The 70,565-nt window shown below is 34.3% G+C and overlaps 7 protein-coding genes, 1 long non-coding RNA gene and 1 pseudogene across 35 annotated transcripts in view; 3 read left to right on the top strand and 6 right to left on the bottom strand.

Moving 5' to 3' along the window:
- The window catches only part of LOC146957548 (exocyst complex component SEC15A-like), a 3,338-nt gene extending 2,866 nt beyond the window's left edge, over nt 1-472 (top strand). Inside the window, exon 2 of the mRNA XM_085737026.1 lies at nt 1-472. This exon is cut by the window's left edge and continues 2,104 nt beyond it. Within this exon, the coding sequence (XP_085593152.1) occupies nt 1-310 (310 nt within the window). The 3' untranslated portion in view covers nt 311-472.
- A 1,541-nt stretch (nt 473-2,013) lies between these two features.
- On the bottom strand, nt 2,014-5,327 carry TAF13 (TBP-associated factor 13). The gene is made up of 6 exons (XM_085737122.1): nt 5,166-5,327; nt 4,312-4,435; nt 4,194-4,231; nt 4,043-4,102; nt 3,866-3,940; nt 2,014-2,380 (listed from the first exon to the last, which is right to left on the bottom strand). The coding sequence occupies exons 2-6, from the start codon at nt 4,412-4,414 to the stop codon at nt 2,246-2,248; spliced, it is 411 nt and encodes a 136-aa protein (XP_085593248.1). The 5' UTR covers nt 4,415-4,435; nt 5,166-5,327; the 3' UTR covers nt 2,014-2,245.
- Nucleotides 5,328-10,777: 5,450 nt separating this feature from the next.
- Nucleotides 10,778-14,383, top strand: LOC146957546 (phospholipase A1 PLIP2, chloroplastic-like). Its single transcript, XM_085737109.1, has 5 exons — nt 10,778-11,525; nt 12,286-12,747; nt 12,860-12,919; nt 13,047-13,463; nt 13,609-14,383. The coding sequence occupies exons 1-5, from the start codon at nt 10,947-10,949 to the stop codon at nt 14,185-14,187; spliced, it is 2,097 nt and encodes a 698-aa protein (XP_085593235.1). The 5' UTR covers nt 10,778-10,946; the 3' UTR covers nt 14,188-14,383.
- Nucleotides 14,384-18,893: 4,510 nt separating this feature from the next.
- LOC146957545 (Late embryogenesis abundant protein (LEA) family protein) lies at nt 18,894-22,252 on the bottom strand. Its single transcript, XM_085737115.1, has 3 exons — nt 21,820-22,252; nt 21,499-21,718; nt 18,894-19,363 (listed from the first exon to the last, which is right to left on the bottom strand). The coding sequence occupies exons 1-3, from the start codon at nt 22,008-22,010 to the stop codon at nt 19,148-19,150; spliced, it is 627 nt and encodes a 208-aa protein (XP_085593241.1). The 5' UTR covers nt 22,011-22,252; the 3' UTR covers nt 18,894-19,147.
- A 5,236-nt stretch (nt 22,253-27,488) lies between these two features.
- LOC146957543 (triacylglycerol lipase SDP1-like) lies at nt 27,489-35,279 on the bottom strand. Of its 20 annotated transcripts, none has more exons than XM_085737085.1 (9): nt 33,756-35,279; nt 32,539-32,682; nt 31,167-31,839; nt 30,903-31,031; nt 30,570-30,738; nt 29,384-29,519; nt 29,179-29,242; nt 28,666-28,736; nt 27,489-28,302 (listed from the first exon to the last, which is right to left on the bottom strand). In XM_085737085.1, exons 1-4 carry the CDS (start codon nt 35,178-35,180, stop codon nt 30,919-30,921), a joined length of 2,355 nt encoding a protein of 784 aa, XP_085593211.1. In that variant the 5' UTR covers nt 35,181-35,279; the 3' UTR covers nt 27,489-28,302; nt 28,666-28,736; nt 29,179-29,242; nt 29,384-29,519; nt 30,570-30,738; nt 30,903-30,918. The 20 variants fall into 20 exon arrangements, with proteins under 20 accessions (XP_085593211.1, XP_085593223.1, XP_085593227.1 ...); XM_085737097.1 differs by having other exon boundaries at nt 28,666-28,722; XM_085737101.1 differs by having other exon boundaries at nt 30,570-30,693.
- Nucleotides 27,800-30,672, bottom strand: LOC146957544 (cyclin-dependent kinase C-2-like). Its single transcript, XM_085750683.1, has 7 exons — nt 30,570-30,672; nt 30,467-30,477; nt 29,440-29,519; nt 29,179-29,242; nt 28,666-28,736; nt 28,013-28,302; nt 27,800-27,924 (listed from the first exon to the last, which is right to left on the bottom strand). Exons 1-7 carry the CDS (start codon nt 30,670-30,672, stop codon nt 27,800-27,802), a joined length of 744 nt encoding a protein of 247 aa, XP_085606809.1.
- A 12,608-nt stretch (nt 35,280-47,887) lies between the features above and the next one.
- Nucleotides 47,888-49,317, bottom strand: LOC146957542 (uncharacterized; annotated as a pseudogene).
- Nucleotides 49,318-50,404: 1,087 nt separating this feature from the next.
- LOC146957541 (transcription coactivator) lies at nt 50,405-58,956 on the top strand. 6 transcript variants are annotated; one of them, XM_085737002.1, is made up of 12 exons: nt 50,405-50,562; nt 50,660-50,749; nt 50,836-50,940; nt 52,695-52,796; nt 52,895-52,979; nt 53,811-53,880; nt 54,019-54,063; nt 54,718-55,021; nt 55,139-57,078; nt 57,187-57,403; nt 57,701-58,281; nt 58,443-58,956. In XM_085737002.1, exons 1-12 carry the CDS (start codon nt 50,479-50,481, stop codon nt 58,753-58,755), a joined length of 3,936 nt encoding a protein of 1,311 aa, XP_085593128.1. In that variant the 5' UTR covers nt 50,405-50,478; the 3' UTR covers nt 58,756-58,956. The 6 variants fall into 6 exon arrangements, with proteins under 6 accessions (XP_085593128.1, XP_085593135.1, XP_085593125.1 ...); XM_085737009.1 differs by having other exon boundaries at nt 57,701-58,332; XM_085736999.1 differs by having other exon boundaries at nt 55,124-57,078.
- Nucleotides 58,957-62,991: 4,035 nt separating this feature from the next.
- LOC146957540 (uncharacterized) lies at nt 62,992-66,029 on the bottom strand. Of its 4 annotated transcripts, XR_015023235.1 has the most exons (5): nt 65,333-66,029; nt 64,819-65,023; nt 64,476-64,648; nt 63,905-64,051; nt 62,992-63,058 (listed from the first exon to the last, which is right to left on the bottom strand). It is a non-coding gene; the product is annotated as an uncharacterized LOC146957540 (long non-coding RNA). The 4 variants fall into 4 exon arrangements; XR_015023231.1 differs by lacking the exon at nt 62,992-63,058 and having other exon boundaries at nt 63,711-64,051; nt 65,333-66,027; XR_015023232.1 differs by lacking the exon at nt 62,992-63,058 and having other exon boundaries at nt 63,711-64,047; nt 65,333-66,027.
- Between the last annotated feature and the right edge of the window lie 4,536 nt (nt 66,030-70,565).

The raw sequence follows: 70,565 nt of genomic DNA, 5'->3' as shown, positions 1-70,565 counted from the left end.
TGCAGAGCAGAAGTTTTATTCTTCTGGATTAGGTGAAATCTACAAGGAAGGTAATTTCAGGAGCTGTTTGATAGAAGCAAAACAATTGCTCAATCTTTTGTCTAGTAGTCAGCCTGAGAATTTCATGAATCCTGTCATAAGGGAGAAAAACTACTATGCACTTGATTATAAGAAAGTTGCTACCATTTGTGATAAATTCAAGGATGCTGCTGATGGCATCTTTGCAGGCCTATCAAATAAAAATGCAAAGCAAAGTGCTAAAAAGAAATCAATGGACATGCTCAAAAAGAGACTTAAGGATTTCAATTGATGATTAATTAGGAAAAGGTATTATTTCATTTAAAGAAATGTCTAGTTGTATTAATTGTTTCTTCTATTATGTATGGATGTTTAGCTTTGGAATTGATAGTGTTTCTATGTTGTCCTGACTTATTTTTCAGAAATAAAGAACCTTTTTTTTGTCTAGTTTCAATTATCTGCTTGATGCTGCTATCTCTTTTCTATATATAAATTTAACTATTGTGGATGATGGTTATGGGGTGGATTAACTTAGACACCCCAAAAATTCTGTATTACTAGAATCTTAAAATGCAATTGGCGGTTGAAACTTAAAATGGTGAAAGCAATGACATTAGTTATTATTTACAAAAACAATTGATAAACTAGCTAGCATAAATTAGAATCTTAAAATTGAGAAGTTGGATTGTTTTTTTCTTAGATATGTCATTCATCAACAACAAATTAGTTAATTGTATTAAAACTGTTTAGTAAACTAAGTTATTTAAACAAGCTGGTAAATACAAATGGCCTAGTTAGATTACTTATATCAAATCATGGGGTCACTTAGTAAATTAGTTTATTCAACTTCCCCTATAAGGAAACCCCTCTCAGCGGCTTCGGAAAACATCACACATTTCTTTATTATCACATCCTCACGAGTATTAAAGCAAACAATAAAACCATCTTGTTTACTCTCAAATCACAATATAGCATGTTACATGCCAATGTCCAACTGATCATGTTAACGCCAAGAGGTACAACCCTCATGCAATGCAACACTTGGGTAGTAGCCAAACTAGTATTTAAAGATTCCTTCAAATAACACCAAAAAAGGTACCAACACATCACTTAGCAATTAAAAAACACATCACTTAGCAATTAGATCAAAATTAATGTCCCAAAAAAGAAAGAAAAAAAAAACTCAAGTGTCATGGGTTTCTACGAGGATGAGAAATGATATTTTGACAACCACTTTTTGACAACTTTTGGACAACTCTCTCTCTCATACTCACATGATGTTGTTATCCTCTCTCTTCCTTTTTCTCTCTCCATTGTTTTTGACCAATAAGAAGTGAGAAAAACAAGGTTGTCAACAAAGTTGTCATCAAATGGATGTCAAAATATCATTACTCTTCAAAGATTCATTATTTTTATAGTTATGAAAGAGTTGCATATGGTTAGGTTGAAAACTGAAATTGAAGTTTTTTGGTAATTTTTTGTTTTAGTCCCTAAAATTTATACTTTTTTTGCTTTTGATCCATGTAATTATGTTTAGTTTAATTTTGATATAATAATCATAGTGAGTAGTCACAATAATCCCTCAATGTATCAAAATTTCAAAATAATCTTAATTGTGCATTTCATTAGTCAAGATAGTCTGACGTTAAAATAGTCCATCAATGCTAACATTAACTTTTTTCATTTAGTATATCAAGGAACTAATATGACAATTTAACGAAGTATTTTTTTGTCAAAAAAAAAAAACGAAGTATTTTAACACAAATGACTATTTTGACTAACATAATACACAATCAAAAACTATTTTGAAATTTCAATACATTGAGGTACTATTGTGATTACTTACACATTAAAGGACCAAAATGACTATTACATAGTTTTTTTTTTTTTTGGGCTCTGCCACATGGGACTAACCGAAACTCATCCATTTTCAGTACTCTGGGCAAACCAAGATTTGACAGTGAAATCACTTTTAATTCAAAGCAACTCAATATCTAATTTTTAACCAAAATCATGTTAGAATAGAGCAAACGTGTTTTGAAAGAGTTTGAACACAACTTCAAACATGCTAGTAAACTGCTGGAACGAGTTATGTGGCATTTATATTCGAGTATGAAGATCAAATAAAGTTGCTCTCAAAAGCGAAATACATGATAGTCAACAAGGTGAGAACATGTCAGTAACAATCTAGAATACAGCTTCGTTGCAGTTCAATAATCTCAACCATTCATCCTTCTGCTGGTTCATCCACCTCAAAAACCTTCCTCAGATTCTCTTCATCATGTTCAAAAAGTTTCCTTGCTTGTTTTAGCTCTTCATTCATAGACAACAGTTCTGTACAACGGTTAAGTTTTGGCATATCCTGCAGTACACAAGAAGCTTTATGAGTCTTGGTCAAAATATAAAGATTTGATCGTGGTCAGAGCAAGTCTTGTCATTTTTAACTACTGTCTCCTGAATTCGACCCTTTAATAGGAGTAGATAAGTTTTTTAACAAAAACTTGTATATGCAAGCTTCAATATTTTCTATCAAAGTGCATATGCTCAACTCGATGAAAAATAACCTTCCTTTTAGTGCATTTTTCTAATAATATCAAAGTGCATCTGCTCAACTCGATGAAAAATAACCTTCATTTTAGGGCATGTGCATCATAATATGTAAGTTTATATCTCAGAACTCCTGGCCAAGTGTAGGAAAGGTTTAAGCCGAAGTGTGTATGAGCCTTTAAGGAACCAGAAAACTAACCTCTGCAAGGAGGCTGCAACATATATAATCTTAGCATCTTATGGTGCATTTAGCTTCATTGGTAGCACTTATTAATCCTCAACCCAAAGTTTGATCAATGATAAGATATCTAATGTTAATCTGATAAATTGTCCTAGAACCATAAAGCTTATGGAAGAAGGGAGGGAAGTCTCAACAAAAATGTACAATCAAAACAAGAGATATATGTACAGCATAATTATGCATGAGTGGTCCAAAGGACAGCACCATGGTCAATCAAGTTTAAGATGAGGAAGATGGCAGCGTATAGTCAACAACAGAACTGTGTCCAGCAGTCCGGCTATTATAGTGCTAACAGTGCCCATATTCATTGTTAATGAATAATGTACCATACAATTACCCTGTTGATCCAAAGAGTTAAGCGATTTAAGGCAAGATTATAGATCCTAACCTCAGATTTGACAGATACATTAGATAACCGATTATTGAACCAATACAGGTTATTTAGGATTAGGAACTGATTCACAGGTTTGAAGTTTAAGAACCATTAATACCAACTTTGGCTTATAGAAGCTTGGGAATATCCTACTTGAGAAAGAATTCTCTGCAGAAGACCTTTAAAGACTCGTATAAAAATTGAATTGGAGACTAATACCAGTAACTAACAACTAACAACTTCCCAACTATTAACTTTAAACCACCATTGCAGGCCACTGTGACATAGCATGCTTATTGCCTATAATAAGCAATTGAAGACCATATATTCATAAAGGCAGACCAGAAGTGATATTTCTAGCTAATAGAAGTGTAAGATATAAATAAAGTACTTACAAAAAGATGTTCAATAAGTATAGTATTCTTTGTGTACAGAAATGTTCATTAGAATTTTAGTTAGCTTTTCTTAGTATTCTTATAATAGTTAAGTTATTAATTTATTTAGTTTTGCATTTCTCTTTTAATACATGTTGGGCAGGTGATTAAGCTTTTTTAAATCACATGATTCCCTTGAGAATAGTGACAACAGCATGTATGTAGCATTCCATTTCCAGCAGTATTTGAAGATAAATTTAGATTCTTGTTCCCCAAGATTTATATTTGCAACTTTTATTAACAAAAGAGTACCTTGCGAATCAAATAGAGGAAATCCTCAACTGATAGCTTCCCCCTCTGTGATCCAATATCTTGTGCTTTATGTACCTTGACAAAAAAATAAATAAAAAATCGCGTAAGGACAAAGGCCAACCACTCCATGGCACTTAGACTAAGTTAAACAATTAAATACATTAGAATGATACTTACCAGTTCTGTAATATATTCTACAACGATGTCATCCATAAGCGCCACACTTTCAGGAAGTGGCTAATTCAAGTGGAAAACAAGAATAAGTAAAAGTTCAAATTAATATCATAATCTAAAGAATAAAAAATGAAAAAGATAGAATGAGAATTACATTAGGATCATCTCCGAAGCCATACATCATGTGCTGCACTATAGAAACCAATGAAGATTAGGAAGACAATAGAAATAACTACGCTAAAATTTAAAAACTTAGGAACAAAAATTATTACATTCTCTTTGGAAAACTCCTCTTCTGCGCTTGGATGAAGTGTCTGGAGGTTGTGAGGAAGCTGCTCTTTGTTTTGATGAGGTTCCGGCAGCAGAATTGCTCATTGTTGTTGGTTAATGCTTCCACTGTCATTTTAGTAACTATAGTTAGAGGAAAGAGGAAACTGAAAATACATAAAACTTGAATTTTTTGATACAACGTGTGCAGGTTTTGCTATGCTTCCTGTGCACACATAATCCTATAGAATAAAAACTGGAATGATGACTATACTTATAGTATAGTCATCAAAATGAATACAAATACAACCGTTGTATCACTGACACCTCTGATTGAAGGCGTGTCAGGTGTTTGAAAACTACAAATGTGATTACATTCAATTAATTCACTTTTTGTATCACTAGCGTTGATGTGTCAGTGTCAGTGTCAAGATCGTGTCTGTGTATGTGTCAGTATTTCATACAATAGAACTAAACTTATTTATTTATGATAAAATTTCCAATTCAGGTATTAACCTTATTGAGGCATTTTGACAAACACCTTGCGAACAAAAATGTTAAACAAGAAAACAAACAAAAGGGGTTATTTTTCTGCACCCCATTAGTTTTACAGAATTGTAACAACTAAAATACGCATTTTTCCATCATCTTCAATTATTGTTCTACCAAATCAAGCCCTAATTTGAGAACTTATTACCCTGTTTTTGTACTGAGTTATTATGGGTTATGATGATTTTGCTTCAACAATGAACACAACAGGGACTATAATTAACCTAGCATTACACAGCAAAATTGACATGTTTCCAGTAACTGAATCGAACGAATGAAAGAAAAAGCAGTGTGGGTTGGATCTTCTTACCTCGAAGAAAAGGTGACGAGAGTTAACTCTCCTCTTTCTTTCTACCACGTTCACGTAGATGATGTGTGTGATTCGGTGTTTTTTTTTGTGTGTGTTAAATATGTATATCGGGTGGCGCGTCCAATCTGTAAAAAAAAGGAGACTGTAGATTTTTGTTATATACTCCCTCCGTTTTAAAATGAGCGTCGTTTTAGATGTTTACACACATATTAAGAAATGTAATGATTAAGAGAAAGAGAATTGTTATTTTACCAAATTATCCTTATCAACTATTGGTTAGTTTTAAAAGTAATATTTTGGAAGTAGTGTGCAGAGTATTAATTGGAGTGTACAATTGAAAAGAAAAAGTTATTATTGCATTGGAAACTGAAAGCGACACTCATTTTGAAACAATTTTTTTTTGCTAAAGCGACACTCATTTTGAAACGGAGGGAGTATCTGTTTGCGGCTTTATTAGAGATATAGTAAGTTATAGATTAAGAATAAGTTATTATTGCATTGGAAACTGAAAGCGACACTCATTTTGAAACAATTTCTTTATTGAAAAGAAAAAGTTATTATTGCATTGAAAACTGAAAGCGACACTCATTTTGAAACAATTTTTTTTGGCTAAAGCGACACTCATTTTAAAACGGAGGGAGTACCTGTTTGCGGCTTTATTAGAGATATAGTAAGTTATAGATTAAGAATAAGTTTTACTTTACCTTCAAAGTTTTATGATTTAAGGTGTAATTTGCATATAAGTTTTACATTTTGAGAGGATATTTGCATATAAGTTATAAATTTAAAGGGATATTTGCTACATAAATTTTAAATTTGAAGGGGGTATTTGCACATAAATTTTAAATTTTGAGGGGGGTATTTGCACATAAATGTTAAATTGGGGGGGGGGGGGGGGGGGGGGGGGGGGGGGGGGGTATTTGCAAGTTCAGTGGGTGGTACAAATGTTAATTTTGAAAAAAAAAATCTGATTTTTTTTCAAAAAAAAAATAGTCAATTACCCCCTCTGACGTGGCATGACTTTTTTGACCATGTGGCAGTGTCACATGGCAGTTAACAGCCACATCAGTATGTTGGATGGAGGAAATTAACGGAGGGGGGTAATTGGCAGACGCTTGACAATTTCAGGGGGTTTTTTGACGTTTTGCAAAATTCGGGGGGTTTTTGACGAAAGTTACAATTTCGGGGCGGGGGGGGGGGGGGGGGGGGGGGGGGGGGTAATTGACTATTTACTCAAAAAAAAAAAAAAAACATGTGTGGGTTGTTTCATATTGGCCCAACCTACCCAGGCAAGTTTGGTTTTGAGAATTTATTTTCGACCCTATTGCTTCTCGTGTGTCCTCTAAACTTTTGAAAATACCTCATTCGAATTATATATATATATATATATATATATATAATTCGAATTTTGTCAAAATCTATTAGATTTAAATTAGGCTTATGATTGATATGAAGGTCTTTGTTGACCATTGTACCATCCCTGAAAATTGTTCATCCTCCCAACGTCTTCGTGGTTTATTCTACCATTTATTTGGTCTAGTTGTTCCTTCAAGTGAGACAGGATTAAGTTTTCCTCTGTTGTATTAAACTGCAACTAGCATGGTGTTTACATCTATTGGATAAGTGTCCATGATTTTTTGGTGTGATTTGCAAATGAACCAAACACTCTACTTTATAGAAGCTTATGTGTGTCGTAGACCACATAAGTTGTTAGTACAATTTGAACCACGTAAATATCTTGTATTTGACTGGTTCAGATTATATAATATGAATTGTATCAAACCCTTCAAAACACAAGTTTTAACACATGCTTATAACATTTCGGATTACATAATCCAAAAAGAAAAAAATAACTTCGGATTATATAATTTGAACCAGTGTGAAATCTAGGCGGTGTGTTGGTCAGCAAGTCTCACCAGTTCCATGCATGTTCCATATGTTTTTGATTGGATTTATATTGTTGATCGTGTGTTTTAAACCCTCCCTTGACTCTCTTTATAGTCTATGTTTTCATTTTGCTTATAAATACTCACTCATTCTTCACAATTTCTCATTCCAGTTGATATTCTCTTATTTGTTCCACTCTGCAAAGTTGCACTCCATATCTGTTTGGATTTGGGATTCGTATGGATTTGGTCTTTGATAAAATTAAAAGTGTCCCCCTTGTTTCTCCCAGAAATGGACGGTGGCCCTAAGTATTTGCCAATGTCTAAAACAACTTAAACATCTAGAATATTGGTGAGAGAGTTTTGAATGGTTGGAGAAACATTTTTTATTTTGGTAGACTATTTAATTGACTTGATTGTGCTTCATATACAAATGAAATGTGCTTCGTGGTTTGCGTCTCATTCTCCTTTGCACTAAAAAACAAAAGACAATCATATGTGAATAATTTGAGTATCCCTACAAATAGAGGTGCCATGAATATCACCACGAGCCCCAACACGACGGATAAGGGATGAAAGTCTCTTTACACATATAATGAATTAGTAAGGAGATAATGGGTCTCCCTATCTTAATCATCTTCCGGAATGAATGGTCCAAAGATCTCATTATTTACAATGACCGAATAATCAACAAAATCAACATGTATTGTCATCTTCCACTCCACCCGTTGTTGTGAAAAATTCCATCTTTTCCATAATTATCACTCTCAAGTAATCTCAATCAATATTATCACATGCTTTGCTAATATCAAGTTTGATGACTACACACTCTTCGTTTCCTTTTTTCATTGTCTTCATGAAATGCATTATCTCAATACCCACCATAGTATTGTCAAGTAATAATCGACTCGGGACAAAGGGATTGATTGTCAGATATGCATTTTGGAAGGGTAACTTTCAATCTATTTTCCAAGACTTTGGAAAGCAATTTATTGAAAACATTACACAGAAATTGGGCGTCAATCCCTCAGTCTTTTGTACATCGCCATTAGGAATAAAAGCAATATTTATCATGTTGAGCATGGGAAATGACCTTTCTTAAGCCAAGAGCTGCATTTGCTTCCCAAAAAACATCATCATTTTCATTGATTCCAAAAGTGATGATAAAGTCCCCTCAAAAAAAAAAAAAAGTGATGATAAAGCCTTGGATTAAATCCATGAGGACCTGGAAACTTATCCAGATGCATAGAAAACATGGCTTCTTTAAACTCATCCTTAGTAAAAGGGATCATGAGTATAGCATTATCAGAATCAGTGACTAACGGCTTGATAACACTAACCACCAGTTCGCGGGTACTTGCCTTCTTCTTAAATAATTGAACAATGTACTCTTTGGCGAAAGTGCACATCTCGAGTTTGTCAGTTATATTTATCCCATTTCCATCCTCATATGGTTTGCCTTCTTTAAATAAAATATCATTTCATCAATATGGCTAAAGACGAGTGCAAAAAAAGAGCTAAACCACATGTAATAAAATTGAGAAGTACTAACAAATGTCGTGACTAAATAAAATATCATTTCATCGTACTCTTGATCCACAAAAATTCAAATCTTCACAATATTAATTCATCTTTTTTTTTTTTTTGAAAGATTATATTCATGGTCTTGTTAGGTTGACTTAAATATTGGTTGGCATGCTTATTAAGTTTTGACCGTTTTCATGGTTGTGAAACCTAACTGCATTAATTAGTATGATTATGAAATACATGTACTTTAATGCGTTGTTTTTCATTAGTGTATAGGTACTCCTTCAAACCGGTCAAAAATTATTGTACTTCCTATCTTTAGAAAAAATTTGGAGTCATTTAATAAATGATGTATCTAATTTTTTTAATACTCCCTTCGATCCTATATATAACAAAATTTTCAAAAAAAATTGTCCTAATTATAAGAAAATATCACAATTTTTAAGGCGTGGTTATTGCTCAAAACACTTTTCTACCCTTTATTTAATGTTTTTGTTTTTAATATTAATGAGTGTATTTAATGCTTCACAACTTTTATGAGGGTATATTTGTAAAAAGATGAATGCAAGGGACACTATCCTTTTTTTTTAGGGAAATAAATTTATACCATTTCATTAGCAATCAAAAGTTCAATACATGTCGGTACATTATAAAAAATACGGAAGCTAGACTCGGAAAAAGCTGCCTGCGCCAATTCATGAGCAACCTCATTCGATTGCCTCCTAGTAAACTCCACAATAGAGTCTGTTAAGTAAAGAGAGCAATAGTTCCTTGTATCCTCCATAATAACACCAAATTATGTAATGACAGCATTCCCATGCTTAAAGTAATCTGGAACTCGCTTCGAATCGACTTCCAAATCGACAAAAGGCAGCTGCAAGTTATGCACCCACCGAACGGGATGATAGAGACCTAGAGCTTTTCATGTATCAATTGAGCAAATTGGGGAAAACCACATTGTTTTTGCGAGGACAAAACGTCCCTCCTCGTCACGGATACACATGCCTAGACCCACCTTATTCGTAGAAGTCAAAAAAGATGCATCAATGTTGCATTTAAACCTTCCGTGTGCCGATCTCTGCCATCTAGTTACCCCTGATCTTACAGCCGCGTCCTGCTGTACATATGGCAGTGTGACAATAGTTGTACTTTGTTGTTGACACCCGCACATCTGCTGCTTCTTGTTAGCAAACCTACTATCTTTCCAACACTCATTCTTTTATTGGATAAAATCAATGTATGAATCACGATCCACCAGCATTTCCAAAGTGTGAGACATACTATGATTTAAGCCAATTAAAAAGTGATAGTTGGAGATAGTGTTAAAAATATAATGTTGTTAGCACTACTCTTATAAAAATATTCAAAAAGTTATCCTAATTAATGATTACATTGATTTCGATGTTTTTATTTTATTTTTCTTCTTATAATAACGTCAAAGGAAATAATATGATAGAGTTTACAGTGTCACTTAATATGATACGAAATAAATAATTATATTAAAAGTTGTAATGTCAATTCTTAAAAAAATTTTAAAAATATCATTTTTAATTCAAAATTTCATTTTTTGACTTCTTTGACTCGGAGTATTGGTTAGCATGACATACCCCATATTAATAGGAAGGCAAAATATGAAGATTCGAGAAATGGGTTAACCGACACGTCAGTAAATACACGCATGTTGTTGAACCATACTAACGACGTGTCAGTTACATATAAAACCCCGGAAGGGATTGGGATTCTCTCCTGTGAAAACTACACAGGAGGAGGTCCAGTTTCAATCATGACCATTCAATTGGTCTTTATTGCTTTTTAATGAACACTGGTCAACCAAATCAATAGTTTGGATTTCACTGGACCCTCCAGTGACTGGAGAGGATCCCTGCCCCCCCGGAAGTACACACTATCAGAATCACGCGCTTTTTCCACGAAATCACAAAACACAACCACTCTCACTACCCGACACGTGGCCCTCACTTCCACGTGCTCGTAACTCACAAAAAATCAAAACTTCCTTCAACGACGCCGTCTCAACACACCAATCAAAAACGCCGTCGTTTTATACCCTCAACTTAACTTAAGAACCCTCTCACGCAAAAGCAACAAATTTTGGAAAATTCGTTCACCTGTTTTAGGTTCCATACCCTTAAATATTCATTCATCTCTCTCTCTCTCTCTCTCTCTCGTGTTTTTTCTTTCAGTTTCAATTCAACAGAAAACACAACACCATCAAATCAAAACAAAAATAAAACAACCTGCGTAAGGTAACAACAACATTCAAATAAAACATCATCGTTGCAAACATTATTATTATTATTATTATTATTATTATTATTATTTCCGAAAACAAAGAAAAGAAAAAAGCACAATGGAAACTATGTGTTTAAAAACTGGGATTGTTCCTTCGATCTCCATTGGTGGATCTTTAGATACACGAGATACACGCGCCACCGCATCTACCGTAAGTGCGGTGGGTCGTGAAAAACCTTCACAAAAATCATTGTTTTCTAGATTTTCATTTAGATACCCATTGGAATCTCTATGGCCACAACGACGGAACAGAACGTTCAGTGGTTTGTCTCTCGACGACGCCGTTTTGGAAGATAATAGAGAAACAACGAAAACCACCGTTATAGATGACGGTGAGGATGGGCAGAGAGAGAATTGGGTTTTGAAGATTTTGCATGTGAAGAATGTTTGGAAAGGGGAACAAGGGAATCATGAAAGAGAAGGAACAACTGCTGAGAATGATGAAAACAACGGTGATGATGATCAAGTTTGTGATACTTGCGCGGTTGATAATGATGATGACGAAAAAATAGATGATTTTGAATTTGATAGAAACTCATTTTCCAAAATGCTAAGGAGGGTTTCTTTGGCTGAAGCTAGATTGTATGCTCAGATGTCACACTTGGGGAGTTTGGCCTATTCTATACCAAATATCAAGGTAATTTGTTTTGAGATCTTTGTTTTGATTTTTTGTTTTTACTTGTGCTTTATGGTTTTTAAATTTTGGATCATTCGGAAATGTTAAAGATGTTTTTTAGTTGATTCTTAGAGATGGCTAGTTTGTAAATTGTTCATTCATGGTTTTTGAGGTTTCAGATCTATTTTGTTTTTATGTGATCTGGATGATATGTTCCAAACATTGATTAGTTGAAGATTCCTTGATTTGTTTCTTTCTTTCTTGGCTTGAATGGGGTGGTTTGAAATGCCAAAGTTTGTCTTTTAATTTTAGCATGGTTAGAAATTGTGCAATTGCAGCTGCATGTGCTTGCATTTTGCCGTTATATCAAAGGTTTGCGGTTGCGCAATTTACCATGTGTTGGATTATGGATTGGTGTATTTATAAGGTTTTAATTCATAACCCTGGGTAGGGTTTCGCTTAAACTTGTCGAGACAATGGGGCTATAATCTGAATCTTTTGTTGGAAATGTCTTGTAACAGCTGTTTCATTTTGTGTCTTAGTCCTCGTTTAGCTTTGGATAAAACTGAATACTTTTTCTGTTGCTAGTGTGATTTTTTACAACTATGGAATGCTCATTGCTTATGTTAGGTGATTGATCTTTGGCTTGGGATTCGGTTGCATTTTTGCGATTGAAATTTGGAATATTTATTTCTGCTCTTGATTTTTGTTCCTATTATATGTTCTGATTTCCACAAAATGCATATGAAACTAATTTATATTTTGAAATTTGATTATTTAGCCAGGGAAACTCTTAAAACATTACGGTCTGCGTTTTGTAACTTCATCGCTAGAGAAAAAAGAATTGGCAGCAAAATCTGAGAAAATTCCTCAGGAAGTCGAAAGTAAAGAGAAGCAAGAAGAAACCAAGGAGCCAAATAATGGTGGATATAGGATAAGTGCAACGGCTGCTTATAATATTGCTGCCTCTGCTGCATCTTATCTGCACGCTCAGACAAAGAGTATACTTCCATTCACTTCTTCAAATGCAGCGGCTGGTGAAGGAAGCAATGAAAACCTTGACATGATGAACGCAGAAGTGGCATCTTTGATGGCGACTACTGATTCAGTGACAGCAGTGGTTGCGGCAAAGGAGGAAGTAAAGCAGGCTGTTGCAGATGATCTAAACTCAACTCGTTCGTCACCTTGCGAATGGTTCATCTGCGATGATAACCAGAGTGGTACAAGATTTTTTGTTATTCAGGTAGGGGAGATCAATTTATGTTCTTTTGATATATAAATTATATTATTTGGTTGCAGCTAATAAGTTGCTGTTTTTTGTGACTGCTAAAATTTGATAAAGCGTTATTATGTAGGGTTCGGAGTCATTAGCATCTTGGCAAGCAAACCTACTTTTTGAGCCAATTAAATTTGAGGTAATTGCTGATATTGCAGACTATAGGTTTTTTCGTCACTATTGTCGAAGGGGGGAGTTTTGCTTTTTACAGTATGAATAAATAGTTCTGACAATGACTAATGATGTACACATTTTTTTTTACCCAGGGTTTGGATGTCCTTGTGCACAGAGGTATATATGAGGCTGCTAAAGGGATATATCTACAGATGTTGCCAGAAGTTCATGCTCACCTAAAATCTCGAGGTTCTCGTGCAACTTTCCGTTTCACTGGACATTCCCTTGGTGGAAGCTTGGCACTACTTGTAAATCTCATGTTGTTCATAAGACAAGAAGTACCAATCACCTCTCTACTTCCTGTGATAACATTTGGTTCCCCTTCCATCATGTGTGGAGGCGACACTCTACTTGAAAAGCTTGGCCTGCCGCGAAGCCACGTGCAGGCAATTATAATGCACAGAGACATAGTACCGCGAGCATTTTCTTGCAATTACCCTGACCATGTTGCAAAAATCTTAAAGGCTATCAATGTGAACTTTCGCAATCACCCATGTCTCAATAACCAAGTAAAGTCCCGCACTCCTGCTTATCCAAAAAGTTTATGTTTTTTCTTTATTGATAGGCTTTAATTCAATCTTTTTTAAGTTATGTAACACATTTCATATAAGCTTATGACTAATGAGTTACTTTTTTGTGATCTTTTTACTGCAGAAGCTACTATACACACCAATGGGTGAATTGCTGATTCTTCAACCAGATGAGAAATTTTCACCAAGCCATAATCTTCTGCCGCAAGGCAGTGGTCTATATCTTTTGCATTGTCCTTTGTCAGAACCTAATGACACGGACAAGAAGCTCCGAGCCGCAAAGTTGACGTTCTTGAACACACCTCATCCACTTGAGATATTAAGTGACCGATCTGCTTATGGATCTGGAGGAACCATACAAAGAGATCATGACATGAACTCTTACTTAAAGACAGTGAGAAGCGTGATTCGCCAAGAACTTAACCAGATCCGTAAATCGATGCGAGAGAAAAGACGCAAGGTATGGTGGCCTCTTGTACTACCGCGACGAGTTGATACCAGCATTGTTGTTGGGAGGTCCATGGTATCGGTCAGTATCGGCCAACGCCAGTCACCGTTCTCTGGCATAATGAAGACAGGAAGAGAGTCCTTAAAAAGGTTTAGCAGGCTTGTTGCATCCCAACACATGCATTTATTTGTGTTGCTTTTTTTCCCTGCTAGGATGTTAATATTGGGGGCATATAGCTTGATTAGCCTTAGATGAATGATATGAAATGATTCATATTTTTTATTACGAGGGAGGGAAAAGTGTATAAAACAAGGGCACATGGTTAGCTGAATGTTAGGTGATTCTTTATTCATTGATTTCAAAATTATTATGTTGTCTCTCAAGAACCCTGCTTGTAGAGGAATATTCTTCATATATATATTAGTAATATAGTAAGATAACTTGTATTCAAGTGATGCTTATACTGATTCAATACTTTAATAATTGGCGAGACTTTTATAAATATTTCTCTATTGATCCAGGTTGTCTCAATCAAGGGAAGGTAAAAGAAAGATTGCCTACCGTTGTACCAAAAATTAAAAGAAAGAAAGATTGCCTACCCGTTTTTTGAGCAAGGCATTAAACTCATTATTTTTAGACATTATTAAGGGTCCAGCTCAATTTACCTGTTATTATAGTTAGGTTAATTTAATATTACGTATTGAAATTGATCAACATATGCAGTTGCAAGTCACTCCCCCTGATCCACTATTTAATTAAAACTCTCGCCTAAAATCCAGAAAAACATTTTTTGCACTTACCATCAAATTTGGTTGCTCATGTAGTTCAGGTGATTTTAGACAAGATTTATGATTTTGTTTTTGATTATATTTCAAATATGGTTTCACTTTATCATCAAATTAAAATTAAAAATATATAATGATTTTTAAAATATTATTCATAAAAATATACTCCCTCCGTCTAGAGCTGTCAAAACGGGCTTGCCCGTATGGGCCGGCCCGAAAGCCCGAATAAAACGAAGGGCTTGGGCCTTAAAATTGCAGCCCAAATTTAAACAGGGCTTCTTGGCCCGGCCCGTAAAAGCCCAAAGCCCGTTAGGGCTAGCCCGTGCGGGCTACGGGTAGCCTGCTAGCCCGCGTAATTAAAATTACAAATTGAAGCTGCTTTGGGCTTGTGTGGTGTGTGTGGCCTAATTTCACTTTTCTGGCCGAATCCAACAAAATAAGCCATTTCTAGCTTTCTACCCATCCAACAAAAGAAACCAGTTCACGTCTCTCTCCCTTAGGTTCACTCTCTCACCATGGAAACTTCACAAACCATAAAAATTTCAGCTGCGCAGTCGATTTGTCATCCGTTCGTCTCGTTTTCTGTCATCGTGTAACTCATGTTCTTCATTGACTCGTCTTCTTCCATCCATTTCTATTATATTCCATTTTTAATTTCTGCTTTAATATTACTCAAGTTGTGCTGAAAAATATTATGTCTATGTTGCTGGTTTATGTATTTATTGGGATCTAATGCATATTATTTTAATCAATATTTGTAGTATGTGGTTAAAAGGATTTACTTGATTATGTTAAATTGATTTTTGAAGCTGCAACTTCTGTTGTTAATGTTCATAAGTTTATTCATTTTTTTTTCTACAAGTTATTGAGAATAAATTTTAATAATTCACAATGATGCAGTTTCTGTCCTTTGTTCTCAAGTGGATTATGAATTCACTACAAATACATTAAAAAAAAAAAGGTAAGACGGACCGGCCCGTTAGCCCGGGAGCCCGTATAGGGCCGGGCTCGGGCTCTAATATTCAAGCCCGTTTTTCAACAGGGCTTTTTGGCCCGGCCCGATAAAGCCCGAAGCCCGTTAGGGCCGGGCCTAAACGGGCCGGGCTGCCCGATTTGACAGCTCTACCTCCGTCCCATTTTATCTGAGCCAGTTTGGTTTTTCACACAGATTAAGAAAAATGTATAAATAAAGGGGAAAGTGGAATATATTGTATTGGGAATGATGAAAGTAGTATTAATTAGAGTTATATTGTATTGGAAATGATGAAAGTTGTATTGAAAATTGAAATGACTCAGTTATTTTGGGACACTTTTTTTTAGAAAATTGGTCAGATATTCCGGGACGGAGGGAGTATAATGGTTGCTCATGGAGCATTGATTTTCAACATCAGTTTTTCCAAAAGTAGTTTTACAAAAAGAAAGGGATGATTAGTCAAAAAAGAACACGTTGGGGACCAAGATATGACTCATGTGTTACGTGTGTTGCATGTTCTAGATAGACACTGTTTTTGTGTTACTTGAAAAAGTGAAAGATGAAATCCTCCATTGATGAAAACGATGCAGATTCTCTTGTTTCTGTCTTCGGACCAAATTCATTTGTTTTGCACATGCTGATTTCACATGACAAACCAAAATAGAAGAATCCGACAAATTTGGAACAATCTTTCGTCTACTCAACAAGCTACGGTCTTTATTATACGGCAAGTTTTTTTCACTCACAAACAAAACAGTCCAAGTTGCTTTTCTTCCTTGGCAGGGCCGTCTTAACAAATTCATAGGCCCGGTTTTAGTTTTATAAGGGATGCAAAAAAAAATTAAATTATGGGCCCAAAAAAATTAAATAAGTCATTTTAAAAAAAAAATATTATTAAAAGTTACACTCTGGTGGGATTTGAACCCATTACCTCTCACTCAACAAAAACTATCCTAGCCACTGAAGCACGCTAAACATATTGAAATTATTGGCTTTTAATAGATATATAACCATTATTTAGTGTCTTAAATATTTTTTAAAAAAATTTTGGGCCCCAAAAAATTGGAGGCCCGGTGCCATAGCCCAGCCCCGACGGGCTATGGGCCGGCCCTGTTCCTTGGCTATCCACTAACACAGCAAATATTTGGCGGCATTACTTGACTACATCTACATACACGTCCTTTAGATATGGTCAAATAAACCTCTTTCGAGGTTTTTCTTCTCACTGTTTTTCTTAATAATAATTTTTAAAAAATAACCTTTTGGCACAAAGCGGTGCCTGTCTCGAAGGTTCGAGTTCGAGAGCAATTTGCTGATCAAATTCTTTGAATGAATGAATAGTTTAATTTAATAATGATGTCTCTGTTGCTTAAGAACATTGTAACATTTATTTATTTATTTGACAAAAGAACATTATAACATGGTATGTACCAAGTAGATATTATATTGGTGTAACATGGTATGTACTAAGTAGTTATTATATCTGTGGCTTTCGGTATTTTTTTGCTTCTTCCTGTTTTTGATCGATTGATACGAATGGTGGGTCACTGCATTCTTGCTTTAGTCGTCACGATAGATATGTATATATCGACAACTGTTTTTAGTGGCATTATTAAGCTAGTAGTTGTCAAGATTCAAAATATTGATGGTCGTCAAGATAGATATGTATATATCGACAACTGTTTTTAGTGGCATTATTAAGCTAGTAGTTGTCAAGATTCAAAATATTGATGGTTTCGTTGTACAAAGTTGCATGCGGAAATCATTCATATTCACAGATATGACGATATATATGGAACAAAGATTAATTATTTTGACGAAGAGAAGGAGGTTATTAGGCCGGAGAGAAATAAAGAAAGCAGTTGGAGTTTTGGCCAATTGTTGAGAGAATCAAGCTGGAAAGTGACTTGTTTTGCATTTAAAATCATGTGATCATAATAATTCATTTTCATAAATATATAATTATTATGGTTGATATAAAATATGTACAATTTGCAATTAACAATTGCATTCACTTGAAGTACCGCTGTCTTTTGACATGCATGATTGGATGATTATTTTAAGATACCACTCAGATACGTGCATGCTTTCCACATTGTCTGTAACCTCCATATAAAAAAAATAAGGTTCATGTAGGTATTAAGTGGAAGTATCTGGAGAAAGATTGAGTTTGGTGCTTGCTTCCCGTGAGCCAATGTGGATGTTTTGATTTGAAGTGAACAAGGACCTTTGGTTTCGGTTTCTCACAGCCAGGGTGGCAACGACATGTGAAGCAGAGCTTTGTGGTGTTTCAAAGGCTTGTTCATTGGTAAAGCTAACGATTTTCAGCAAATAGAGGTTTGTTTGGATTCAAGGATTGTGGGGGCTGAGCTAGCACTCCTGCGAAGTCGCATTTATGTCTTTGGTGATTAAGCAATATTAATATGCTGTATACTGTATTTGAGCTTGCAGAATCATGGGAACATATGCAATGCTGCTCAGCACTGTAAATACTGTGATCATGCCGTGACACTGATAACCCAACCATTTTTTCAGGAAACATGTGTGAATCTTCAATTTTGAAGAGATCAACAAATTAGGCCTCAATGTTGTCAATATCATTCTAATTTATCGATTTAAACCCAGATAATAGCAAAGTGTAGTCACTCACAGTACGAAAAAGAATAGGACATAACTTACACCTAGCAAAGTGCAAGTCTATTATCATACTGTTTTGCAATTAAAACGGAACACGTGGACTATTTTCACAGTCAAATCCTAATAGACTTGCACCATGAAAACTAAAGCCAGTATGATCAAGATCTCATGGAGAGAAAAGTATTGTTCCCTTCATCACACACTCTTCATCCATTTGATCCCGATGTTTCACTTCCATAGGACCAATACTTCTGCTCTGAAACAAGCCTTTTGAGACACTGGTTGACATAATCTTCCAGTGCAGCAAAATCTTGTTGTAGAAACACTGTTTTGAATGCTAAAAGGAGAGTGCTTCAAAACGAGAATGGCTGGACCGATGAAAGTTGAGTTGACGGTTCCAGTTCTCCAATCTCAGTGATTCTAATCACTGTTTTAAACTCTTATTGCAAAACCGTTCAAGGAGGAAAGTGCTCCAGAATCACACATTTTTAGGTCACCGTTTTATTCCCCACATGCTAATTTTTTATTAGAGAACAAAAGCAAATGAAAACCAGAGAATAGCACACTGAGAAAAAGCAAATCAGTACCTTATATAATTTATAGCATAATGTATGTATACCTTTGACTACAGAAAGGTACATGGACTAATTATTTTATTCAAGTAAACTAAGGCGATTATATTATGTTTGCACATTACATTATGTTTGCACAGCAAGACACCGGATACTCTTGGTAAATCAATACCGTGTGATGCTTTGATAGTACATTTCACCAATTGCACAGACAAGTATCTCTACTAGAATGGGAGGCAAAAACTGAATCAGAGATCAAGTTTACCTGCCAAGTACCAAGAGTGTATTGCAAGGCTTCCAAATGACATGATGTTGGCAAGGGAAGATAACCCATGAATCATACCAAACTTCTTATTCATCTTTGCAAGCTTTGGATTTTTCTTTGCAACTTCGACATTTTTTGACCACCCAACTTCCTCTCCAATACTATTCTCTCTCTCCACTTTATGCCTTTGTTTCATCATCTATATCAGACAAACAAAATGGTTGCTTTATTTATAAACAATAGAAGTGAGCAGCAACTATTGGTAGCTTAACAACATAAAATGTTGTCATGACTTAACCAGAGATATGATTCAAGGTATGTTTGAGTTAAAGTTTGAAAACTTACGTTGGACTAAATCTCATCTTGCAAACATAAGTTTGGCTAAAAATAAGCTTGTTGTAACATGATTTATGTTAGGGTACTTTACTCTGAAATTTATTTATTTATATGATACTAATCAAGAGTACTTCTAAATGTGTAATTACCGACAATGTTATGAGTATTGTAATGTAATATAGCATAACATGTATAGGGCAAAATGGTAAGTGAAATACTCACAACAACAACAACAACAACAACAACAACCAAGCATCATCCCACTAAGTGGGGTCGGCTACATGGATCAAATTACGCCATAATGTTCCATCTGAAACCATATTTGGATCCAACTCATTAACCTCTAAATCTTTTCTAATAGTTTCTCTTATAACTTTTCTAGTTCTTCCTCTACCTCTTATAATTTGACTCTCATCCATCTGATCTACTCTTCGTACTACAACATCTATCGGTCTTCTCTCTACATGCCCAACCCACCTAAGCCTATTTTTTACCATCTTTTACACTATAGGTGCTACCCCAACTCTCTCTAATGGTGTCATTCCTAATCCTATCCCGTCTAGTCTTACCAGTTACCACTCATCCAACGCAACATCCTTATCTCTATTACGCTTACTTGATTCTCGTGTTGGTTCATAACCGCCCAATACTTCGTACCATACAACATCGCGGTCTGACTGTTGTCAGATAGAATTTGCCTTTAAATTTAAGCGGTACTTTCATATTGCATGTATAGGCAAAATGGCAAATGAAATGTCCACAATGACAAAGGAAAAAGGCATCAGCCCTACTTTTGTGTTGACTGATTTGAAGCCAGACCAAAAAACAAATTGAACAAAAGGTCAAATTCAGTTTAGCGTGAAAATGAATTTTGCTCCTGAACATTTGTTGTTATTGTTGAAAAAGAAAAATGCTGCTGTTGCATCAGTGCAAGTTCGGGGGAGTGAACCAAAGAAGATAGAACAGGAAATGAGGACAGAAGAGGAAATGTGAAAGCAGAGAGAAGAAATTAAAAACTTATACAATTCAAAAAATATACCGATGGTTAAGGAAAACATTACTCCTAAAAACTTATGCAATACAAGCAAGCATCTTCGTTATTCTGGCAAGTACTCGTCTTAATTTTGCATAATATTTCACCATACATATTTGGTAAAGTAATTGAATTATACAAACAAAAATCAAAATGAAAGAATCAAGAAAAGGGATCAAGCTTTAGCGAATGCACAAAAGAAAACGTTTAACTTTTAAGTTCTATTCCAACACAAAAGAGAACATTTAGTGAAAGCAGTTCCTTCAAAAACTCAATTCCATCCCTCTAATTACTAACAGGAATCAACATTTAAGGCCAGGCCTTAGATGATTCAATTGCAAGAACAATGCAAACATGTTTATAGAATTTTGACATGGCATGACGACAAACAAGTACATAAACAATTTTATCTTCTGACCAAAAAGCTTATTTGAGCTTACAAGCATTTACAAATACCCAGTGTTTGAAAAAGCTTATCGATTATAGATATCTCTACAAGGGTCTATTTGTATTGGCTTTTTGAACTTGCCGACCGGTATAAGTGCTCATGAGACGGTTTGAGAGAGCTTACGGAAACATCTTTATGACATGTCTAAAAGTTGTTTTAAGCTTATTTCCATAAGATCTCCAGGATATCTTATGACACGTCTATAACTTATTTTAAGTTTATTTCTGTTAGAAATAACTTATGCATTCCCTAATAAAACTTATGCATAGGTGCTTAAGTAAGTTATTCATCCAAACATGGCCTAAGTAGTTTCCAGCTTAAAGTAAGCTTCGCAGAATAGCTTAACACCTTATAGAGAGGTTATACCCGTCTTTTCTCATTATTCTTCTGTTGTTAAAAACAACTTATATATGAACAGTGCATGTAAGATCAACACTCTTATTTGATCTAACAAATAGATAATAAAACCTTATAAAGACAAAGAAAAGAAGAATTGTTGAGAAGAACGAGAAAATACCTCAATTGTCATTGGTGTAAAGACGAACAAATTGGTAAGATTGAAAGCAAGAGCAGAGATCAAGAAACCAAGTTGGTATCTTTCACTAGTGGAAGAAGTTTTCCACGGATGAAGATAACCAAAGGAAGCCACAGTGACAGCAATGCAAACACCAACCATTGAAAAATAAGCTGGAAACATTTTGCTTTGAAGATTACCAAATTGATGCCTAGGCAAATTCCTAAACACAAGAAATTCAGCGTAATTAGTACTAATGACAGATTAAATTAACATAATTAGGGGAAATTGATTAATTGATGGATGGAATTGAAGAGTGTGTACTTGAACATGATGATACCGCCGATGAAGGTGACCCATAGAGCGGCGCCGAAAGCGATGGAGAAGCCGAGGAGATGAGCGAGTTTGAGGTAAGTGGAAAGAGTGGTGGATTTTGATCCGAAAGTTTCTGGTGAGAAAATTACTCCGATGGCTAAGAAAACAACCGCGGTTGTTATTAGAGCGGCTCTACCCATTGATGACGGTGGTGGTGGTGTTCTGGTTCTGAGAAAGGAGTAATGAGGTAGTTGAATTGAAGGGGTGAAGTAAATTGCTTTTTGTTTTTGTTTGTTGTTTGTTTGTTAACTCTTTCAATCTACCAAACCAGATTCCAGCGCTCGTGGGTTTGGATTGACCAAATGAACTTCGGTTTCTAGAACATTTCATTTCACACCTAATACAGCTACCCCATATTAATACCTTCTTTGTTTTAGGTTAAAAATAGAGGTATATTTTTGGGTTAAAAACTACCCCCTCCGTTTCAAAATGAGTGTCGTTTTAGGTGTTTACACACATATTAAGAAATGCAATGATTAAGAGAAAGAGAATGGTTATTTTACCAAATTATCCTTATTAACCATTGGTTAGTTTTAAAAGTAATACTTTGGAAGTAGTGTGCAGAGTATTAATTAGAGGGTACAATTGAAAAGAAAAAGTTATTATTGCATTGGAAACTGAAAGCGACACTCATTTTGAAACAATTTTTTTTGGCTAAAGCGACACTCATTTTGAAACGGAGGGAGTAGTATGGATACCCGTGTCAAGCACGGGCTAGAATTCAACCATAAAAAAATGTTGTATGTATCAAGTGTAAGTTACATTTCAACATTGAATAAAAGAGTGGAGGTTGGACAACATATAAGTTGGAAGACTCATATACTTAATACTTTAAATATTCGGTGAAAATGTAATATCATTCTCACTTGGATGATTGCTCTAGCTCCAATGGATCGATCCACACCACCGTGAGTTCCCCCATAAATTCCAACGGTCGTAACAAAACTCGGTTCGACTTTGTATCGGAAGCGCGAGTGGGAGAGTTGATATTGTGTCAAATGTGAGTAAAAGTTCAACATTTGAATTCAAGAGTAGATGTTGAGCAACATAATATATCTAATGTCTTAAGATTTAAGGTGAAGATGTGGTGTCAATATCACTTATGTGGTTTCTTTTAGTCTAAAGTGATGATTAAACTAAATGTATGATCCCCGGTCGTAAGAAAATTATGAACTATTTTTTTTAAGTTTTTAGATGTCATGTATTTCTTTCAAACATTAATTTTAAATGAAACATGTATTAAATTTGTATGAATAAAAGCTCTCGCCAATTTGAGATTTTGAATGAGTCGCTTATACACATTACTCATTTATCTTTTAATAATAATACTTAATAAGAATGTAATTTCTTCAACAAATGAGTTCCACAAATAACTATATTGTTATATTCCAACAACACTTATTTATTTTAAAATAATTTATTTAATTAGATCTGTATAAAAGTGAAGAGAGTCGTTTCATAAACATTATTCTCTATTAGGCCCACCACTGTTTATTATGGTGTTAAACCTATGGCTTTAAAGGTAAAGGGGTCCTAGTAATCTTAAATTAAGTCGGGAGGTTAGTAAAGTTTGACCATTAACTGTTCCACCTAGAATCAAACTCATGTTCTCCATAATAATTCGTCGTTGATGGAGCTAATCAACCACATGAACAAATTTTTTTATTTTATTTTATTTATTTAATTTTTAATTTAACATCGTGGTGATTTTGTTTGAATCTACAACAATTAATAATCAACATTTATTTATCCTCTAAAAAAATTAACATTTATTTATTCAATATTGGTATTACCATCTTCTTTCTATTTTCATAAACTCCTAAAACATACAACACTCATGACATTCATATTTAAAAATGGTTTTTATAATATATCATTTCCATTATTTTTTTGGAGAGAATATCCTTTCCATTTATATAAATTAGAGCAATGTGAAAAATATACTCATGAGATATTTTGTATTTTTTCTCTCAAGTACTCCAGCGGTTAAATTCACACAATGAGGGGTATAAGTTTGAACATTGACACATGCATATCAATTTCAATGGAGCTTCCAACCGAGTTGCAATTATAGGACTGTAAAATTTATTTGAGCATTAATATGAATTATGAAATTAGAATTATTTGAAATATTTTTACTAAAAAAGCATTGATTGTAATGTGATTGAACTCAAGTGGTTAGTGAGTTCCAAATTAATCAGGAAACCCGAGTTTGATTTTTCAGTAGAACAATCTTTCGATCAAACTCCGGTATACAAAGAGTCCTTTACAACAAAAATATTTTTTTTCACAATGAAAAAATTCCTATTTTGAGAGGTAAAAAATTAATTACTTCACAAATGTTTATAATTTAAATTTAATTTCAATTGAATACCTGTATTAATCATATTTATGTGGTTAAAGGTTACTGCATGAAATATATTAACAATATAAATATAAATTCCATATTAATAAAAAATGGGAATACAATCTTGGTTTAATTTCAAAGTAACTTTTTAAAAATTAGCAACAAATTTGCTTAATTTTTTTTTGTAGCAATTCTCATGGTCCAAGACAAAAAATTGTAAATTATAATAAGTGATGATGGTGCTATGAATAAGAAAATTCTATAATAAGCTGAAAAAATTTAATGTAGATAGTATAATATTTAAGGCTTTAGTAAAAAAATTAAGGCATTTTTTTTACCAAAGTTTAAGGCATTGTTGTATACTTAGAAATATTTTATCACAAATAAATTTTAGCATATGTGGTCATATCAATGAACAAAGTTCATTTGATTAAATGTCATAATATTTTCAAATGAAATTCAAGATGATAAAAACAACAATTGGGACAAAGACTATCACTGAAATGAATAGAAAAGACCGTGTTGGCTCTTTTTTTGGATTCGATTTATGTCCCTAATTTTTTATCGGGTTAGATTTACATCCCTATTTTTTTTTCTCCATAAATTTTATTTTTATCTTAAAAAAACTTGTTAGTGTAGATCCTTAAAATGTCAATTATTTTCTATTTTTAATTTGCAAAATGTCTATTTTTTAGGGAATTAGCAAAATGTCTTGAATAATATTTAAAATGAAAGACATAAGATTTTATTGATTATCATAGTTTAAAAGTTATATATTTAATTAAGAAAAAAGATATCGTATAAAACAAATGCTTTTTTAATGTCAAATGTTAGTAATTAGTTGTTAGATTTTTTTTCTTTCCCGAAACAAAATTAATTGTTTTCTTCTTCATCCAATTTTGTACCAAAAACCTATAACATCATGGAAAAACACATTTAAACGAAACCAATAAATACATTGAATTAGAAAATTGATATAACATTAAATGCTTGCATGATTTTGCATCTTTTGTAGAAAAATAAAAGAAAAAAATGTCATGTCCACATGCTATGTTATGGTTGAAAGTTGAGTGGAAAAACAAATATTTTGCTTGTTATACGAATTATATTTGTTGGAAAAAAAATTATATTTAGCTTATTGTTAAAAAATACGTGTATGATTGAAACCTTTCATGATTTTGTTAAATCTAATTGGTCAAAAATTAAGACAAAGGGTGCATGAATCCATTTGATTGGTCGAGAAATCAAACAATGATAATAATTTGATGGTTGTCATTGAAACATGTTTTTTTTTTTTTAGGAGGCAAAGTGTCATTGAAAGATATTAATAAGAAATCAAAAATTCATTTAGTTTTGTTATTATAAGACTTTTGCAACTTTCCACTTATAAATAAGGTAATTAATAAAAATATTAATGTCGTTTTAAAGCATATGTGATTATTAATTTTAATAATAGAATGAATGATGGATACAAAAATATGACGTTGAATAAAACATAATATTTTTTCATTTAAAAAACATAATAATTTAATAATCTTTAATTAGGATATTAATTTTAAAAATAGTATAAACTCATTTAAATATTTAATTAGGATGAAGGAAATAAAATATAAATGATTGTAAGGTTTACTATTTTTTTGAAAATGCACTTAAAATTTTAGGGTAGCACCTTGCTCCCTTTTAGTTAAAGAAAAAGGAACATTTTCACTCAAAAAACAAAAATCAAAGGTGCCATAAAATCGATTTTCTATTATGTATTTCTTATCTTTTTCACTCCAAAGTTATCGATTCAATCAATTTTTTGAAAATAGGATGTATTTCTTCTTGTCTATTGACTGGTTTCCATCTCAAGCATAAAGTAGCAACAAAAAAAAAAACCAAAAACCAAAATAACATATAAAAGAGCAAGATATTAAAAGTAAAATAACAACATAAGAAACATAAGAAAAATTAAACAAAAAAGAATAGATAGATAGAAAAAATTGTGAGTATTGAGGGATTAAAATAAAACAAAAGGGGGATGAAAGTGATTATATTTGAACGTGGTAATAGAAATCCTTCGTATATATTCTAATGTATGTGTGATGCATTTCTTCTTTTCTCTTGATTGGCTTCCACGTCCAAAATAAAGATCCGAACAAAAACAAAGAACATTTTTTTTTGACAGAAACAAAAACAAAGAACATATAAACACCAAAAGAAAATTGAAAAGAGAATATGAATAAGAAACATCAACCAAAGAAATCACATAAAAAGGAACTAACAATAAGAAATGTTGAATAAACAATAAAACAATAAAAAATAAAACAAAAAGATAATGAGGTTGAAAGCCGTGATTTTTTATGGGAGGAAGAGGTAGATGAAAATAATAAAAAATCATATTGTCTATATATAGGGGGAAAATCATATCATGATCAATTTTGATTGGTTGGTGAAAAATAAGTGAGTCATGATTCAATTTTGATTGGCTAATAGAAAATGAATGAGTCAAGATCCATTTTGATTGGTTGATGGAAAAACATTAAATGAAATGGGGTGTATGAAGATGCCACATGTACTTTTGCTCAAAGATGTAAGCTTTTGTATTATATAAAGATAAAGATAAAGATAAAGATGTTTTTACACGAGTATTAACTTTTGGATGTTAATTTAACATTTTTCTTCCACTTTTGTCCAGAAAAAATTATTTTTATTTAAGTGTTGTTTTAATACAATATTAAATGTTGTTTTACCGATATTACCTTTAGTTATTTATTGCAAAGAGACAAATATATGAAATGATAGTAGTTCTCAAAGAAATAAAATTATTTTCTATGAATTTTAGAAGATTTCAATATTCATGTATCTCGGATGGATTGCACAAAGAATTGTGATTTCAAAAGAAATCACTTGAAGAAATGCAGATTATCATGTAAAATCACTTAAATAGAAGAACTTACTTCAACCTTTAACATTTTATCAAACAAGGTCGCAATGAATGTTTGTGATAGAGGTGGTGGAGATTTAGAAATGACAACAGTTTTTGAAAAATTTATATGAACCAAGGCTTTTTGGGTATTATAATTAAATTTTAAATAAATTTGGGCATAACTACAAAATTACTAGAAAAAATCTAGTGGATTTCCTCGAGCAATTCAGACTCAAAAGGCCACTTTTCCAAGTAGGACTAAGTAAGTTGATATTTTAATATTCAAATTACAATGAAAGCAGGAAAATACAATGTATCCTAGGCTGCATGTGAAGAAAATAAAGTTCAGTACAGTGGTGTATATACCAGAAACAATAACATACTATCTTGATATAAAAATACAATACTAACATCAAGAAGTTCTCTTTGTTTTCGTTAACTAGTAATTTCAGGGACCGAGTATGAGGAGCTGCACAAAGGCTTCCAGACAGATAAGTAATAATCTTACTGTTATATAAACAATCTAAAATCCACAGGGAACATAAAATTTTCCCAAATACTCTCAATCTATCATCTCTCATCCTACTATCACTCCATATCATAAACCATCTCACGGAGCATCACCATATTACAACAATATCAATCGTCTGTGGTAAGAAAATGTTCTGCTGCTGCTAACCATACCGTTGGTTGCGATTCCCACGACCAGCAGCCGATCCACCATATGGAGGACCACCTTGAGGATAATTTGGAGTTCCAACTCCGAAAGCACCTCCACCACAACGACCGCCACCAGTTCCTGCAGGCATACCACTAGACCCATAAGGTGCCCCCCGCCCTTGAGGAGGACATGGTCCACTTCCGTAACCAGCACCCCCCTCCCTGACCTCCACGATTTGGATGATTGTATTCCCCACTAAGGTTCCCACCAAAGGGGCCTCGAGGCTTCCCATAATGATGGCTAGGTCCTGCAGCAACTGCTGGTTGAGAGCCATGAATAGGGTGGGCAGGACCTTGCCGCATTTGGCCATGTTGTCCACCCTGCTGAATCGGGGGAAGACGAGTATCCTGCGGTGGATGCTGCATTTTAAGACGCTTGGCATTTTCTTCATTTTGTCGTTGCTGCTGACACTTTTTCTTGGTCTGAAACTCATGTGATGAATCGTACTTGGGTAAACTAAGGAAAACATGAGGGTAGTAATGAGTTGAAAAAGTCGAGTAGAAATGGAAACAATAATTCTTTGGAGATGAAGGAAATAATGGGTGTTGTCTCATGAAGATCACATAAAGTAAATTTCTAGAAAATTGTTTTTTAACATAAAAAACTTCCTAAAAACACAAGTAAAATACTAAAATGCCCCCAGCGGTAGTTAACTACCGCTGGCTTATAACTAGAAAACCGACGCTAGTTAACTACCGCTGGGTTTTTTAGTCATTTACTTGTGTTTCTAGGACATATTGGATGTCAGAAAATGAAAAACTCCCAATGCTTTTTAGTCATTTTGAAAATGAAAAACTCAAGTGCATGGGAGGTCCATACCTCTTGGGATCACATGGTAATGGATCAGTCCAGAAGTACTCAGCATCGAGTGGGTCTCTGGAAGGAATTCTCTATTAATAAATCAAATTTATCAAAAAGACGGAAATTAAATGAAGGAATCAAGAAGTTAATTATTCATCATAAAAGCATGCTAGGTATTAATGCCATCGGGTACACCTAAAAACAACACAACTGAATTCATTCGTATGTGTCACCAACATTATGTTATCAACTATTTATCAAATTTTGATCACATTACAAAAGTCACTCAACCAAACTAGATGTATAGTATTTTATCATAAGCTCAAAAAGCAAGTTGGCAACAAGGTGCATAATATTACTGAAGAACAATACTAGACAAGCTACCAATAAACATGATCAAATTAAGGAGGTTAAATAATTTAAGATAAATTGTAATATCATGTACCCATACCACCTAAAATAACAAAGTATACATTTATTTTGCAATTAATATATAGGACCCACAGTTGATGAACAGATGAAGTGATATACCTGAGCTGGATCAAGTGGGAGCATCTTCTCCAAGTCCAACAACTCCAATGCATGGCGGTCAAAACTAGAATTCAAGTCGAGACAAAAGCTATTCAGATTAATCAACTAAAAAATAATGAAAGATAGTACAACATTTTATTACTCTTTTTTTATTCATTTAAATAAATGCATATATGAATAATGATGCTCGTAATCTGATACTTACTGTCTAAAAACTTTCCTCGCCTTTTCATCGGTCTTGTTGGCTTAAACTGATTGTACCATGGAGTCTTGGCAACTCCAGGCCAGTTCACCTCATCCGGTCCTCCACACAGGTCAAAAATCTTGTTTAATTGCTCTGGCTACAATAGTTACAAAGAAAACAAGCATTACCATCAAGTTGTATTAAAGACAATTACCATATTCATACACTGCAAGAATCAAATAGAATTGAAAACTACGTCAGAGAACAAAAAAAAATGTCATATAAGATAGAAGGACTCTGATGGGAATTAGAGAAGAAAGGGAAAGAAAACCCTAGTATAAGTTTGACCGAATATCGTAAATTAAGACAACAGATTAAGAGTAAAACATTCTGAATTTTCAAGAAAAAGATGAAATTTATCCTATTGAGCCTGGGACCCAAGACAAAAGACTGGACCACACTTGCAAAATTCGTCCCTACGTCCACCATTCCCACAATCCCCGTCTTAATAAGCACCCCATATCAAGAATTTCTCTCCCCACGCCACCTCTTGCATAACTACCAACTGCACTACCTCAACACATCTCCCTTCTCTTCCTAGAATTAACTTTGAAAATACATGAAGAAAAAGCTGAACAATATTGCCAAATCCTTCCCTGCCTGCACCTTTCCCTCTTAACCACCGGCCTTATCGGAAATCTGAACCCCCACCTCTTCAACAAGACTCATATGTAGTCAGTAGCAATAGCGTAGCTGCCAATCCCCAAAACGTTATAGTTGTGCAGCGGATAGCGGTATGGGTGCTACATTGAAGTGTAGGAAAACAATACAAGCAGTACACATATGAAGTCTAAAACATAGAAGAATGGCCACAACAATTAAACACATTCATAAGTAATCACTTTCACGAGACATGTGGTTTTTGAATACATACGCTTCCCAAGTACACGTTAATACCCTACCTCCCACGACAAAAAAAGCGAATCAAAGTAAAACTATAAAACCATTATAATCTTCTCTCTTAAATGTCAACTGAATCAAATCAGACATATCTATTATTGTGTTCCAAAGAAAACCACATCACACGTACACAAACAAAGTAACAATAAACAGAACTACAAAAATTGAAACACAAATGATTGTTATTCAATAAAATAACCTATGTGAATCAAGATACCATTTTTAGAATTAGTAAAAAGTGACATACCTATAAGTGCCTTCGCCGATTGCTCCAACTTCTCAGAGCAATCGACGCTACAAGATCCACGCAAAGGTGATTCAATGACGTTCAGTTGCCCTGGGGCTGCCATTGTCATTACGACCCACAAACCCTAAAATCCAAACCGAGTGAGTGAGTGGGGATGATCAAACTGTGCCTGCCGAGAGATATTGATTGATAATGGGTTTTCGCTTTGATGTGGGTTAGGTTAGGTTTGAATAACCTTCAATTCAATCTAGACAGCTAGAGTACCAAATTATTAAAGTCGCCGAGGTAAAGTATTTTTATCATTGAAACTATCACTGTGAACAATGCTCTTACCCTTACCCAAATCTGTTCAGGAATTATCTGTAGGATTAGAGTCTGGTGTTTCAGTTAGGGGCCTAGCTGTTGCGGAATCGTCATCTCCGTTTTCTGAAGCTGAGCTAGCAGCATCATCCATCTCCTTCCCTGGACATTCAATTTGGAGACACTCAGCAATTTCACTATCATAATCATGACTCCTACTTGAAGGTGTTAAGTCTTCTTTCTTGACAACATTAAACACAATTCCATTATGGATTCTCTCAGGCTGCAAAAGATCACCTTCAGTTACCATTATGCTAGATCCATTCATGACAACCTTGTTGCCATTTTCTCTCTGATCGGGTTCTGAGTTCTCGGAGCATCTATCCGGTGTTGTTAATCTGGGACTGTGATACTGGAAATCACGAGGGCTAAAATTAGTTCCCATTCCTCTGTTTAGTTCAGTATCAACTTCTAAGTTTTGGACAAAGTCAGTGAACATATCTGCCGAAGCAGTTCTCATCAAAGGACCACCAGATCTGGTCCAGGTATTCAATTCAGCGCTTTCGGATTCACTGTCACTTACATCATGCATGCTGCGGTGGTGCTTGGAATTTTTACCCGTGGCTCCACTGGAACTACTAACCCCGTGATGAAATGAAGCAGCAGTGTCTGCAAGAAAGTCTTCAAGAGATCCTGTAGAATTCTCTCGCGCAATGACATTCCATGATGGAATTCTTTTTGAAGCATTAAATTTGACAGTACTAGAAAGACCATGAGAAGCAGAAGCAGCTCTCTCGGCACTTCTTTTGAGTCTTCTCATATGATTGAGAATTGCAACACACTCATCAAGAGCAAGCTCAATTCCACAATTTGCTTTAATGGCTGAAAGCTTCTCCCAAGTGCATCTTCTCCCTTGGTTAGCTGCCTTCTGAAGCTCCACATAAGAAGGGTTCTGGATAATTTTTGAGTACTGATACAGGATGCAGGCAAAATACACAAATTAACCATTATTTCAGTGAACCGCCCATAATAAATGATACATAAAAAATTCCTTAATCTTTTCCAAAATGTAAGGGACTCTTTGGTTTGAGAGTGTGTTTTCTGTTTTAATCTCCCATTTTCACTTGTAATTGGAAATCTGCCCATTGATTTCAACTTTATTACCTGCTTTCAAAGATTTGTGCAGGCACCATGAACAAGAAAACCAAAAAAGTTGTGTTCACTATTTTTTATACAAATCTTGAAGAACTGGAAACTAAATGAAAACAGAGGGCAAATTTGAAATTAATAGTGATAACAAGAAATGAAAACAAGAAACATTTTCTCAAACCAAACAAGATATAAAAAAGTTCATAATTTTTACAAGATTATATTAACATTTAAAATGACCCACACTTTTTCTTAAAATTAATATCCAGTTGAAGTTATTTCTTTTAAAGGAGGGCTATCAACATAATTTCTCACACGGTCTTTTTGATTGGTTGAAATTCACATAGTTGCCACCAAATCAAGTCGGTTCCGTATAAATTTGATGGGACCCATGTGAATTTTAAACAATCAAAGAGAGAGAGTTGGAAAGTGTGTGTTAAAGAGTGTGTTGCTAGCATTATTCTTTCTTTTATCTTCGAATAAATATCTTGTTTGTTTAATTGTTCTTAAGCCACTATACCTGAGCAAGAGTAGCAGGCATAACAACTGTCACATCACCTTCCCAGTCCTGAGCAAACAGCTTGGCAAGTCCACCTAATGGAAAACCAAGTTCCAGTATCTGATTACATCGATGTTTAACCTCCATCTCTACCAGATGAGCCAGCTACAAAATCAAAACCTAAGTGTTATTATAATTGCATATTTAAAATACTACAGCAGCAGCATACTGCAGAACCAATGGCTAACATGCATGATACCACTATTTTTCAAAATAGTGTTGAGGGAAAACGTATATAAAAGTTGATCATAAAGGTTTGAACTTGAGAATTTTATATGTACATTTAATATCTATTCTAGATTCGAAGTCATGTGGGTAAGTTTAGGAACAAATGGTAGCATATTCCTGAAAAACATTTACCAGTTTACCACTATTTCAACTGATAGCTTCCTGCTTAAGGGTAAGATTTTATCTCCATTCTTTAGTTTTAATCAGAGCAATGACACTAAAAAACTAATGAGCGACTCACTTATTGGATTTAAGCACCAACAAAGATAGTTTAATCAACAGTATCAAAGGCAATGGCAACAATCTGTTAGTCGCCCAAATTCTGTTGGCATCTATGAAGCACGGATACGGACACAGACACCGGAGACGACACGGATACTCTGACACGCCGTCACTGTTAATAATTTTAGAAAATCATATAATTTAGTGTAATTATATGTGTCGGTGTCGGACACAACACGTGCCCGACATTGGGACACGCTTAATCCGAGGAGTGTCCATGCTACATAGGTTGGCATAAATTTCCCTAAAAATTAGGAAAGTGGAATAGTAGGTGCAATAACTCCATGGGGATTCATACTTCACCCAGTAAAAAAATAAATACAATACATCGCCGTTGATGCTCCATAGCTTCGCAAGTAACCATAAAAACCCACCCAAATCAGATTTGGAAGTAAACTAAAAAACCAAAGATCTAAAAGCACAAGCAGATATATGAAAATGAAAAATTGAAAATAAAAGCTAACTATCAAGGTCCAACAGTGAGGACCCATTTTACACATCAACTTAGGGGACCAATGTTTTTGGTAAGGAACGAACAATCTGACTTAATGGGAAAAGTAGAAGCGAAAAAATCATATAAGAAACAAATCTATATGATGACAGTAATCAGGCATATCCATATGTATGTATTATTGTCCTTTCATAGAGGTCCAAGTCGAAGAACATACCTTGGCAGCAAAATTACCTCCATAAGCTCTTACAAATTCTTTTAATCTCAATAATGGTGCAATGTGAGGATTGGCCTGACTAACAATAAAATGATTGACATTAAACAATTCTTTTAACTGCATCATAGGTAGATCAATCTCCAAGCTACCATCCCTCCAACGGCGCACTTGTGAGGAACCCTCTTCAGGACCCAAATTAAATGGAGGATGGTAAGGAACGATCTCTCCACTTCTATCCTTTGCCATCAATTCCTGAGCCTCAAAAAGGCCAGGAAAGGCGCAAGAAGCTGTGACTGCACTCCATATAACAACATGAGGTGAAGTCAAGTAGTTAAGACATCTAGGCGGTTCATGCTTTCTTGGGGAGCAAACCGTAATCCCAAGAACTCGCCCTGTCATGTCGTAAGCTTCTTGAAATGTAAGATTGCTTGTTAGATGCCTCAACATAATCTGCAACTGTCTGATCTCATGAACTGCACCAAACGTGGTGACCCTCTTAACGATCGTAAAAATCCCACCCATCTGATCAAAAAACTGTAACGAGTGCAAGGAATCTTCAAAAAAGCTTTGAAGCTCAGGCCAAGACCTAGTGGCAACAATAGAGCACATAATAGAACCTACACTCGAACCAGAAATTATCCTCGGCATAAGTTTATGTTCCACCAATGTTTTAACAACACCGACGTGAAAAGCTCCAAGAGAAGCACCTCCACTCAACAACAAAGCCGTCCTCCCAAACGCGTGTCTAGTTTCATGCATGAAAGCAAGCTTTTCTTCTAAAGAAAGCTCCTCGGAATCAGAATGACAAACCATTCTCAACTGCATCGCCACCTCATCAATATACTCCTTAATCTGTTTCGGCACGTGAAGCCTACCTTTATGAAGCTGAGGATTACACATATTACCTAAATTTCTAACAAGATCAGCTCTCATACAAAATATAATATCTCTAAGAGACCCCTCTTGTCTACGATGTCGTAACTCTTGAACCTTATTCCTAACCAATTCTACATCGTAAAAATCAGATTCATTCATCGTCTTAAGGGTCGTCTCTTTATCAAGCATCTTAGCTGCATGAGCCCACTCCTCATAAGTCAAAGCTGATCTCATCATATTTCTCCAGAATTTTCTCCTGTATGCTAATTCAGCTCTTACCTTAACATTACTATAACGTTTTAACAAGAAAGCGAGAATAGTGATGATGGCTAATATACCTTGAGGGTTTTTTGGATGCAAGGATGATATAATGGGTCCCCAGAATTTTCTAAATCTATGAAACGTATCGAATAAGGTTAGGAATAATTGATACCTTAAATGTGAAATGGATTTGCAGAAAAGGACTCTGAATGCAATTGTTCGGGCAAGGATTCCGGAAGGACCGATTCGAAAAAGATCAACAGTGGCTTCATTGCTTATATGATCCATCGCTAAAAGTGAATAGTTAGTTTAGTTATTTATCTGATCTTGGATAAAAAAAATATGAATGAATGAAGAGGATCAGATTTGGATATGAGAAAAGAGAATGAGAAGAATGGGTACGTAGATGATAATGATAATAAAATAAGAATAAAAGATTCCTGCTACGCCACGGAATGAAGGAGAAGAAGGAAGAAAATAAGAGTTTCAACTAACGAAGAAATACAAAATAATTGGGCATGGGAAACATTGGGATTTGGAGATTGCGATCAAGTGGTCGTTGTGGTGACGTGGAACTAACTCAAAAAACAACACTGCAAAAACATAACAATATAAAACAAATTTTTTTCGTATTGAATAATTTTGTACGGACAAGAAAATTATTTTAGTAGTTTAGGTAATTTTTACGTGGGACAAACAGTTGTGCCGCGGCATGTGAGGGACACAAAATTTAGTTTTTGTCATGTCCATTGTCTTCACTTTATCTTATCTTTGAAATAGTTTTGTTAATCAAACATTGTATAACAAAGGTTGCCATGTTATGTCCTTTATTTTTTGGCAAATTAGACACACGTATTTAGTTGTATGATAGATAATTTATTGGGGAAATAGTCACTTTGATCCTTGAATGAGTGACGAGTAGTCACAATAGTCCTTCAATGTATCGAAATAGCAAAATAGTCCCTGATTGTGCACTTTGTTAGTCAAAATAGTCCTTAATATTAAAATATTTCGTTAATATTGTCATATTAGTCCTTCAATAGACTTACTTATTGTCATATTAGTCCTTATACGTACTTACTTATTGTCATTTTAGTCCTTATATCAAAAGAGTTATTGTGAGTATTAAGGGGTTATTTAAGCCTTAAGGATTATTTTAACTAACAAAGTGGACAATCAGGGACTATTTTGGAATTTTGATACATTGAAGGACTATTATGACTACTTGCTACACATTCAGGGACCAAAGTGACTATTACCCCATAATTTATTTAGATGTAATAGATTCTCTCTGTGTTGATTCTACGATAACAAGAATTGAGTTTTAAAAAAGTTGAGTTTAAGATAATTAATTTTGTTTAAAAGTGAGATGAATCTAATTGATTTATATTTAGATGCAATCACCTAATTGATTTTAAAAGTATGATTATCAAAATAGGTTTTAATTGCATTTAAAACTGTATTTCTATTTTATTTTAGAATTTATGTTATTTTGTTAATTTTAATTGTACATAGATTATACAAACTCGTAATGCATATTTTTTTTTACCAAAAAAAATAAAGTACATATTGGGCTTCGGCCCTCTCTTGTAACAAAAAAAAAAAAATAAAGTATATATTGTAAGCATGATTCCGCAACTAAAAGAATATATAGAAGAATGCCTGATTACATGTAAGAAACAGTTGGCCATGATAATAGGAAGAAAAAAAGCCTACACAGAAGCATGGTTGGCTTAAGGTTGGGTGCATGAACTGATGAACACCGACTCTTTCTTGTTCGCTGCCACGCTTTGGTGGGCATGGAGTAGTGAAGATTGATTTCTCTTCCGTCTCATTTCCAACATAAAGAGTATAGTAGACAAATTCAAAGTTTGCTTTCCTTCTATTTCCAATGTTGCCTCCTTAAATAAGCTCATCAAGTGGAACAGCAACAACCTTATCGGCATCATTCTCAACGTTGATGGTAATTCCATGGGCTCCTCGATTAAAGTTGACTATGGAGGAGTCGTACGAAATAATGCAGGTTTTTATTTATCAGACTTTTCTAGTTTCATTCATAATTCATCTGATATATTGTATGTCGAGTTATATGCAATCTACAAGGAACCCTTGTTGGCCAAAGACTTGGAAATCACCGATCTAATTTACTGCTTTGATTCTCTTCACTGCAATAACCTCGTTAAAGGCCCCATTCTTCAAATTCCATGTTTATGGTATTTTGATTGAAGACATCGAGGAGCTGATTGAGCAAAGTTTTGTCACAATTTGCCGCACTCTTCGAGAAGGAAACCATGTGCAAATTTTATGACTAAGTTTGGAGCTTCGTCCAACAAAGAAATTACCATTCATCCTGTTTTATCTTGGTTTTCGGGTGTCAAACATTGATTACGTTTGAACCTTTTAAACCGGTGATATCTTATTTTTTCTTGGGAAGGGAAAAAGTAAGCAAAACCCTTGAGAATCGAGGTCCGGGAGTTGTTTTCGCTACGGGAAGGTGTTAGGCACCCATAACGACTATAGTAACCTATAGGAACCGTCTTTAATTTCTACGCGCGCGCTTTAATTTTAAATGCTATTTTGAAATGTTATTTACACCTAAAAGTTACTAAGTGAAGAATTGGAGGGAGAAGAATGTTTTTGGATTTTTATTTTAGTTGAATTGAAGGAATTTTGTTCCTTGCCTACGTACCCGTTTAAGGGATCAAATCCACCGTAGTTCTCTTCCAAAAAATGTTTTTGTTTTTGTTGGTTGATTTTAAGTTTGAAAATGAATTTTGAAGAATAGAAAGAGGCCTCAAGGGCATGAGATTATGAAATTGTGAGGTTGGATTAGTGAATTGCAAAATATGGTCAAAGTATGATTAAAGTTCATTAAGATTTGATTAAGAAAATAAAAGGGAAAATTACAATGGGATTTTGATCCCAAGGTTTATTATGAAAAAAGAGTTTGAGTGATGTTGTTCACATTTTTTGGAAAATGATTTTTCTAAGTATAAGGCCTAAACATACATCTAAACATACAATCCTAAACATACATCTAAACATGCATATTCTAGCTATATAGTGATGTGTGTGCATGTGTCGGTGCTTGTGTCGGTGTACATTATTAGAGTTCATTGTCCTTATTACATCACACCCTAAATACATTCTATGGCCTCTTTGCCAAGAAATTAAAAGTGCATAAAGGAAAATATTACAAAACTCCTAAGTGTTTACATTCTAACTTTGCATGAAATTGAAACTTAAAATGCAAGAAATAAAAGTGGAGAAGGAGATGAGATATGGAATGAAATGGGAATGCTTATGGAGAATATGAGACATGAGACAAGAAAATGTTAGTAATACCAATGATATAAAAACAAAATGACAAGTGCATGGTGAAACAAATATAACTTGCAAGTAAAGTAAACTAACAATTTTTAGTAAAAAGTGACAAAAGGACTTGAAATTCAATATACTTCTAAGGCAAGTTTGAGACCTAAACTCTCACAACATTGGAAGTTTTAGGTGACTTATTTCAAGGGAAGAAATATGAGAATCAAGGAAAATCGACATGCCAAAGATTATAAGATTTCCAAGTCCTTTATGCACTTTATTTCACAAGAGCATTTCACATTATTCACAACACGAAGTCCACAAAAATTTAACTCAAAGCAGCAAGCATATACCACATTTAATAGGAAAATTCACTCCAAGAAATCACATGTTCAAAGCCACAATTATGTAACAAAATTACAAGTTCAAAACCACATCAAAACTTCACAAAAAATGTTAATAAAAAGCAAGCAAAACAAGAATATGTCCTACATGTTTTTGAAATGAATTTTTACAGGCAATTGCTTTCCAAAAGATAGTCTTCAAATACCAAAATTACTTACAAGAAAAGTCCCCCAAATTTTCAAAGATTCTTACAAATTTTTAGCAACATTTTAACAAAAAAAAAGCAATTAACAAAATATTTTTTCCACGCATTTTTAACCAAGATTTAACATGCAAGAATTATCAAGAAACCTCAAAAAAGCATCAAAAACCAATAGTAATTTTCTTGGAATTTTATCATGAAAAGAAGATACGCAGGAGGTGTAACTAGCAATTATCAGTACCAAAATAGCAAAAATTAGAGCAAAAAAACGAAATCAGCAAAGAAATGAAGGCCCAAGCCCACATATGCAGTAAACGGTTCAGCATAACGCACAGGGATCGTCGGATCGATCCAAATGGATCAGATCCGAGATCCATTGCTCAAAACACACGAAGACACACAGCAATAGCATAGGTGAGCATGCACAGAATAAAAAAGGAATGAAATTCTCTAAAACAGAGAACACGTGTGTAAAACACAGTTCTCCCTTTCTTCTTCCTCGCGATAACTCTACTCCTCTGCCTTTCCAATCTTCAAAATCCAGTGAGAGTTCCGGCCAACCAGCGCTTCCGGCGTGGTGGCCGGAAAAGAAACCAAAGCCTCTTTTGAAAGGAAAACAACAATTTCGAAATCCTCTTCGTCCTAATTTAAAACTGGATTCGAATTTTCGAAGATGAGGAAAGGAGAGGCGCAGGTCCAGCCTTTTGATTCGGAATCTATCGCTGCAAGAACGAAATCAAAACGTATAGGAAGGTGAAGATGATGCGTTTACCTCGTTCGACGTCTCAGTGTTGGAATTCCTCGCCGTGGTTCGACCTTTGCTAATCCGTTCCGGTACCGTGCGATTGCGTTCTGATCTCACACCGTCTTCAATTCTGCTTGCGTTTCGTCACTGTCTGAATCCAATTCAAATGCCGCTATGTTGTTGTTGATGAGCCTTTTCTCGTTTCTATTGCCGTTGTTATTCTTGCGTTTTGTCCCGAAGCTTTGGCTGCGGCGAACTCGTGAATGAACTGTGAACACCACTGTTGAATCAGATCGAAAAATTGCAGAGGACTGAGAGGATTTTTTTGCAGAATTTGATTGTGGATGAATTGATGGTGATTAAGGTAGGATGAAGGTGATGATGAAGATTGTGGTGGTTTTGGTGGAGGTGTTGTGGTGGTGTGAGGTTGTTGGTGAAGATTGATGAAGAATGGAGGTGGTTAAAGGTGGTTAGGGAGTTGGTTAGGGTGGTGATAGAGTTAGTTAGGGAGGAGGAGTGGTGGTGAAAGTTGGTTAGAGGAGGTTATGGTGGTGGCTGTGATGCTCACGGCTGAAGCAAGAGAAGAGGGAAAAATGAAAATTGATTTTATTATTTTTGTGGATTTTTTGTGGAAAAAATGATTGAATGTGTGAGACTTTGACTTGGACCTTTGACTTATATAGGGGATAAAAGGAATGCTTGGACCAATGAGGAAATGCCACATGGACTTGGACTCTAACAAACTCTTAAGAACCAATAACATTTGGACACATGGCACATGAACTCTAACAAACTTAAAAAAAGGATTAAAATGTAAATAACAAAAGTGCGCGGACTAAAATGAAAAATTAACACTAAAATTGAATTGAAAAAGTAAATTGAAAATTAACGTAAAATGAGACGATTAAAAACAACAAAGCAGATTAAAACGAATCAGAGATATTATGTGAAATGACCAAAACGCCCCTAGGGGCTAAAATGACTCGAAACGACTCAAATGCAAATTTTAAAAATGATTTTTAACAAGGGATTAAAGCAAGAGTTTATACAAGCGAATTAAAAGACTCAGAGACAATTTTTAGAATTTAAACAGGGTTTTAACACGTGAAAGGACTAAAATGCCCCTAGGGGCAAAATTGACTCGAAATGACTTTAAATGCAATTTTTGAAATGGATTCTGACATAGAATTGAAATGAAGACTTATTCACACCAAATGAAAAGACTCGAACAAATTTTTAAAAGACTGAAAAGAAATTTTATCACATGAAATGACTAAAATGCCCCTAGGGGCTAAACTGACTAAAAAAATGACTCAACTGATGTTTTCTGAAATGAATTTTGACATGAGGTTGAAACAAGGACTTATACAAACCAATTTAAAAGACTCAAACAATTTTCAAGGATAAAAATGAATTAAATGCAGGAAATGACTAAAATACCCTTTTACATGAATTTTGCAAATAATATTGAAATAAAATGCAGAGAAGGATGCAATTGATCAGAGACATATCAAATGACTTATAATGCAAGAAAAGAAGAATTGAACAAGTATTTTTAGGTCCAAAATTAGGGTATAACACATCCTTCTCCTCTGGAAAGTCTTTTGAACCTTCTAAGGGCAGACAAGGCTGGAACCTTCTTTCCATATACACAGGTTTTGGTTTTGTTGTTTTTCTTGTTTTGATCTTAGCATGGTGTACATATACAAACAGGTGAACCGAGTTGGTTAACCGTTGAAGCTGAGCTTCAAGCTAACTCATGTTTAGGCTCGACGATCAATTTGTCTTTTTTTTTTAATAAAGAATCAATTTGTGTTTTTAAAAGCCAAACATAAACTTTATGATCAAATAGCGTTTTATGGCCTTAGACGTAAGTTTTTGAGCAGCCACCTCGCAACCAAACAAGTACTTTAAATAAATTATTTCGGTTAAAAGTAATTATAATAAAAAATAATTTGTGTTTGAATACATTTATGTAAAAATGTTTTTTTATTATAAAAAAACCAATATACTAGTAAATTAGAATCCATACAATTAACTATACTCAAAAACATTAACAAACTACACGAGAAATCAAAAAATTAAGATTCCAAAACAATTTTAAAATATCTTTGAATTCATCATTCACGTCATGCAGTCCATGAAATTCCTCCATCTTAGAAAAATTGCGCTTCAAAAATAGTTTTGGAATATCATCAAATTCATCAATCATGACATGCAGTCCATAAAATCCCTTCATCTTAGTTTTTGTAATTGTATCATTAGTCGTGAAATTGGGAGAAGTCTTCAAGAATTCAATCTGACTCATTGTCAATGGCAGATGTGGAGGCGTAGTAGGAGGAGATGAATCTTCAAAAGGAGGGACATGAACGGAATTGAGCGAGTCGACGGACAACTATTTGAAATTGATAGTCGAAGTGAGAGAATCAGAAGATGTCTTGGTGTTGTTAACAAGGATAGGGAAGAGCAAGACCCTTGACCGACCTTGTAGGCTTTGGTGAAACGCGACACATACGATCATACTCGAACATCATGTGACCGAGATCTTCTTCGTTATAGACCAGGATCAAAGCATTGAGATCTCCGCCATTGAGTTAATACTTGAAGCAAACATCGAAAATCGTCAATGTAAAAAGCTTTGCCATGAGGTTGAGCCATTTGATACTACGATCAACATTGATGATTTTGTTGTCGCCGCCAATGTAGAAATAGTGATAATGACGATGAAGATCGCAAAGCCTGGGTTGAATTTTCCACCACAACTAGTCGTGAGTTTGACTCTCGAACAGTTGGAAGGTGGGTACTCCATTGAAGAATTTGAAAGTTTTGAGAGTGAGTGAAAGGAGGATTTGAGAAAAAAATAGAAGTGAAGTCATTTTTGTAAAAGTGAGTTGAACTATAAATATGTGTGTGAAGATCAATTCCAAAATCAAAAGATATAAATTCTTGCTTCAAACAGAATCATTTAGGAAGGCATAATCAATTTTACTTGACAACAACCAAATATGTTAGAATCAATTTTTCACCTTTAAACTCAATCGTGGTTCCTCTAAGAATAGAACCAAACATAGACTAAAAGTCACTGACACTCAAATGAAATTCATTTCACTATGTCCATATACAGGGAGACAAAGATGACAAGATGTAGAGGCGTTCATAGTTTATAAAGCCGAACTTAATTGAAGTAATCCAATGACTTGATCAAGTTCTTACAAATCAATTTAGTCAAAATTGATTAATTTCTCAAACTAGTTTTAATTCAATTCAGAAATGATTTTATAATTTTAAACCGGCTTAGTTTAATTTGACCGATTCTCTACTATGATCAGATTATTTTTTAACCATTTTTTTTAAGGAATTTTTGAACCAATTTTTAGTCCACTTATTTAAACCTATTTCTAGTGAATTGAAAATAAGAAGAGTTTAAAACAAAACTAGATATTTTTTTAAGTAAAAAACTAGACATTTATTAAAAATTGAGTTTTTAAAAAAGTGGTCAAGAGAAGTAGTAAGAAAATAAAATAAAATTAAGAACAACAAAATAATTTTTAATCTTCCTCCATATCCGATCCTTGATGAATTTAATCATGTCCTTCTTGCTCCTCCTTATCATGGAAGGAAGGCTTGATATATTTCAGTTCTCATGCAATATTTACTTTCACAACACTTCCTATGTTTTCCTCGACCCATGAACCTATAAAATGTGAGTGAATTCATGAGTTCCCCGCACACCCCGACTCCATGAGTCTGGTTATGATCTTATTCATTTAGGAGCATCTTCATTTTTTATTTATTTACTAGCGAAAAGACGGGCACTATCGTGCCCGGCTGTCCGCTCTTTCTACTGCGCTAACGCATGTGATTATTTTATTATTTTATTATGTTTGTTTGTATAATTTTGATTAAAATTTTTAAATTTTTAAATATTAATGGAAATTATTGATATATTGATTTATAAACAAAATATTGTCAAGTTATATAACAATTATTTATGAACTCAACATATTTTAGCTTGTCTGCATATAAAATAAAGAAAAAATAATGATCTTTTATTGTTTATTCTAATAGTAATTACTAACATCATAACATAAATCTATAATTGCGATAAAAGAATATCTTTAAAAACTACATTTTTCGTAAAGTCTTTATCTTCTCCTTCTATTTTCCCTTCATTAATGAGAACTTTTGTTGAATTTTGAGAAATTCCTCTCGATAAAGCTAATATAATTGACCATGACTGAAAAAATGTCGTGGAAGATAGATTCTGACAATGGGAATGGTCTGCCCTTTACCATTAATTTTTTGCTCACATTTGTTACTAATATTTTTTTAGAGGATTTAAAGTTCAATCTTTAACATAATATTTTGCTCACGTTTGTCACTAATATTTTTTTCCAGAGGATTTAAAGTTCAATCTTTAACATTATTTTTTGATCACGTTTGTTACTAATTTTTTTTTAGAGTGTTTAAAGTCCAATCTTTAACATTATTTTTTTCTCACGTTTGTTATTAATCTTTTTTTCAGAGGATTTAAAGTCCAATATTCAACAATATTTTTTGCTCACGTCTATTACTAATCTTTTTTTAGAGGACTTAAAGTACAATCTTTAACAATATTTTTTGCTCACGTTTATTACTAATATTTTTATCAGAGGATTTAAAGTCCAATTTTTAACATTATTTTTTTCTCATGTTTGTTACTAATCTTTTTTTTTTGCTCACGTTTGTTACTAATATTTTATTAGAGGATTTAAAGTCAAATATTTAACATTATTTTTTGCTCATGTTTGTTACTAATATTTTTTTAGAGGATTTAAAGTCCAATCTTTAACAATATTTTTTGCTTACTTTTGTTACTAATCTTTTTTTAGAGGATTTATAGTCCATTTAATATAGTGCTAACAAATCTTTTTCTAAAAGATTTTGAATCATAATATTTTGCTCACGTTTGTTATTAATATTTTTATCAGATGATTTAAATTCCAATTTTTAACATTATTTTTTGCTTAGTTTGTTACAAATCTTTTTTTTTTGCTCACGTTTGTTACTAATATTTTATTAGAGGATTTCAAGTCTAATCTTTAACATTATTTTTTGCTAATTTTTTTACTAATATTTTTTTAGAGGATTTATAGTCCAATCCTCATCGGCTATTATTTTTGTTTAAAAAAAATTAAAAAAACTCATAGACCCGTGAGAAATAAAGCAAGATAAAACATAAAATTTGGATTATTTTTTTCATAAGTGATTATTGTTCAACTTTGATTTTCTCTTGCTCAAAAAAAAAAAAAACTTTGATTTTCTCAAATTCTGATTCATTCATTCATTCTTCTAACAAAAAAAAAAGTAAAAACAAAGCTTGAATTGTATTGTTGGCGGAAAATAAATTGCTCGAAGGATAAAACAAAAAGATATTCAATTCATGAAGTGGATCTTAAATATATTCCATTTAATGGTGCTTCAGAAGTATTAATCAAGTTCTTGAGCCTTGGAACTTTCTAATTTTTTAGAGGTGATGAGATGTGATCAGAGGGTACTATGATGAATTCTTGATCGATTTGAATTCATGAGAAGAGACAAAAAGAATGTAAATATAATTTTTAAACTTTTTCTTAGTTTGATCTGTTGTTAACGGTGGTAAAAGAAAGTTAACAGTGACGATTAGTGACATTGATTATTAATCCACGTGTTACTTTATAATTGGCTATTTGTATTTAAAATTAAGGGTATTTTTGGAAAGAAAATTCCAACCCAAAAGTGTGCTGAAAGGGGTAGTTTTCTTTATATATAGTATAGATAAAGAGTAATACACAAAAAAAAGTTTGAAAAAATTATTAAGTAAAAAAACTTTGAAAAATTTATTAAGTAAATTATAGCTGCAGGAACCATCTAGTGACCCAACCTAATATCTCTACTCGATGTGTATATCTCTTTTTAAACGACTTCCTCATTTATTTTGATGGGTCTTAGAACACACGCTAAAGAAACTAAAAATAGTAATTTTACAATAAAAATTACAAATTTTAAACTTAAAAAAAATTGAATTCATCACTTTTCAATAGGGGGTTTGGATTCTCTTTATTTAACGGAGAGAATCATGACTTCATGTGGGGGTATGTATATATATCTACAAAAAATCGATGAAAATTGCTTTTCTGATATTCATAACTTCACAATAACACAAAAAATTACCTAAAAACTCCCAGCGGTAGTTAACTACCGATGAATACTTGTTAATCAAATGACTACAAAGTGCTTCAATCACAGGTCTCAGCCATACAAACAAAATTTTCAGAAGCAATCAATTCAATTCCTTCTCAATTCCTTTGCGTTTCTTCCTCTAATCTTCTCTTGAAACAAACAGGCCTACCCAAATCAATTGTTTAACCTTCTTCTTCACCATCGCCATCAACAACTTCATCTTGTTCTTGTTTTATGAGATTAACATGAACATTTTTATCTGGTTTTGAATTCAAATGGAATGAAAAAGAGTTATCAGTGAGTGACCCATTTGATGAATTTGTTGGAGATGCCATAGTAGCTTGATAAATCTGCTTGTGCATCCATGGATACAAAAAAAAAGAACGATTTTTTTCAGAAGCAACAACAAAAATTCCCAGTTCAAAAAAATCTTTTTTTTTTCAAAATTATAATGGGTAGTTTCAGAAACAACAATAACAAATACCCAATTCAACAAAATGATTTTTTTTTTTAAATTGAAGTTATGGGTATGTTCAAAAACAACAATAACAAAAACAAGTACAAACAATGGGTGGAGTGAGAATAATAAGGTAAGGACGAAGAAGATGATTTTTGTAGCATATTAGAAAGAGAATGGTTAGAAAGAGAAGGTAGAGGAAAGAATATGAATGTGAATATGTGAATGTAGCAGGGAAATTGAACATTGGGTTTGGTTCTCTTTAGCGTAAGAAATTGAAGAAAAGTGTTCAGCGGTAGTTAACTACCGCTGGGTCTAGGGGTGGAAATGGGCTAGGCCGGGCCGGGCTTTGTAAGGCCTAAGCCTGGCCTACTTCAAAAATTATAGGCCTGAGCCTGGCCTATTACCCGTCATAGGCTCATTTTCGAGGCCTGAGCCTGGCCTTTTTAAAGGCCTGATGAAGCCTGAAAGCCTATTTAAAAGCCTATTTTATCCTAAGGCCTAGCAACACGTGTAAGCCTACTCCTAAATAGGCCAAAACTTATTTAGGCCTAAAGCCCACAAATATGTTTGCTACTAAATAATGAATTCTTACGAAGGTCTAATCACACCAATATATCAGCTACTAAATAACCAATCATATGAAGGCTTGTGTTTATGGAGAAAAAAAAACTTTAAAAATATCAATAATGGAAGATATGTTATATATGAAAAGCTTAATAGGTCGGCCTGATGGGTTTAATAGGCTTTTTTGCAAGCCTTAGCCTGACCTGTTTAATTAAATAAGCCTTATAAAAAGCTTGAGCCTGGCCTTGTTAATAAACGAGCTGGGCCGAGTTAGGCTTTAAATAGGCTAGGCCGTAGGCCCCTGTCGGACGGCCTGGCCTGCTCCCACCCATAGCTGGGTCCCAACAGTAGTTAACTGCTGTCAGTTTTTTTCAACGACAGTTAACTACTGTTGGGGGTAATTTTGTCATTTTCATGTGTTATTATGAACTTATCAATGTCAAAAGAATCCTGCTCTTTACCCAAACAGTATTGCTCATTCCCAAAGTAAAAGATCAAACTGCCCCTACGCATGTTAAGTTACGCTAGTACAAATATTAACGCATGTTAACATGCGCTACGTAGGTTAACATGCGTTAGTGTTATTTGTTGAAAAGCACTGCGCATGTTAACATACGCTGGTGTTATAAGTAAAAAAAAATAACGCATGTTAACATGCGTTAGTGTAATGGAGTGCGTGAGTTAACTCACGTTGCCATTTGCACTGGCGTGAGTTAACTCACGTTCATAGCAGAAACAGAAACTGCATGCATGCATGCAGTAACAGAACAGACTTTTGAAAAGTCTAGAAAGACCTGTAATCACGCCACATTCATAACTTAACCAAATTACGCCAGTTTAAGAAGTTTATCGGATAATACGACATAATTGATCAAAATTAATTAAAAACATTGTTTTTCTCACAATCACATAATCACACATAAACGATCCAAACGGTCCAAATTTTACAAATACGCCGGTAATGACCCGTAATAATTTAAACACACTTAATGACACGTAAACGATCCAAAATAATTCTTTTCATATATTTATATAATATTAGTTACATATTGGCCATAAATATCAAAATTACACAATAGGCCACCAAAAAATATGTCGGGGTGTAATACCACCAAAAAATAGGACGAACACCCACCGACCCAAAAGTGTCATAACCTATCTAACTAGACTAGTGATAGTGCATAATCTCCATCTTCATCCATGACTTCGTTCTCTTGATTTGGCTTTTCCGGGGTGTCCAAAGTAATAGGATTGTGCTCATTTGTTGGTTTCTTTGGCGGCTTAGGCTCCTTTGACATGAGCTCATCGAAGGCGGCGTTTCTATCCAAAAACTGAAAAAGCCATTGCTCCGCTTCACCAATCTTGTGAGTCATCCACTCCTTAGGAGGAGTGGTAGCGGACAATTTTCTTTCAACTTCACATGAAGAAAGTGGTCCGGAATCAAGCAAAGGCACATTATGTTGGAATGTGGATTAAGTGGTGGAGCACTCCGGATTGGAAAATATGTCTCACATGAACCACCCAATTCGGACAAAGTCAATAGAACAACCGCTCTATTGTAGCAACTGGCAATAATGTGACCTATATCCGGAGTGGTCAACCACTTCTCTGGAGGCGCAATACCACTTCTACTTGTTGGATGGTGTAAACCATCCAAGATAAGTTTGTAACGGCTCTCGGTAGCATATTCCGGATGAGCAAAGAATAAATCTTCAAGAGTGGTTTCCTCGCTATTTGCTCTTGTGAAATAGACATACCGATGCTTCTCCAACTTTGTAATCAAGTATTGCAACTCGGTCTAGTCCTCCCTTTGCCCCTTGCGCCATCTAGTTCGTGCATTATACACTTGCTTGATGCCTGTCACACTTTCTTTGTTTCTTTCCTTCAAATCCGTGAGAATATTCCTAGGCTTTGCCAAGCTCTTTGTCATGTCGATAACTCTTTGCTTCTCCTCCCCTTTTAGTCGACCCGCAAGAAGGTGGCCGGATAAGTTTGGCGCCAATTCATGGTTGTGAACTCCACAAAGCATTGCAATCCACCATTCTTGTGTTTTTTTTTTCAAAGAAGCATTTCAACCTAAACAGACAATTGCACATCCTTGATCCCGTGCCTTCAAGCTTCGGTTTCTTCCTCGTCTTAGGTGGTTTGTATTCACCACTCCTCTCACATTGCATCGTCATGTATGGCGCTATTGTACTAGATTTATCTATAGAAATAGTAAATCCCGCCCTAGCCGCTTGTCGACGAACCCAACCATGCAATTCTTCTCGATCTTTCCATCTCTCGTTTGTTGTAAAAAATGAACCGGTGTTTTCTTCAATAACACGAACACCGGTAGGTACCGGTTTAGGCTTCTCTTCAAAGTTACCGGTAGGTACCGGGTTTGCTTGATTGTGAAGTATGTGAGCTTCAACTTGAAAAGGAATTTTCACTTTAAACTTCACATCATTGGGTGGTTTGCCTACGCCGGAAGCTTCACCGAAAGCTTTGTTTTTGCCCGGTTTGGGCTCAACGCCATCCTCTGCCACATGTTCCACCATGCCACTCAATGTCTACTCAATAAAAAAATACAAAGAAAACATAAATAAATGACTTGTGCGGCAAGCAAAGCAAGTAAAAAAAAGTGGCGCAAAATTTCAAAATCTGGGCAACAGACTGGGCAACACACTAGCGTGAGTTAACTTGCGTTAGTGTTATCTTCCTACGCAAGTTAACTTGCGCACACCTCACAACTAGCGTGAGTTAACTCACGCTCAACCCTAGCACCTACTGACAAAAATGACGTGACAGGCAGAAAAACCAGGAAAATAGGATGAGTTTTGGTGATACATTACCTGTTCTTTGATGCTTGATGAGCGTAGAAACTTGCTTCCTGACGATTTGCAATGATTTGGAGTTGAGATTATGACCTAAAAATTCGCACCTTTTGGGTTTTTGGAGATGGAGGGAAAGAAAAAAATGGTGTTTTGGGCTTGCATGCTGAGTTTTGAACTAAAAACTGCACTTAGCGTGACTTAAGTTTTCTAGAAATTAAGTTATGAATTGATCCGTTACGATGAGTTTCTCCATCAGTTTATGATGTCACACTATAATTCGAAAATGTTGCGTATGAGTTTTCCAGTAAACATCATCAAACTGGATACGATTGTTATGAGTTTTCCGATAAATTTCATCAATCCGGATACGATTTGAATGAGTTTTCAGGTAAAATTCACCAAAATCCAGATAAAAACCTTTAATCTGAAACGATCCTTATTAGTTTGCCATTAAAAAGATTGATTCCATAATCGTTTCTGATGAGTTGTCCGAAAGGTTACAAACCAGAAAACTTTGAATTTTCTTTTTTGAAAAGTGAAAAACAAAATGAAGTTTTGAGTTTTCAAGTGAGGGTAAAATAGGTAGATCATATAAAATGTAAGGGTGAAAGTATAACCGTAGGGGTGTGGGATAAAATTTCCTCGATCTAGAAGGTTCGGCCCAACTGTAATTAATACAGGCCCAAGCCCATACACATTGAGATTTCATGATCCCGCCACTAAACGAAAATCAAAAGGACGAATGAGATAAACATTCCCTCGCATTTTTTTAGCCGAAAAATAATATAAATAAAAAACAAAAATATAAATAAATTAAAACCCTTTCCTTTCACCGCTAAAAGCCAAAAACTGTACTCTACTGTTACCATTTCAATTCAAGTCTTCTCGAGGAAGTTTGTTACAGAAATCCACAAACTCGTTTTCATTTTTCTTCTCAAATGCTCGAAACGAGTCACTCTTCGCGAGTCTTTCGCGGTGTTCATTTCGCTCTCTTTGGTTTCGATCATCTCACAGAAAACAAGGTTTTTCCTCTTTTTTTTTATTAATTTTTTTAAATTTTCGATCTGGAAGGTTCTTTTTCTTTTGATCTGATTAAATTTCTATTTTATTGTTGCGTAGATTCGATTCAAGCTTGTTAATGGCGGTGGAGTTGATGCGGGGAAGAACACTGGAAATTGCACGCATGTTATTGTTGATAAAATTGCTTATGTGAGTTTGAAACCCTATTTCTTTTTCTTTTGAATTTTTTCTCTAATTTTGACAAGAAATGATTGAATTTTGTGTTCTTATCACAGGACGATCCGGTGTGTGTTGCTGCGAGAGAGGATGGAAAGATGTTGGTGACTGCATTGTGGGTTGAACATAGTGCTGATGTTGGAATGCCTGTTGATGCTACCTCGGTTTGTTTCTTCTTTCTTTTTTTCCGTTGATGTTTTGTTTGAATTTGAATTCATTTTGGTTCTGTTATGCTTATAATGCATGAATTGCTCAAAAAGTGCGCACAACTGTTCACTTCAAGAGTTTAGCAATAGTATCTCGTTGTCAGCAAGTAAAATTTTGAAATGGAAAATGTTTGCGCAAAGTAAACATGGCTTTATAATGCATGGATTCCTGTTGCCATTTTCATTTGTATTAATGAGAAATGTTAATTAATTGATTACTCCCTCCATTTCAAAACGTTTAAGGTTTTTATGCACATAATAAGAAATGCAATGATTAAAAGAAAGAGTATTGTTATTCTTCTAAATCGTCCCTTTTAATTATTGATTGAATGGGACAATTGGAAAGAAAAATTTATTATTGCATTGAAAACTGAAAAATGACACTCATTTTGAAACGGAGGGAGTATAAAATAGTAAATGTTTTACTAAGACATTGTAGCATAAGTTGCGTGTATATGTGTCTTGGTTCTATTTATAAGCTAATAAGGAGATTGATGGGATGCAACACATAGAATTTCAGTTGAGAGTAACTATAGGACTACTCATTTGTAGGAAATGTTGGACTTTAAAATGGGAAATGTGTTCTCTTCTCTTCATTCATGCAGTCACATAATTAGCCAATTGGATTGTTCCGACTTTGTATTTTGTACTAGATTCACATATTTCAAAACGTAGGCCTCCCAATTTTGATTGGATGATTGGTATTGTATGATTTTGTCAAATAAGTGATAATGTGATTACCTTATAGCATCCAAAATTTCATATGAAATGCCAATAAGTGGATAATAAGTATGTACCATTGCAGATGAGAACCTTGAGTTGGATAAATGAGCTAGTGAGAAAAAAAGATTAGAAATGAATGTATTTGGCAAATAGTTGGAGTAGCATGTGCAAATAAATCCTAATGAGAACAGAAGTTCCAAGTAAAAGAGGAAAGAAAAACAGTAGAAAACCTATGTGGAGAAAATTCTTCACTCTAAGGCTTTGTTATTTTGGAGGGGAATGGAAGGGAGGGTTTTGGAAAAAAAGGAAGGAACAAGAGGAAGAAATATAATACTTTGTTTGATAGGGGAGAGCTTTGGGGAGGTTCATTTTTCTTTATAATACAAAACCCACATCATTTGGGGGAACTCAAAAATTGTATTAGAGGAGGACTTTGGAGGGTTTATACGAATTCTTCAAATTCAATCTATGTTATAATATTTTTAAAATTAAAAATATATTAATCATAAGTATTAACTTATAAAGATCACCCTTTCAAAAAATGTGATAGATTTCTCCATTTTCCCCTATATTTCCAAGCCCCCTGAAGCCCTCCCCTCCAAACTCCCAAACAAAGCCTAAATGAATTTATTGGAGGCTTAGTTTGAGAATGACATTGTTTGGTTCTTATGCTAACTCACTTAGATGGATAGGTTTGGTTAGTAGTTAGTACCCAGTGCTACTATACTTCTGTGCACTTTTTACATTTCACATAAAAGAGTTAAAAATGATTGAAATTGCTCTCACACTTAAAAATGAACTTATGGATCAAAACACGAGGCATAATATAAATCAATTTTTTTTCTTCACATGTTGTGTTGAGAAATTTCTTGTACTTCTACAAGTCATTTTGAGAACAAATAGCAGATTTTATGCACGTGTGTACTTGACTTTGTAGGAAGAGTTAATGTTGCTTTCTATGTGAGTTAATCGTGTTTTCCATTTACCAGGTCATGTACAGACCGCTTAAAGATTTGGATGGAATTCCGGGTGCAAAAGATTTGGTTGTCTGCTTGACTGGCTATCTACGCCAGGATCGGGATGACATTATGGTGAGCATATGTTTTACTTTATCATATTGATTTTGTCCAGGAGCTTATATGCTTTGTTATGTAACCGTACTTGATCTCACCATATTTTCCCTCTTCAGACAATGGTTGGCCTGATGGGTGCACAGTTTTCTAAGCCGTTGGTCGCAAACAAGGTTACTCATCTAATATGCTACAAATTTGAAGGTTCGTTTCATCTTTGTTATTGGTATATGTAATTGAGAACACACTATACTGCTTTTGTAAAATTCGCCGCTTTTCATTATATATTATTAACGGAGTAAACCATCCATTTCATCTCTGAATAATGAATTTACACATTCTCTCCTACTTCGTCCCATTAGTAAATGAAAATAATTAGTTCCTTATGTTTTATAAGTAGTCCCAACGTTTTGTCAGATTTATATTGTTAGTTCTTGCTCCGATATATTGACAAAATTCACTAAACTATAGGGACTATCAGAACAGAGGTGACAAAACGTGAGGGATTATTAGGATGAACATGAAAAAATTTAGTGACTGTGTTAGGTTTCTGGGTATTTTCTTAGCCAGTAAGGTGATTTATTCGCCACTGAAGTTTTATTGTTAACAGAAAAATGAAATACACAAGGGAGCACTACCTCTCCTCACACTGGAAGTTTCAGTTTATGTAAGAGAAATCAAAAGCTAACTAAACTAATTTTCCTCCTCTTATTTATAAGGATGAAAAACAGAACTCAACTGAAAACAACCAACTACCCTAAGTGAATTACATTAACAGCTATCACCAAATTACAAAATTATCACTTATTAGAATCTTCCCCTTCCTAAATAAACCTTTCAGATCTTCTTTGAAGGGAGAGGTTCCTCAACATTAGTCTCAAGCCTAACAGACTACTTATCACTTTCATTAACTTGAGAGACAAATTAAGAGAGGTGTAATTTCAGGAAAAAAATGGTAGTTTACCCATTATTGATGTGTAAGAATATCATTTCATTCTTTTCCTTTTAAATTGTTTTTTGAAATTTGGTTTACAGGGGAGAAGTACGAGCTTGCCAAGAGATTGGCCACAATAAAGCTAGTTAATCACCGTTGGCTGGAAGATTGGTATGTATGCCTTTATTCTTGTTTGACAAGGAGTTATGGGTTTACCATGAAATCTCATGTATTTAAATTGTGGCTGCTGGTTCAAATTGTGACATTTTTCTTTGTTTTCTAAATTTAACTTGCTGTTAATTTCTTCAGCTTGAAGGATTGGGTGCTTCTTCCTGAAAACAAATATAACAAGAGGTTAGACATTGTGCCATATTATAAATAGAATTTCACTGTCATTTGAAATATGTTTTTATGATAGAACATTATGGCGTAATTTGGTTGTTGTTAAAATATGTTTTTATCACGTTGTAGCAGGTAATGCAATTGTTGCATTTCACCGGTAACGTTTATTAATAATCATGGACACTCCTGTATTTTGAGACCGACGATCTGTTTCGTGTTTTTAAATGAACTTGCACACGATATGTTAGCTTAAATGAGTGGAATCTAAGAATATAAGATGAAATTTGCTTTGAACATCATAATATCAAGATGCATCACACATAATGCAACATGTGCTTATCCTCTCTCGTAATCTTAAGGATTCCAGCTTTCCAAGGTGTTCTCAATTCATTTGTTTGCGATGTTTGTTGCTGAGAAAAAAGACGGGGGTAATTTATAAAGATGCACTTTAAACTGATTGATTTTAAAGCATCTGGATGAATTACTGTAAAAGCTTACAGTATGAAATTGATAATAGAGATTTTATTCTTGTTTAAAAGCTTTAAGATGAGATGCAATCACTTATTTTTTCCTAAGATCTGATAATCATTTACATGTTTATTTCCGTTAGCTTTTCCATGTTATCCATTTCAACTAATTACTCAACTCTAATTCATTCTCAAACAGTGGTTTTGAACTAGAGATGATGGCGGAAGAGGCTAAGGATTCTGAGGATGAGGCGGAAGATTCCAAGCTGGGGCAATCAGGGGGAAGGACTATAAGCAAAAGTCCCCTAGGTTCAAAATTTGGCACAGCTGTGACTCATGGATCGTCAAAATCTCTAAGAGAGGAGGCATCAAAAGCCATCCCAAATTCTACTGGTCCACAAGTTTTTCCAAATGCCAATAAGGGTAAAGACTCTTCGATTACTACAGGAAATAAGAACAATTCTGATCAAGACGTAGACTTGCATAATATTAGCAACCTGAAGGTAAGCTGTCAGGTTCCTGACGTTTCTTTGCATTCTACATCATGTCAGCTACATGAATCATATGTTAGGACCATTGAGTCTAAGAATGCTGATTTTCCAAAGGCACCTGGCTTCCAGGATATTGACATTACTGGAAATACAAATTCATCTGGTCTGTGGCCTAATCTGCGTGATGACAATTTGGAGACCAAGAAGTTAAGTTACACAAGATCAACTTCTACAAGTGCTGATGGACTTGCACATTCAGATGAAAAGCTCGGTGCTACGAGTTATTCTAGGAAGAACCAAAAAGGGTTTACCTTTTCCAGGGTAGTAGATCAATGTGAAGACAGAGAAGGCAGCAATCTTGAAACCCCTTCCACCAAGGTAGAAAAGGCAAGTGAGGTAATCAAATCTGCATGTGTTGAAGGTTCTGGGAAAGAAACTGGTGTTATTCAAGAGGATTATCAAAATAATTCATTGCCTCAAAAGAGGACAAATGAAGCTGCTTCTTCTACCAAACTAAAATCAAGAAAGATCACTAGTAATGCAAAATTGTCTATTGAAAAAACCCCACTAACAAATGGTAAATCTCAAGGATCGAAAGTGCCATCTGTGGTTGATGAGCCACCTGTGTCTGATGGCTTTCTTTCTGTTGACAAAGATGGTAGAAATAACTTAAATACCTGCTTGGTTTCTAAATCCGCAGCTTCTGCCTCCAACACATTGGCATTTGATAAGCCTATCTCAGGAAATGCAGAATCTGCTCAACGTGATAATGCTTATCAGAATTCAGCACAAAAGACTGTTCAGAGCTTAATCAAGTCTAAAGATAGTGGTGAGCCTGATGCAACGGTTTTTGGAAAGGGGCAAGGTGATAACGAAGCAGAGCAACTTAATATCACCACACATCTTGAGTGTTCATCACCAGGAAAGAATTCAAAGAATGAAGGATTTCCTGGTCTTGATAATTGGGATTTAAGCAATGAAGAAAGCAATAAGCCGATTAGAAAGTCACCGCGCAAGAAGTCAGCTGCCAAGAGAACTTTGGGTTCTAGACCCAGAAAAGGTGTTACTGCTAAACTGAAAAGTTCAGTTTGCTTGAATAAAACTACTCAGCGAGATGAAGGTGTAAGTTTTTCCAGCAGAAGCAAAGAAATAGCAACTTCTGGTGTGAAGGAGCGTCACGCATCACCCCAAATCCTTGATGTTAACAAATTGATGGAGCAAAAACCGGTTAGTGAGTATGCAGAAGATGCTGGTGGCAGAACTGATTTTTTGGATGACGAAACTGAGGCTCCAGATGACAAATGTGAAGTAGAGTTGGGAATGGCTCCGGATGAAGAATTGGTTCATCTTTCAAATAAAGTAGACACCTCAGCAGAAGAGAAGTTAGAAGCAGTTGACCAGGATAAAAAATGTGAAGAAGCAATGCCTCCTAAAAAAGTCACAAATGAAACTAAAAAACAGAAATTACCTTCAGAGTTAGACTCAACCTCGAAGTTAAAAGTAAAACATCAAACGATAAAACGTCCTGCAAGTAAAACCAAGAAGACCACAGCTGCAAAGAAGTTAGCGAAATCGGAAAAGGCAGTATTTGGGGAGAAGATTCCAAATGAGACAAGAGATGAGGCAGGGATAAAAATCCTGAAAGAAATGTCACTGTCTGTACCTTCTGATATAAGTGAGAACTCAAATGCACCAAAAAATAAGCTCGAGAATTTTATTGAAGAGGAAAAGGAGAATAGACCAAATGATGAAGAGCATGGTTTTGAGGAGAGAAGAAATGTTGGGAATCGAACTACTAAATCTAGTGCTAAGCCAGCAAATATCAAGTCTAAGGAAATGAAACACGCTCCATCTATATCAGAATTTAAGGCAAGAGTAAAACCTGAAACCACATGTTTTATTTTAAGTGGCCATCGCCTACAGAGAAAGGAGTTTCAGCAGGTGATCAAGCGTTTGAAAGGAAGGGTTTGCCGTGATTCTCATCAGTGGTCATATCAGGCAACACACTTCATAGCTCCAGATCCTATAAGGAGGACAGAGAAATTTTTTGCCGCTACTGCATCAGGAAGGTAAGGAAAAGTAGGCATGTTAAAAAATTAAGTCCGTAATTCTGTATAATGTGTTCAAACATTGACGCATGCATATAAATTGTCTAACTAATCTCGGGTGGAATGCAGGTGGATTCTTAAAACTGATTTCTTAAGTGCCAGTAGCCAGGCAGGAAAATTATTGCCAGAGGAGCCTTATGAGTGGCACAAAAATGGTCTCAGCGAGGACGGTGCCATCAATATGGAGGCTCCAAGAAAGTGGCGGCTGTTGAAAGAAAGAACAGGTCATGGTGCCTTCTATGGGATGCGCATTGTTGTATATGGTGATTGTTTTGCTCCACCTTTGGTATGTTTTTCTTCAATGGCAAATGTTTGTAGTTAGTAGTTGGTTTTTTAGATCATATTTTCTCCTTCGTCCGGGTTTGAACTCCGGACCTCCAACTCCTTTTCCCTTAGCTCGAACCAGCTGAGCTACCCAACCCCCTTTGAAATTTATTTTGTATGTATTTTCTTTTCGCCTTCATAAGGGAATGGATGGGTATAGGCTTTACAACTAGTATTTATAATATAACACAGTCTGTCTTTCAAATAAAGTATTCATGAGTTTAACTTTTGTTTCTTATCCAACTTAATTGTTTCACAGGATACTCTTAAGCGTGCGGTCAAAGCTGGAGATGGAACAATATTAGCAACATCTCCTCCTTATACTCGCTTTCTTGATACTGGGGTCGACTATGCCATAGTTAGCCCTGGCATGCCACGTGTCGATTTGTGGGTCCAAGAGTTCTTAAAACATGAGATACCTTGTGTTGTAGCGGACTACTTGGTTGAGTACGTCTGCAAGCCGGGGTTCTCCCTTGAGAGACACGTACTGTACGGCACTCATGCTTTGGCAGATAGGTCATTTGCAAAACTTCAAAGTAAGGCAGAAGAGATTATTGAGGAGGTTATTCCTCCTCATGAGGATCGCGACGATGACAATGATGATATAGCTTGCCAAGTATGTGGATCCCCGGAAAGAGGAGATGTCATGCTGATTTGTGGTGATGAAAGTGGTTCCGTTGGCTGTGGAGTGGGTACTCATATCGACTGCTGCGATCCTCCGCTGGCAGCTGTTCCTGAGGAGGATTGGTTTTGCCCAAAATGCAGTAGCACCCAAACCCAAACATGCTCAAAAAAACCCAATAAAAGGAAAAAGGGTGCATTGTCTTCATCCAAGGCAAAGTGAGTCTGTCCCTTTTGAATCTGTCAACATGTATCTGATTTTTATCAACCGTTAGTCCCTGCTCATTGTGTGTTTCACTCTTGCTGTTCTTAGATATCTGTCACAGTAATTATGTATAAATCTTGATTTACACATTTGGGCGACCCTTAATGGATTTTAGGTCATTTACCAAACATCAAAGTAAGGCAGAAGAGATTATCAAGGAGGTCATTCCTCATGAGGGTTGCAATGATGACGATGTAGCTTGCCAAGTATGTGGATCGCGGGAAAGAGGAGATTTGATGCTGATTTGTGGTGATGAAACTGGTTCCATTGGCTGTGGAGTGGGTACCCATATCGATTGCTGCAATCCTCCGCTGACAGCTATTCCCGAGGAGGATTGGTTTTGCCCAAAATGCATTAGAATCCAAAAATGCTCAAAAAAAGTCAATAAAAGTAAAAAGGGTGCATTGTCTTCATCAAAGGCCAAGTGAGTCTGTCCCTTGAGCCTGTTAACGTGTATCTGATTTTTATCTATCGCTAGCCCCTGATCATTGTTTGTTTTACTCTTGCTGATCTTAGATAGCTGTCAGAATAATTATGTAACAATCTCTAGACGAACAAACTAATGTTGATTTGCATGTTTGGGCAACACTTCATGGATTCAGTGATGAATAGCAAATTAATTTGTGAAACTCTGAAAAATAGGATCTACTATCCATTTCATGAAAATGTACACAGTAAAGTTTACTGGACACATTTGATGAACATCGGTGAACACTAGTTTTTATAATGCAAACAGTTATATAAGTTTATGGTGCTCACAATTATATAAGTTTATGATACATATTTTAAAATGTGTATCATAAGTTTGTTTAGGGTGAATGTGAATATTTTAGAAAAGTTTTCACTGGAAACTTATAGTTAACAGTGTTCATGTATCTACGATACAATACATATGTTTACGGCACTCCTCTTTTTTTGGAGAGATACGGTACACTGTTAAAATGTGGAAAAACACAGCCAAGTCTAAGATATAGGGTATATTTATCTGAGAATTTCTTATCGATCCCATTCCTCTTGAGCCCTCTAAGACCTTCGTTTTACTATTGTTCGAATTCTATAATTTGGAGTGTGTTTTTCTGTTTTAGATTGTAGAATCCGAAATCCATTAGAACACAATTTATTTGCCATTAAATCACATTCTACCTCAATAAGTAACAACATAACTTAATCACACAATTACTTCAACAACATAATACAACATCAATAATAATTGCAACACATAATTAAACACATAAGATCATGTATGAGTCAAACAAACTCTTTCATCTGATTTATTCATGCACGCCTTGATTTCTTCATGTCATGGGGAGAATCAAACTTGCCAGAATAGCATGGACATATCACACCAAAGTAGTGTCTAACTTGATCGGTTCCTTCAAACTATATTGACTAAATATAGAAAATATTGTTCTATTTTGTTGTCGTTCTGGAGTTTCATCTAGGTGAACCAAACATGTTTCTCCGAGTTGATTGACAAATGACGATACTCAATATTGATCACCCTTCTCGTGTTGTTGTGCTTAAAACAACCATTAATTCAATCCAACTGATCCTTCAAGTCAGATAATGTAACATCAACACTGATCACAAACAAATTGAGTTTTATCATGTTGTAATAAATTAGTGTTCATTACTATGTGGTTTGGAGTGAAAATGAACCAAACACAAATTTAAGAAAGTTTATGTGCATCGTGGACCACAAAAACTATCGGTTCATTGTAGACCACATAAAATTTTATTTTTTAATTTTTCGGATTGCAAAATTTGAATTGTATCGAATCCCCGATTCATGCACTCTTTATCCAGACTACTTTTATGATATTAGTTTTACTTTGCATTTATAATATTGAAAAAGAGACAAATAGTTAATAAGAATAATTTGGCAGAATAATTTTTTTTTATTCATGACATTTATTAATTTAAATGACATTATTTTCAAACGGAAGTAATATCTTATGTTTTCTAAAAACAAAACCAAACCTAAAAACTTGCAATGGAATTTGATTCCCTAAACTCAGAAATTTTACCTTTTTTGTGCCTCTTGCCCACATTCCGTTGCATCATGAGGTAAATAATGAATTATTAAAATAGATAATGTGAAAAGAATTTGTCAGATATTCAAACAAATTACACATCATGCAGTTTTGACTAGAGCCATCCCTTTGATAGAAGACCCTACATATATAATCCATGATTGTTTGGACAGAGATGAAAGCATATGCTAGCAGCACATTGCGCAACTGGCATGATTGTATCTGTCCACGACTTTCCTCTTTTCAATGTTTCCTTCCTTCAAACACCACGTCCTATTTTTACCCTTCAATTCCAAACACCTCTCTTATGCTTGCTTGTGCCATTAGATTAGTATCTTTCATTAACAATATACTACTATAATTAAAATCTTGAAAAATGCTAACTTATGTCTTTAAAGCAGAAACTCATGTACATATTAAAAATCGGACATTTAACTTTTTAAGTTTAAATATTCTTTTTTTAAAGTAAAATTGCTTTTTTTTTTTGGATTCTTTAATATATGCTTTTGGGGAACAAGTTAACATGACCTATAACTTATTACTATATATTACATCTATCAAATATAATTGTCTCGTTTACAAAAATTCCAGTCTCAAATTATTTATCACCTAAAGTATGAAAAAATTAGTTTCACCAACAAAAGGAAATTAAGACAGTGCTTATTAACTTCATTAGACAATGTTCATTAGACAAAAGGATCACCTTCAAAGGAACATTTTTGTGCCACAATGAGGACGCTGGCACAACTTGGTCAACATGAACAGAAGCTGACACCACATTATAAGCACTACGGACCAAATACACAGATGAAGTTTCCAACCGCCACAACCATCTATCAACCCTATCAACCTGCAAGGAAACATTATGAAGTAATAGCCTAAGCTCCCCCACTAGCTCTTCTTCCCACGCAAACAACCTTCGCCTCCACCTCCACGCACCACCCTCTATCCCCCACCCTAAAGAATACATACCAAAAACAGACTCCTCCTTCAATAATGAGAGCTCAAATAACCTATTAAATATGTCCCTAAACGACCTACCACCTACCCACACATCTGTCCAAAAGAAAGTATTTTTACCATCTCCCACAAACTGATGAACATTACTATGAAACCACTCCTCCTCCCGCAAAGCAGATATATCCCTCCACCAACTAGAAGCCCCACGGCCACCAACAGACAACCGACCCCCCTCCACTCCATATCTCGCTGCCAACACCCTAAACCATAAACTCTCCCTCTCTACTAACACTACAAGAATTTTCCTTATTACTGGTGGAAATAATCCCCCAGTAATGCAAAAAATCCCTCAGTAATACGCATTACTGGCGGATTCGAGTCCCTCAGTAATATGAGCGTCAGAAATGTTACTGGCGGAATTTTCCCTCAGTAATGGGGAGTTAGTTTTGACAAAGCATTACTGAGGGATTATTCCGCCAGTAATTACTGGCGGATTGCAATCCGTCAGTAATTACTGGCGGAATAATCCCTCAGTAATGCTTTGTCAAAACTACCTCTCCATTACTGAGGGAAAATTCCGCCAGTAATGTTTATACAGATTTGCATTAGTGACGAAAAATTCCGCCAGTAATGTAATGGACCTTTTTTTTGTGATCCCTTCCTACTTTTTAATTCTAATTAAAGAAATAAAATTAATTCAACACAAATAAATAAAAGAAATAAAATTTTAATTTAATAAGACACAAATTAATTAATCAATATATCATAATATTTGTACAATCCTTAAATAGTTTTCGTAAAAAATCATAAATATTTAAATAATATTCATACAATTTATAAAACTAACATAATAAGCTAATGATCATAATATTCAAACAAATTTGTTCCTAGTCTCCCTCCTGGTAATTTGCTGCTCGTATTTCCTCCGGTGGCATCGGAACAAAGGATGAATGATGGATTGTGAGTTTAGGTCCTCTTCTAGTACAAAACCTGTTACAATGCCTGTTACCTAAGATAAAGTAACAAACTGAATAAGTCAGTTAACAAATTCTAACATAATAAGGAAACTAGATGAAATTACATCAGAGTACAAGTTAAAGCAAAGACGATCAGAATAAAAGCTAAAATGCGCGATCAAGCCGAATAAAGGAATGAAAAAGAATGAATGATGAAGATTGGCTAAAAATGATTCATTAATAGATAGAGCTGACATAATTAATCTTTTCCAACTAAGAACCTTGCCACATTATGCATGTCAGCATTTAAGGAACCAAGTCTGTTAGCAGTTGCTACTGTGAATAAAATGCTTATTATAACAACTTCTCACAAGTGATGCTCATTCTTAAAAGAATGTATGAGTTAGTATAAGCTCTAAATGTGTACATCAAGTTCTATTTATCAACTTAATTTTGGAAGGAAGACGGAAAATCATGAAGGTGGCATGCTGAACTATCAAGGTAAATGACTAATATCTAATTATTAAACAGATCCGAATTGCTAAGAACTTGAACTGGTCAGTCCCTAGCTTGTTTCCTGCTTTGATTTAACACAATAAGCATCATTTGCGGCAGTACCACAAATGTTCATGTAACCATAAATCAATGGATAGACTACATAATGTGCACACAGATGGACTTATAAATTCACAAACCTTTATATAAGCGTAATAGCGACCAGATTCAGGGGAGTATCCTGAATGTACAATAGTACCAAAGAGCTTATATTCTGGTTGCGGATCCTACACACACACAAAAATAAATAAAAAATAATTGTTAGAAAGAAGTGAAGTATAACATATGAATAGATCTATAATCAAATAAATATCACCACAAAGTATCTAGTAGTTGATAATTGTGTAATATTGGAGAGTGTAAAAATCATAAACATGAGCCATATGACTTCCCCTCAATTTGCTTTCAAAAGAAATAGGGGCATCAGGACCAATTAGCATAGCAATAGCAGCAGCTCCTCCGGTAGGTCGAGCAGGACCTTCAGCTCCTCCTAACTAAGTTATTTTTCTACTAAACCAATGTCACTTTAATGATTAGAATTGAAACCATATAAAATGTCTCTAGCCATGACCCTTTCAATTGATTCATGCTTATATAAATGCACATCTTAAATTAACTTAACTCCGACAAGCATGAAGCCTAAAATCCGTCATGCCATGACTATAGGCAAACCATCATCAACTTAACAAGGTGGGCTTCTAATACTTTAAAACATCAATTAGATCAAAACAAACTTATGAACACCGTTCTTTAAAGTGAAGGTAATACTTCAATTAAAATAGAAGGCCAAATTAGACCTTGCAATATCCATTGGATTTGTACCGACCATCTTTTGGAGCTAGAGAACAAGAAACATAAATATGGATGGTTACACATAAATTCAAATGCCCTTACAAGAACAAGAAACACATTTATACAAATCAGTTGACACAACAAAGTCTTGCTTTATTACACATATAATCATGATCATGCAAACAACCCAGATCAGCCATTTCTATTGAAAGTTCAAATCCACTCATAAATACCAAAATTAATTCCAAAAAACAATATAATCAAACATCGTTAATACTAACATCAGAAGAGAGAAGAGGTTTCCAAAGGCTGCGTCGGGCATCTCTGCAAAGCGCCACAAGTGTGACTTCCACAGAAACAGAACCACCTCACCATGAAACAACTCTTCACCCAATGTTTGATTCAATTGCTGAAAACATCATCACTGCCTTGTTACCAAAGAAGAAGAAGAAGAAAATGAAGGGGTTAACATTGCTTTGTTATTTAAAAAGAAGAAGAAAAAGAAGAGGTTAATATATGTGTTGTTAAATAGCAGCTATAGTGGTGCTGTAGCACTATAACGGAGAGATATTTGAACAAACCACTATTATTCTGAGATATGCTATTCAGTACAAAATATCAGCTATAGTGGCGCTATAGCACTATTGCATAGCAGAAGTAATAGAATGTATATGTTGAAGTTGTTTGTAAATTTCATTGAGACGGATCATCGGCAACCACAACAACACAGAAAAGCAACAACACTTAAACCAACCTTATTTCTCCGAGTGTGGATGAGCTTCACACTTAAACTAACAACTAATGAGTTAAAAAAACCTTAATTCTGGGTTTCAAAGGAAGGAGCAGAATCACCTTTTCTCAAACAATAGGCATACAAAAAGAATCTCAACATGGTTGCATACTTAAAAACCTTGCCAATACCAAGACTCTTCAACATATTGTCTGATCTAAAAGCTGAAAGCAACATCACTGCCCCATTGTGTCTTCTATCAAGAAACTAATTTCATACAAACCGTGAAATTCATCTGCATTTTGTGAACAAAGAAAAGAATGCAGTTAGCAAAACAAAAGAACAAAATGAAAAGTATGTGAAGATATAAAATACTGACCACCATTTGCGATTCGATATGGTAGAGCACCAAATAATTATATCAATAATCAACAAATTAAACAAAACAGAGAGAAAAAAACATACCTAGAAGTATCATTATCAGGATTATGACTGATAACAATAGCATAATCACCAGAAGCTCTACAAAAACACCACAGGTCCTTGATAGCTACAACTCGGCAATAAAGGAACACACCCAGCAGCTGACCGAAACAAACTCCCACACCCCACCAACAGCAGGCCGCAACAGAATTCCCACATCAAACCAAAAACACAAAACAGAAAACAACTGAAAATTGTCAGAGTTAGCAGTTATGTGATTGTAATTCGCTATTCAACTCTTTCTTCAAAAAAAAATTCGCTATTCAACTCAGCTAATTACAGGACCATAGCTAAAAAATGACCCCTTTATTTACAAAACAATCAAAAGTCAAATTGTTAATAGAAAAAAACATTCTTAGTTATGAATTAAACATTAACCTTCTAATAAATCTCTAATTAGGGATCCAAATCCCAATCTGAAGTTCTATATCGAAGCAAAAGCAACAAACTCATAAAGAAAAAGCACAATAAGATACGAAAAATAGAAGTAACTCACTGGTTTTGGACCCAGCTGGATGATTTCGAAAAGCTTAAAGCTTTGAAGCCTTCATGAAATGGATCCTTCTTCTCTCTGATTGTTGAAAGCGTTGCATTTGAGTTCAGATTATTCTTTCCTCCTTCACTCGGATCTCATGAATGGTTTTGAAAATTAGGGTTTGAAATTCAACACGAAGTCCGCTTCGAAGGAAGAACGGTGAGAGAGAGAGAGAGAGAGAGAGAGAGAGAGAGAGAGAGAGAGAGAGAGAACCTTCTGATTTGGATGAGGTAGCGGAAGAGGGAAATTGAAATTGGAGGAAAGTGAAAATGAGTTCTAAAATTGGGTTTTAGGGTTTGGTTTCAATACTGGCGGATTTGGTTTCAATACTGGCGGATTGTTGCTTTAATTACTGGCGGACCGTATGCGTTACTGACGGATTCGTAAATAACAACATTACTGGCGGATCTTTTGAATTACTGGCGGATTATATAATTCCGTTATACCATTACTGACGGATTATCTCCCTCAGTAAAGCAAAGACATATGTGTTTACATTATTGGCGGATTATATCCCTCAGTAATAATTCGTAGGTTCTTTATTGAAAATACTGACGGATTTATCCGTCAGTAATGTAACTCACTAAATTATTGTGGGATTTTTCCGTCAGTAACTTTATTGAGGGTTTTTTGGATGTTACCGAAGGTTTATTCCGCCAGTAATTACTGAGGGCCTAAATCCCTCAGTAATGCAATTTTGTATTGGTTAGTAGATTGGGGAATTCTTGTAGTGTAACATCCTCCAACACCACTTCCCTAACAAAGCTCTATTAAAATCCCTAATTCTCCTTACCCCTAAACCACCAACCTCCTGACTCCGACAAATAGTTTGCCAATCAATCCAAGATATTTTCCTATGGTCTACACTCCCCCCAAAAAGTTTGAATTAATTATAGTTTTTAGCACAATTCCTCTAAAAAGGATATGAAAGTCATAGAATTTAATTGTTCATGTAAACCTAATTAGCTGCTAGTTGCTACATATCGGATGAATTCAGTAGGAAAAGTCTTGCGTAGATTCCCCAAAGGTCCTGACTACATAAAGAAATGGAGAAATGGTGCCCACGTGAGAACCACCTTTTCTTTCGCCACAAGATATTAAATTATGCTTTCAATACAAATAATTATAGTTTTATTTTAAATTAAAAAATCTTACTTTTCCAGAGCTGCACGAGTTCTTTTTTAAAAATAGTTGGAGAAAGGAAAAAGAACTATTTTTTATTTTATTTTTTTACAAAAAAAGGATTATTAATTAAAATGACGATCAATTCATAAGTCTTAACTCAACTGAAAAAAAATGTCGAAATTGTTAAGTCGGATATTATGATTGGAGTTCAAACTCTGACACATCCATTTTGTATGTGCGAGTTTATGATAGCGTTGTCATTTCGTCTACAATTGTATATATTCAAAGAGATTTGAGTTCATTTTCTTAAAGTTATAAATCTAATTTTCTAACTGCTATATGTTTTTGCAGATTTAATTTAAATAAGTACTCCCTCCGTCCCTTAATGTAACCACCCATTCGATTTTATTTTTGTCCCTAAATGTAACCCCCTTTTCAAATTACTAGATGCATTTATTACTTTTTTCCTAAACATACCCCTAATTAATACTACTAATTTATCTTGAAATATGAATAGCCAAATTTATTACACATACAAACAAAGGACAGTTTGGTAATATTAATACACAAAACAGACACATTAATTACACTGACAACTTTTCTTAAGAAATGTGAAAAAAACAAAGGGGGGTTACATTAAGGGACGGAGGGAGTATAAGTATATTTGATGATTATGGAGATGTGTGAGGCATGTTTTTCTCTTTTCCACCAATGCCAACGATTTATGTTCCAAATATGTCAAACTCTTTCTTGAATTTGATTATGGCATTCGATCTTAGTGCTGTGCAATGGTCAATTGGCCATTACAAGTGTACTACAATAACCCCTAAAAAAAAGTGTACTACAGTACATTATGTCCCACGTTATTTATTTATACAACATTTTTAAAATTTCGAAACGTAAATTTGAAATTACGTCTAATTCAACAAATATTCTAATATATTCTTTAAAAAAAAACTCTAATATAATTTAAACTGCCTTGAAACACTTGAAGATTGAACACATAAAAGTCTAAAATCATATTCACAAAAATAATAAATAATAATTTTTCTTTAAATAGGTTGGGTTCACAAGTTCGATAGTTTAAATGATAAGCCAATATTGTCTAAACCAAACCAATTTAAATTTGGCTAGATTGTTTTAATTTGGGGTTGATTCAAAATATATATGAAAAAATACTTCGGGTTGAGTTTAATCATCGATTTTATTGGGTGACATTGAAAGAAAATGTTATACACACATATCAGCACTTAGACATGATAGTAAAAAGTCTCTTTGAACTTAACTAGAGGTTCTAATTTGAATTACTATTTTGCTTGATTCAAATTAGAGCTTAAAAATATAGCAGCGATATCCAATTTACACCATTATAAAAGTTTAATGGTAAATATAAAAAGATTTTGTAAAAAATAAAATACAAAAGTTGAATGCATGACTTTTAAGACATATATTTCTATAATGAGTTTCTAAATAGGGTTTAGGGTTTAAGAGTACAAGTTAACATTTGCCAAGATTAAAATATCTAAACTTAAAGAGTATAATGATACATGGACACCCTTAATTCTTATAAACTCATCATTCAACACATTTTTTTTTCCTTTTTATTTCAGTTCTTATTACATCGTCAATATATAACATCTATCACACCATCTTATGATCTATTTCTTTCTCTTTCAAAGTGTTAATCGATATTTAATGTCTATCAAATATTTTCCAAACTTAAATGGAGGGAGTCTCTTTAGGAGTTTTCAATAATAATTGGAAGAAAATTGAGGGATTGAGTGAGATCCCTCATTTCATATTGGTAACCAGCTAATCGTTGAGAGAATGTATATGTGTATGTGGAGGAGGTTGCTAAACATTTCGAAAAATGGGACCATATATTTGCTACCATTAATCCACACATACCATGGCATGGCTATGGCTACTTGTCTAGTCCAATCCAACTGTACGTACGTTCTTTGATTTTGAGAGCCATCTATTCTCATATCTGTCTTGGAAACTCTTAACACAGTCGCATATACTATATACAATTTGTTCTTGTCTCATTCATTTCTTTCATATGTATGGAATTAGTTTTTCTAAATATTAGTAATTATAAATAATTTTTGATAATTGGTGAGTGTACTGTAAAGTTTTAATTAAATCATATATATTTATCTCACGTTTTAAATTAATGAGCACATGCATGTGAATGCATGCATATATAATTCAAACTTTCGATCTGGCAAGAATTGGATCCTTCTTGCAAAAGTAAAATCAGGGAATAACTGTAGAAACGCAATAATGCATGAATCTTTGCATTAGAGAAGAAAAACAGTACAGACTTTTTCGTGTATCATAATTCATAAGACACGCTTCAAACAAAATACCATTATTATTGGGCCGTGAAAGATTGAAATTTGAACCCCTCCATTCACTCACTCTCCCAACAAACCTATTTAACACTCTATTGTCCACACGTGAATAGAACTCTACTACATTGTTAATTTTACTTTTATGAGGTTCCAACAACCCTCTCATCAATTTTTGTCGAGAAAACTATAAATTTAGTGTATATTTGATTCTGCTTTGACAAGAATTTATCATGTAAAATCCATTCTGACTAAAAGTGAATTGCAGATAAAATGATTTGTATTTAGATACATTAATTCAAGTCAAAGTGAGTTGAATTATAGATATGTCTGTTTTAAAATAAATTCTAAAATTAAAAATTACAAATAATAACTTCATATAGAATTGCTTTTAGTTCTCAAAATTATTTTTTCAATAAAATTGTCAAATATAATTTTATAGAGTTAGAATTTGTGTTGACATTTGAAAAGCACTTCTAAAACATCTAGAAGTGAAATTACACACTTTATTAATCTCTGAATTATTCCTATTTCTTCAATTTTATCACTAAGTTATAAAATATCACAAGTTATATTTAGATATATAATATTCGTTAATTTATTTATTTTCTATTAAGTTGTTAATGATTAAATTGACAGATTTTTAAAGACTTTTAAGTAGTTTATTTATTATTGTTGTTGTTATTTAATTTATTATTATTGAATTATTATTTTTTGAAAGAAATACTTATTATACTAGATTTATCTTAATTAAAAATGTTGATTGAAAGTAGGGAACACATGCATGGCATAGGAAAAGAGCTCATCATGGGAAAGTAAAAGTTGATTTGACATTTCCTCTCTAATCCCTTTGTTTTCTTGTATTGAGTGCAGATTAGATTAGGCACCTTACTTTTATGGTACTACTCACTACTACAAATCTGGCAAGTCCTTTTCCCTTCGACACGACTTGTCATCCTTGACACTACTGTATTCATCATTTGGCCAGAAAATTTTTTTTATCATAAATTTCCTTTCTTTACTTATGCGTAGTACTAGTAGTAGTACTTGTCCACTCCCACCCACCTATTGAAAAAAATAAATTAAGTTAAAAGTTTAAAATAATTTTCTTGAGGCAAAACGTTTAAAATAACTAGCATCATAAAATTGGAGAAATGCTGCCTCAGAAAAAGAGGGGAAAAAAAAATAGGAAAAGGAGACATTTAGTAAATTACTTGCACACAATGGGCCAAATTTTAAAAAAATAATTTGGTATTTCATACACGAAATTGATACATTCTCAATTGGATGTATATAACTTTCCTAAACCTTTGCTTGATGGTATTTCATTTGGCGAAATTGGATGTATATAATTTGGATATTATACCGGTACTGTTCTTAGTTGAGAAGATAAAAGGGCAGTGAAGAATGTTGTGAAAGAAATAAAAGTTCATACTCATAGGTTGATGCAATAGTTTCATTTAAATTCAAAGCTTCCGAAAGGCGTTGCTTCTTTGTTTTTTTCTTTTCATTCTGAATAAGGTTAATCCTCTAGCATTGGTGGATTATCGCCCCTTTCTTTGAGTGGTTGCTTATACAAAGTTATCTCTAAATTATTACTTGTTGAGAGGTCGAAGAAGGTTATTGGGAAAGTTATTTTGGATGGTATATTGTGATGGCTCCTCGTCATATGATATTTTTGTGTTTTTATCGAGTCTTTTTACTACATTATTATA

The sequence above is a fragment of the Medicago sativa genome, chromosome 1 (assembly GCF_051527215.1).
Source record: "Medicago sativa cultivar Bolivia chromosome 1, Bolivia_mono, whole genome shotgun sequence".
Taxonomy (NCBI): Eukaryota; Viridiplantae; Streptophyta; class Magnoliopsida; order Fabales; family Fabaceae; genus Medicago; species Medicago sativa.
Note: the sequence above shows the minus strand (reverse complement) of the source record. Positions and strands in the feature narration are given on the sequence as shown.

Bases quoted from the DNA above. Each gene is read 5' to 3' on its own strand.
- TAF13 (XM_085737122.1), bottom strand. From the start codon at position 4,414: ATGAGCAATTCTGCTGCCGGAACCTCATCAAAACAAAGAGCAGCTTCC. The intron at 4,232-4,311 runs GTAATAATTTTT...TGGTTTCTATAG, and splicing joins AGGAGTTTTCCAAAGAGAAT to TGCAGCACATGATGTATGGC. The intron at 4,103-4,193 runs GTAATTCTCATT...CACTTGAATTAG, and splicing joins GCTTCGGAGATGATCCTAAT to CCACTTCCTGAAAGTGTGGC.
- LOC146957546 (XM_085737109.1), top strand. From the start codon at position 10,947: ATGGAAACTATGTGTTTAAAAACTGGGATTGTTCCTTCGATCTCCATT. The intron at 12,920-13,046 runs GTAATTGCTGAT...TTTTTTACCCAG, and splicing joins TTGAGCCAATTAAATTTGAG to GGTTTGGATGTCCTTGTGCA. The intron at 13,464-13,608 runs GTAAAGTCCCGC...TTTTTACTGCAG, and splicing joins ACCCATGTCTCAATAACCAA to AAGCTACTATACACACCAAT.
- LOC146957545 (XM_085737115.1), bottom strand. From the start codon at position 22,010: ATGGGTAGAGCCGCTCTAATAACAACCGCGGTTGTTTTCTTAGCCATC. The intron at 21,719-21,819 runs GTACACACTCTT...TCTTGTGTTTAG, and splicing joins GGCGGTATCATCATGTTCAA to GAATTTGCCTAGGCATCAAT. The intron at 19,364-21,498 runs GTATTTTCTCGT...TGTCTGATATAG, and splicing joins TTACACCAATGACAATTGAG to ATGATGAAACAAAGGCATAA.
- LOC146957544 (XM_085750683.1), bottom strand. From the start codon at position 30,672: ATGGCAGCCCCAGGGCAACTGAACGTCATTGAATCACCTTTGCGTGGA. The intron at 29,243-29,439 runs GTACAATCAGTT...CTTGAATTCTAG, and splicing joins GGAGTTGCCAAGACTCCATG to TTTTGACCGCCATGCATTGG. The intron at 28,303-28,665 runs GTATGGACCTCC...TGTTTTCCTTAG, and splicing joins TTACCATGTGATCCCAAGAG to TTTACCCAAGTACGATTCAT.
- LOC146957543 (XM_085737032.1), bottom strand. From the start codon at position 35,180: ATGGATCATATAAGCAATGAAGCCACTGTTGATCTTTTTCGAATCGGT. The intron at 32,683-33,755 runs GTATGTTCTTCG...TTGATTTTGTAG, and splicing joins GAGGTAATTTTGCTGCCAAG to CTGGCTCATCTGGTAGAGAT. The intron at 31,840-32,538 runs GTATAGTGGCTT...ATCCTGTATCAG, and splicing joins TGCCTGCTACTCTTGCTCAG to TACTCAAAAATTATCCAGAA.
- LOC146957541 (XM_085736996.1), top strand. From the start codon at position 50,479: ATGCTCGAAACGAGTCACTCTTCGCGAGTCTTTCGCGGTGTTCATTTC. The intron at 50,941-52,694 runs GTTTGTTTCTTC...TCCATTTACCAG, and splicing joins TGCCTGTTGATGCTACCTCG to GTCATGTACAGACCGCTTAA. The intron at 52,980-53,810 runs GTTCGTTTCATC...TTTGGTTTACAG, and splicing joins AATATGCTACAAATTTGAAG to GGGAGAAGTACGAGCTTGCC.